Source organism: Salmo trutta, unplaced genomic scaffold, assembly GCF_901001165.1.
Source record: "Salmo trutta unplaced genomic scaffold, fSalTru1.1, whole genome shotgun sequence".
In the NCBI taxonomy this organism is placed as follows: Eukaryota; Metazoa; Chordata; class Actinopteri; order Salmoniformes; family Salmonidae; genus Salmo; species Salmo trutta.
Genome location: NW_021823456.1, coordinates 397,230 through 468,370, shown reverse-complemented (window position 1 = coordinate 468,370; position 71,141 = coordinate 397,230). Strand labels below are relative to the sequence as shown.

General features: G+C 46.0%; 4 protein-coding genes, 4 long non-coding RNA genes and 1 other non-coding gene across 10 annotated transcripts in view; 3 read left to right on the top strand and 6 right to left on the bottom strand.

Moving 5' to 3' along the window:
* Window positions 1-9,084, top strand: part of LOC115191045 (uncharacterized) — a 12,807-nt gene extending 3,723 nt beyond the window's left edge. Inside the window, exons 2-8 of the mRNA XM_029749050.1 lie at window positions 231-305; window positions 449-515; window positions 603-740; window positions 1,422-1,663; window positions 3,544-3,873; window positions 7,284-7,953; window positions 8,073-9,084. Coding sequence (XP_029604910.1) covers window positions 231-305; window positions 449-515; window positions 603-740; window positions 1,422-1,663; window positions 3,544-3,873; window positions 7,284-7,953; window positions 8,073-8,809 — 2,259 coding nt within the window. The 3' untranslated portion in view covers window positions 8,810-9,084. The remainder of the gene's footprint in view (window positions 1-230; window positions 306-448; window positions 516-602; window positions 741-1,421; window positions 1,664-3,543; window positions 3,874-7,283; window positions 7,954-8,072) is intronic.
* Window positions 9,085-14,211: 5,127 nt separating this feature from the next.
* On the bottom strand, window positions 14,212-15,751 carry LOC115191049 (transmembrane protein 121B). The gene has a single exon (XM_029749055.1). The coding sequence runs from the start codon at window positions 15,538-15,540 to the stop codon at window positions 14,311-14,313; it is 1,230 nt and encodes a 409-aa protein (XP_029604915.1). The 5' UTR covers window positions 15,541-15,751; the 3' UTR covers window positions 14,212-14,310.
* Window positions 15,752-19,052: 3,301 nt separating this feature from the next.
* Window positions 19,053-20,024, bottom strand: LOC115191050 (uncharacterized). The gene is made up of 2 exons (XR_003877497.1): window positions 19,846-20,024; window positions 19,053-19,626 (listed from the first exon to the last, which is right to left on the bottom strand). It is a non-coding gene; the product is annotated as an uncharacterized LOC115191050 (long non-coding RNA).
* Window positions 20,025-30,815: 10,791 nt separating this feature from the next.
* LOC115191048 (transmembrane protein 121B-like) lies at window positions 30,816-33,206 on the bottom strand. The gene has a single exon (XM_029749054.1). It carries the CDS (start codon window positions 32,993-32,995, stop codon window positions 31,766-31,768), a length of 1,230 nt encoding a protein of 409 aa, XP_029604914.1. The 5' UTR covers window positions 32,996-33,206; the 3' UTR covers window positions 30,816-31,765.
* A 3,395-nt stretch (window positions 33,207-36,601) lies between these two features.
* LOC115191046 (probable E3 ubiquitin-protein ligase makorin-1) lies at window positions 36,602-67,517 on the bottom strand. 2 transcript variants are annotated; one of them, XM_029749051.1, is made up of 8 exons: window positions 67,413-67,517; window positions 66,371-66,505; window positions 52,822-53,051; window positions 50,261-50,490; window positions 47,820-48,034; window positions 42,186-42,296; window positions 37,398-37,542; window positions 36,602-37,178 (listed from the first exon to the last, which is right to left on the bottom strand). In XM_029749051.1, the coding sequence occupies exons 1-8, from the start codon at window positions 67,478-67,480 to the stop codon at window positions 36,963-36,965; spliced, it is 1,350 nt and encodes a 449-aa protein (XP_029604911.1). In that variant the 5' UTR covers window positions 67,481-67,517; the 3' UTR covers window positions 36,602-36,962. The 2 variants fall into 2 exon arrangements, with proteins under 2 accessions (XP_029604911.1, XP_029604912.1); XM_029749052.1 differs by lacking the exons at window positions 36,602-37,178; window positions 37,398-37,542; window positions 42,186-42,296 and having other exon boundaries at window positions 47,816-48,034.
* LOC115191055 (uncharacterized) lies at window positions 45,225-46,148 on the bottom strand. Its single transcript, XR_003877501.1, has 2 exons — window positions 45,556-46,148; window positions 45,225-45,448 (listed from the first exon to the last, which is right to left on the bottom strand). It is a non-coding gene; the product is annotated as an uncharacterized LOC115191055 (long non-coding RNA).
* Window positions 49,587-50,254, bottom strand: LOC115191057 (uncharacterized). The gene is made up of 2 exons (XR_003877503.1): window positions 50,064-50,254; window positions 49,587-50,018 (listed from the first exon to the last, which is right to left on the bottom strand). It is a non-coding gene; the product is annotated as an uncharacterized LOC115191057 (long non-coding RNA).
* Window positions 51,759-51,834, top strand: trnag-ucc (transfer RNA glycine (anticodon UCC)). Its single transcript has one exon. It is a non-coding gene; the product is annotated as a tRNA-Gly (tRNA).
* On the top strand, window positions 55,749-56,801 carry LOC115191058 (uncharacterized). The gene is made up of 2 exons (XR_003877504.1): window positions 55,749-56,554; window positions 56,635-56,801. It is a non-coding gene; the product is annotated as an uncharacterized LOC115191058 (long non-coding RNA).
* Window positions 67,518-71,141: the final 3,624 nt, after the last annotated feature.

Genomic DNA, 71,141 nt, shown 5'->3' with positions numbered 1-71,141 from the left:
AATACATTTGCCAAAACTTCTAAAACCCTGTTTTCACTTTGTCATTATGGTATTGTGTGTAGATTGATGAGGATTTCTTTTTAATGTCATCCATTTTAGAATAAGGCTGTAACATAACAAAATGTGGAAATGGGGAAGGGGTCTGAATACTTTCCCAAGGCACCGTACCGTCTATGATGTAGAGATCAAGCAGAAAGATAAACGAGTTCATATCTTATGTTTTTCTTTAGACCAACCAAACACTGCTGAATGTAGCGTTTGACCTGGAGAAGTGGCCCCGGACCTGTTGCCATTTTGATGCGGAGGTAAGTCCTCCTTAGAACTTTACAACTTCCTTGTTTCCGTCAAATTGCCGGCAGTGTTCAGCAAGCTAGAGGTTTATGTTGTTAGACCTGTTGTGAACCTGATAGTGGCCTAGTAAAACACAGCTTCGTTTGCGTTCTACTAGATCCAGCCGTTTTTTAGCCGTTGCAACAACGACTGTGTACGAAGGAGGAAAACGTTTAACATATGTGGTAGGTTCATCAACAAGTCTATTTATTACGTGGTAAAATATGATCTATTTGATGTTCTCCACTAACAGAATATTGGTGTGATTTCAGGGAACCCTCCAACTGTGTTACCTGGAGAATGTTCATCTCCTAAACTCTACACAGCCGTAGCAGCCGTGGTGCTGCTGCTGCTGGTCAGCGGACTGGTCTGTTGTCTTGTCTATCAACTACGGAGACGGAGAAAGAAAGGTTGGTTGAGGAGAGATGCCGTTATCGCTCACTTAATATCGCTCACTTATTAATCACTCAAAATGTATCGGAAATTGGTTATTCAGTGCTCCTTAGTGACAAACAAGTTATTTTGACAAGTGTCTATTTGACTTACTTTGGCTGTTCTGAAATACAGGCATGTATATAATATGCTTCGTTACGGCACGGCCATGTAGCCATAACTAAATGCATGACATTAATTAAGACATTAGCAGAATATGATGGTTAAGAAATGAGGATGGATTTTGGGAGTCAATGGTCCGTGAAATAGAGGAGCATCAATCTGACTTCCTGTTTCATAGTTTCATCTTTCTAGTTGGTTCTTTTATTGCTATCTTCTTGTTCTCTTTTTTCATTTTCTCATTATTCTCTTTATCGCTTTCTCCTCCTCTCACTCCCCTCCCTTCCTCTTTCTCCCTCCCTCCCTCCCTCCCTCTGTCTCTCCCGCTCTGTCTCCCTCCCTCCCTTCCCTCTCTCTCCCTCCCTACCTCCATCTCTCTCTTTCCCTCCCCTCCTTCCCTCTCTCTCTCTCTGTCTCTCTCTCCCTCTGCTCTGTCTCTCCCTCCCTTCCCTCCCTCTTTCTCCCTCCCTCCCTCTCTGTCTCTCCCTCCCTTCCCTCTCTCTTTCCCTCCCCTCCTTCCCTCTCTGTCTCTCCTTCAGTCCTACCAGGCCCCTCTCCCCCAGCTGTAGAGCTAGAGGCGCAGATTCCTCATCTCCCCAGGGTTCCTCCCAGGGTGTTGGTGATTTACTCTCAGGACCATCCTCTCTACAGGAAGATAGTCCTGAAGCTCTGTGCCTTCCTCCAGGCCAAGTGTGGAACTGAGGTGGTGTTGGACCTTCTAGACACAGCCTGGCTGGGCACTGTGGGGAGACTACCCTGGCTGGAGTGGCAGAGACAACAGGTGGGTAGACACCGGGAGTGCTGATCTAGGATCAAGTGTCCCTTGTTCATGTAATATCCTTCAATATAATCTAAAAGGCTAGACTGCTCCTAGATCAGCAGTCCTGCTCTGAAACGCTTTCTACATACAGGCCCAGTAGAGAAGAGGACTAGACGGTTAGGAAGTAAAAGTGGGAATCTGAAGGTTGTTGTTTTCAGACCCTGTACCGTTGTTCCCTTTAGCAAGGCACTTGAACAAAACAGACAAAAAGTATGTTTCCACAGATGGACAGATTGACAAATCTGTCTCCCCCTCTCTCCCCCCCTCTCTCCTCGTCTCTCCCCCTCTCTCCTCGTCTCTCCCCCTCTCTCCTCGTCTCTCCCCCTCTCTCCTCGTCTCTCCCCCTCTCTCCCCCTCTCTCCTCTTCTCTCCCCCTCTCTCCTCGTCTCTCCCCCTCTCTCCTCGTCTCTCCCCCTCTCTCCTCGTCTCTCCCCCTCTCTCCTCTCCTCTTCTCTCCCCCTCTCTCCCCCTCTCTCCTCGTCTCTCCCCTCTCCTCTTCTCTCCCCCTCTCTCCTCTCCTCTTCTCTCCCCCTCTCTCCTCTCCTCTTCTCTCCCCCTCTCTCCTCTCCTCTTCTCTCCCCCTCTCTCCTCGTCTCTCCCCCTCTCTCCTCGTCTCTCCCCCTCTCTCCTCGTCTCTCCCCCTCTCTCCTCGTCTCTCCCCCTCTCTCCTCGTCTCTCCCCCTCTCTCCTCTCCTCTTCTCTCCCCCTCTCTCCCCCTCTCTCACGTCGTCTCTCTCCCCCCTCTCTCCTCTCCTCTTCTCTCCCCCTCTCTCCTCTCCTCTTCTCTCCCCCTCTCTCCTCTCCGCTTCTCTCCCCCTCTCTCCTCGTCTCTCCCCCTCCTCCTCCTACTCTCCTCGTCTCTCCCCCTCTCTCCTCGTCTCTCCCCCTCTCTCCTCGTCTCTCCCCCTCTCTCCTCTCCCTCCTCCTCTCCGCTTCTCTCCCCCTCTCTCCCCCTCTCTCCTCGTCTCTCCCCCTCTCTCCTCTCCTCTTCTCTCCCCCTCTCTCCCTCTCTCCTCGTCTCTCCCCCTCTCTCCTCTCCTCTTCTCTCCCCCTCTCTCCTCTCCTCTTCTCTCCCCCTCTCTCCTCTCCGCTTCTCTCCCCCTCTCTCCTCTTCTCTCCCCCTCTCTCCTCTCCGCTTCTCTCCCCCTCTCTCCTCGTCTCTCCCCCTCTCTCCTCTCCTCTTCTCTCCTCTCCGCTTCTCTCCCCCTCTCTCCTCTTCCTCTCTTTTCTCCTCTTCTCTCTTCTCCTCTTCTCTCCCCCTCTCTCCTCGTCTCTCCCCTCTCTCCTCTCCGCTTCTCTCCCCCTCTCTCCCCCTCTCTCCTCGTCTCTCCCCTATCTCCTCTCCGCTTCTCTCCCCCTCTCTCCTCGTCTCTCCCCTATCTCCTCTCCGCTTCTCTCCCCCTCTCTCCTCGTCTCTCCCCTATCTCCTCTCCGCTTCTCTCCCCCTCTCTCCTCGTCTCTCCCCCTCTCTCCTCTCATCTTCTCTTGTCCTCTCTTTTCTCCGCTTCTCTCCCCCTCTCTCCTCGTCTCTCCCCCTCTCTCCTCTCCGCTTCTCTCCCCCTCTCTCCTCTTCCTCTCTTTTCTCCTCTTCTCTCCCCCCTCTCTTCTCTCCCCCTCTCTCCTCTCCTCTTTTCTCCGCTTCTCTCCCCCTCTCTCCTCTTCCTCTCTTTTCTCCTCTTCTCTCTTCTCCTCTTCTCTCCCCCTCTCTCCTCTTCTCTCCCCCTCTCTCCTCTTCTTGTCTTCTCCTCTCCTGCCTCTTCTCTTTCCTTGTCAACTCCTCTCTTCTCCTCTCCTCTCCTCCCCCTCTCTCCGCTTCTCTCCTCTCCACTTCTCTCCTACAGGTCAACAAATCATCAGACAAGATCCTGGTCCTCTGTTCTCGTGGCGTCCAGGCCAAGTGGAGGGCGATGTGTGGCCAGAGTCGTGTGACGTTAAGAGAGGACCTCCGGTCGCCCATCGACGACATGCTGACCCCGGCCCTCAACCTCTTCCTGCCCGACATGCAGCAGGCCGCCGCGCTGGGGAAGTACATGGTGGCCTACTTTGACGATGTCGGCAGTGAGCGTGACGTGCCGTCTGTCTTCGACATCGCTGTGAAGTACAAGCTAATGAAGCACTTTGAGGAGCTCTGCTTCAGGATCCTGGACCAGGAGAAGTACGCACCAGGACAGGTCAGTTTGTTGATGGGATCTCCCTATGCTTCCTGCCTGGTCTGTTGTTCTGTACCCTAGTGTATGGGACAGGGCGGCCAGTCTGGTCCTAGCTTTCTCAAGGTAATAGCTAGGGATGCACTATATATCGGTGAACACATCGGAATCTGTTGTGGAAAATACCACAGCTTGTGAATTTAATTAGACTTTATCACAGAGAGCAACAAAGCCGAGTTAGTTCAGGAAACAACTGAATCTTCATTCTTAGTGCTTGGTTTTTATACAGTCTTACCTTTACATAACGTCATCACCCCATTTTACCAATCTTGTTGTCTTACTTAGTTTCCATCCTCTTATTGGCTCAGACATTGGGGCATAGATTCTATTGGTGGCATGACATGCCTTAGCTAATGTTCCTGTCCAAAGGTCTTCACATGTTCAGACTGACGTTGTCTTATGTATGATTAACCCATGTGCCTGTCCCAGTATCCTTCACAAGATCAGATATGGCCCAGACCAGTCACGTCTTGTTAGTTTACCTTGCTTCGCCTCATCGACACAGATTCTGCTTACGTTCTGTTTTTTTACATGTCCAATGGTCAATTCGATGTTGATCCAGCTTTGTACACTCGCATGGGCTTAGCGTTCATTCTGCTTACACACGTCTAATATTTAAGCTTATATTAATTATTGTTTCTACTTCAAAGAGAACAGTATAGGTACTGAGAATCATCAGATGACTGGAAAATCTCCAACAAATCGGACGATATTAGCTAAAAATGGCAACATCGGTATCGGCCCGATGTCTAGTTTAACGCCGATGTTTAAAACCGATGTCAAAGCTGACGTGCATAACTATATAACGTAGGTACATGACGTAATGACGCCACGTAAAATCTTGCGCTACACGTGTAACACAGAATTCCTAACCTAGCCCACAATGTCTGCTGTGTGGATCGAGCAGTCGTCAAGTCGAGCAGTCATTTGAAAGAGTAAGAACATGTCAGCGAGAGACAACTCAAAGTTGAAATCCATTAAAGCCAAGATAATGGAATTCATTGCCCTTGACAATCAACCGTTCTCTGTCGTGGGTGATGTTGGCTTCACGACTGGTCGAGCACCGGTACACACTAACGTTACCAAGTGCGCTATTGTTCAGATGTTGCCTTACCGGAGTTACACAGTAATAGCATCAGTGCTATTAGCTTCACGGCATACTATGGAACGCCGTTTGGGTCTTTACATGTCAAAAAAAGTACACGTCAAATAACACTATTTGACACGTTAAATAAGCTTTTATTTTGACACGTCGTATAACACAGTTGTATTATAGAATGCTGTGTGTTCTGAATTTGCACGTCCAAGCCAAGCGCCGCCAACACTATCAGTAGTACTGTCCAAAGCTGTACAAAACAGTCTGCAAACAAGCAAACACCGTCCACGAACGATGTGTTTTCAATATCGCGTTGGTAATAAAGCATCATTTGTTCACCGCAACTTCTGGGGTAGCTAGCTTTAGCTTGGTACCTAGCTAGCACCAATACAACCAGCCTGAAAACAATGACCAGTAGAACCTGCAGCCATTTTCATTATTCTTAGCAATGATTTAGGAATCCTTGTGAGTAAGTATTAGCTAGGAAGCTACTTAACCCTGTTGCCCAAAGCTAACATTATAAGCAGCCAGCTAACTTCATCTGGCTAGTGATGCTCGAATCGGACCGGGTTATGTGTTGTGAAGCTAGCCACAATAAGGATTAGCCACAACAGTGGACTTTGCGGTTAGCCTTCAAAATAAAAGTATGTAATTAACAGTGATGCAAATGAATACAAATAGTAGAATTATGCCATACTTTTATTTTTAAGGCTAACCGCAAAGTCCACTGTTGTGGCTAATCCTTATTGTGGCTAGCATCACATAGATGGGTCCAACCACCATTAATCAAATAAGAACTGTCTTATAAATTAGGGTTATTTTAGATGACACCTAGCTATTTAGTTAGCTGGCTAACGATAGCTACTGAAACAGATGATGTCGTTTTGCTACGTTTTTGGGGAAGAACATTGTCCGCATCCATGAGCTAGCTAGCTTTTTTTATGACCAGCACTGTAGGTGCGCTAGACAACTTTACCAGCATCATAGCAGACGTATCGATGAATCGTTGTGACATATGAAATACGAGCGGTACTGTAATCAATGTGTAATAACTACGTTAAAAAAATGAATGAATGCATTAAATTATTATGTGACGTGCAGTCATATTCAGATCCTGATTGGTCAAAGTGTTACTTGACGTGGATCTTTTTAGACATGAAAAGACCCAAACGGCGTTCCATAGAAATCCTGGTTGAGAATGAAACGACTTAACAAATGAACACCGAAACAGCACAGCAAGTAAGTGAAAGAAATAGGTTTTGATTATGTTTTACTGGTAATGGGGACATATGTAAATGACAACAAAATAACTTTTTGGTCAGTGTGGTGTGTGTGTAACCTTTATTTAACTAGACAAGTCAGTTAAGAACAAATTCTTATTTACCCCGGCCAAACCCGGACGACGCTGGGCCACTTGTGTGCCGCTCTATGGGACTCCCAATCACGGCCGGATGTGATACATCCTGGATTCGAACCAGGGGCTGTAGTGACGCCTCTTGCACTGAGATGCAGTGCCTTAGACCGCTGTGTCCATGTGTGTGTTAACTATTTAACTGTACTAGAATGCTTAATAAAACGCCGCTAAAATTTTAAATATCGGTTATCGGTATCAGGGTTTTTATGGCAAGGAAAATTATCGGTTATCGGCCAAAAATGTAATATTGGTGCATCACTAGTAGCAGTGAGGCCCACAGTGGAAATAAGACGCTAGCTTCTCCATTATGTTGAATGTATTATTGTACCAGTACTCTCATGGCTGAGGAAACTCTGTACTACACATATATATATATTTATTTCCTCAAATGTTGTGCACAAATTTGTTTACATCCCTGTTAGTGAGCATATTCTCCTTTGCCAAGATAATCCATCTACCTGACAGGTGTGGCATATCAAGAAGCTGATTAAACAGCATGATCATTACACAGGTGCACCTTGTGCTGGGGGACAATAAAAGGGCCACTTTAAAAATGTGCTGAGGAATATTTCTGTCTGTAATAAAGCCCTTTTGTTGGGGAAAAACACATTCTGATTAACTGGGCCTGGCTCCTTAGTGGGTGGGTCTGGCTGCCAAGTGGGTGGGCCTATGCCCCCCACCCATGGCTGCGCCCCTGGCCCAGTCATGTGAAATCCATAGATTAGGGCCTAATGAATTTATTTCAATTGACTGATTTCCTTATATGAACTGTAACTCAGTAAAATGTTCGAAGTTGTTGCGTTTATATTTTTGTTCAGTATATTTTGAACGTGTCAAATAAAATGAATTAATTAATTCAATCAGGTCAGCCACATCGAGGGGATCGGAGTGGAAGAGTACTTCAAATGTCCATCGGGGAGGGATCTGCGTGACGCCATCGAAGCCTTCCAGGTGTTCCAGCTAGAAAACCCAGACTGGTTTGAACAGGAGTGTGTTGACATCAACGCAGAGGAGGAAGTGGTCGCAGTAACAGAGTATGATGCTCTACTGGAAAAGCAGGTCGCGCCTGTTCTAGAGTTTGTTCCAGAATACAGGGAGGGGCCACCTGTTCTAGAGTTTGTTCCAGAGTACAGGGAGGGGCCACCTGTTCTAGAGTTTGTTCCAGAATACAGGAAGGGGCCTCCTGTTCTAGAGTTTGTTCCAGAATACAGGGAGGGGCCTCCTGTTCTAGAGTTTGTTCCAGAATACAGGAAGGGGCCTCCTGTTCTAGAGTTTGTTCCAGAATACAGGGAGGGGCCTCCTGTTCTAGAGTTTGTTCCAGAATACAGGAAGGGGTCTCCTGTTCTAGAGTTTATTCCAGAATACAGGAAGGGGCCTCCTGTTCTACAGTGTGTTCCAGAATACAGGAAGGGGCCTCCTGTTCTACAGTGTGTTCCAGAATACAGAAAGGGGCCTCCAATCTCCAGCTATGATGTAGAGATCAATGAAAACAGCCAGGGAGTCCAGGTCTTGACTCCTGAAGTGAGACTGGAAGGTAAGCTTATCAGAGGGGAGTGGAATGATAGCACAAACTGACTGGTGCCCAGGCTAGGGGTTTGGTACAACAGAACAAATGTCTGTCTAGTATGGATTAATAAAGTCTTTTTCTTCCAGGTAATGGGACGTCTGTGCTGGAGCTTCTTCCAAGGGTCAGCTCTGACAGCCACCAGGTGTACCCGTCATACCCAGTCGTTGAGGCCCCACCTGGGGTACTTATCTCTGATCTGCACCCCCATGGCCTGGAGAGACAACCCTGTGGGTTGTCAGATCTTCTCCTGAGTGAGCCACCCTTGGCCAGAGAGAACTGTCTCCACCTACAGGAGAGGTGGGGAACAGCAGACCGCTGTCCTCTAGAGAACGAGGAAGAGGAGGAGGCATACAGTCCTTCTTGTCAACCCTCTGTTGACACCCTGGAACAACTAATGTCTCTCCAGCTGTCACTCTGTGGTCTCAGTGCTATCCCAGAAATCACCTCTGTGTCCACAGAGAATGGCTACTTATCACAACAGCATGGAGAGATGGACCTATCACTTCCTGTCAAGATGAGCCAATCACAACTGTCCTTCAGCTCCATCCAGGTTACCCCACCTGTACCGATGGATAGTCAGATTCGGTACCTCCCTCCCCTGCCAGAGATAACCCACTCCCAGCCGGTAGAGATGGAGGAGGGTGGGGAGGTGATGAAGCCTGCTGCCCAGGAGAAGAGACCCGTCAGTGGGTCAGACCTGGGCTATATCTCCAGGAGCTCCTTCCAGCAGGACTCTTCTGTACACTACCCTGTAGGAGACGCCAGCGACAATCCACTGGTGGCGCTGGCCAGGTTACAACAGGCTCTCTACCTAAACAATTAAATACTCTGGCTTCTGCAATAAGATGCAGAGGGAACGTTGTTAATCATATATTCTGGATCATAAACACTTTAGTTGTTCAGCATTGTCTTTCATATTGTTATAACACTTTTGTCTATAAAGTTTTTCTGATTTCCTGTTTGAAATTATACACAACCTGGGGAGTCAATGAATCAGCCAATGGGTTTGTACAGCATAATCCATACATTTAGTTCTGACATCACTTCCTTATATCTGGTTGTACAGGTTCTACAGGACAATAAAACTGATCATGTCCATATTTCAGATATACACACAATACACAACATTCCACACGTAGAATTTGCTTTCTGTAAACAATAACCAGTTTCTGTTTTCCTGTACACTATTTGGGAATCAAGATTTTTTTTGTCCCAAATGGCACACCAATTCCCTATATAGCGCACTACTTTTGACCAGAGCCCTGTGGACACAGCCCCAAATATAAATCCCATTTAAACAAGTTGTTCAACAAGACATAGAAAACATGCATGCTGGGAACAGAACCGTAGTATCTGTTAAATATAAATCCCATTTCAACAACAAATCAAATGTAGTCAGTCAAGAGTTAAGTCTTGGACTCTGTAAACCAGTATTCTAGATCCAAGAATGAAAGCCCTTGGTGGTCCAGTGCTTCTTCTATTGGCCTATTAGTGTACAGTAAACATGTTTTTTTGTCAGTACATACATTGTTACAACCTGTCTTTTATCTAGCCTGGGTACCTGTCTGATTGTGCTGTGATGACAACTCATGACAATGAGCAATGGAGTTGGTGAGAGCACAAAGAGATCCGGGGGCCAGGCTATCTTGTATCATCTCTAAACAGATCCAGAGGCCAGGCTATCTCGTATCATCTCTAAACAGATCCGGGGGCCAGGCTATCTCTAAACAGATCCGGGGGCCAGGCTATCTTGTATCATCTCTAAACAGATCCGGGGGCCAGGCTATCTTGTATCATCTCTAAACAGATCCGGGGGCCAGGCTATCTTGTATCATCTCTAAATCATCTCTAAACCCCAAGTACAATTGCGCAAACCTTTTCAATAACTCAATATGCAGCAGTGTCATTGGCACGTAAATAATATCTAAAGAGTATAAAAACATTGTAAATACTTTGGCTTGATTGATTAGGAACAAACAGAAGCAAGAAAGAGCCATTCCATTTTTATTTGAGTTCAATCAGCCAACGTAAGGCTAGGTAGAAGGACACCTCAGTTCAATCAGCCAACGTAAGGCTAGGTAGAAGGACACCTCAGTTCAATCAGCCAACAGAAAGGCTAGGTAGAAGGACACCTCAGTTCAATCAGCCAACGTAAGGCTAGGTAGAAGGACACCTCAGTTCAATCAGCCAACAGAAAGGTAGGTAGAAGGACCACCTCAGTTCAATCAGCCAACGTAAGGCTAGGTAGAAGGACACCTCAGTTCAATCAGCCAACAGAAAGGCTAGGTAGAAGGACACCTCAGTTCAATCAGCCAACAGAAAGGTAGGTAGAAGGACACCTCAGTTCAATCAGCCAACAGAAAGGTAGGTAGAAGAACACCTCAGTTCAATCAGCCAACATAAGGGTAGGTGGAAGGACACCTCAGTTCAATCAGCCAACAGAAAGGTAGGTAGAAGGACACCTCAGTTCAATCAGCCAACATAAGGGTAGGTGGAAGGACACCTCAGTTCAATCAGCCAACAGAAAGGTAGGTAGAAGGACACCTCAGTTCAATCAGCCAACGTAAGGCTAGGTAGAAGGACACCTCAGTTCAATCAGCCAACAGAAAGGTAGGTAGAAGGACACCTCAGTTCAATCAGCCAACAGAAAGGTAGGTAGAAGGACACCTCAGTTCAATCAGCCAACAGAAAGGTAGGTAGAAGGACACCTCAGTTCAATCAGCCAACAGAAAGGTAGGTAGAAGAACACCTCAGTTCAATCAGCCAACATAAGGGTAGGTGGAAGGACACCTCAGTTCAATCAGCCAACAGAAAGGTAGGTAGAAGGACACCTCAGTTCAATCAGCCAACATAAGGGTAGGTGGAAGGACACCTCAGTTCAATCAGCCAACAGAAAGGTAGGTAGAAGGACACCTCAGTTCAATCAGCCAACGTAAGGCTAGGTAGAAGGACACCTCAGTTCAATCAGCCAACAGAAAGGTAGGTAGAAGGACACCTCAGTTCAATCAGCCAACAGAAAGGTAGGTAGAAGGACACCTCAGTTCAATCAGCCAACAGAAAGGTAGGTAGAAGGACACCTCAGTTCAATCAGCCAACAGAAAGGTAGGTAGAAGGACACCTCAGTTCAATCAGACAACGTAAGGCTAGGTAGAAGGACACCTCAGTTCAATCAGCCAACAGAAAGGTAGGTAGAAGGACACCTCAGTTCAATCAGCCAACAGAAAGGTAGGTAGAAGGACACCTCAGTTCAATCAGCCAACAGAAAGGTAGGTAGAAGGACACCTCAGTTCAATCAGCCAACATAAGGGTAGGTGGAAGGACACCTCAGTTCAATCAGCCAACGTAAGGCTAGGTAGAAGGACACCTCAGTTCAATCAGCCAACAGAAAGGTAGGTAGAAGGACACCTCAGTTCAATCAGCCAACAGAAAGGTAGGTAGAAGGACACCTCAGTTCAATCAGCCAACAGAAAGGTAGGTAGAAGGACACCTCAGTTCAATCAGCCAACAGAAAGGTAGGTAGAAGGACACCTCAGTTCAATCAGCCAGCGTAAGGCTAGGTAGAAGGACACCTCAGTTCAATCAGCCAACAGAAAGGTAGGTAGAAGGACACCTCAGTTCAATCAGCCAACAGAAAGGTAGATAGAAGGACACCTCAGTTCAATCAGCCAACAGAAAGGTAGGTAGAAGGACACCTCAGTTCAATCAGCCAACAGAAAGGTAGGTAGAAGGACACCTCAGTTCAATCAGCCAACGTAAGGCTAGGTAGAAGGACACCTCATTTCAATCAGCCAACAGAAAGGTAGGTAGAAGGACAGCTCATTTCAATCAGCCAACGTAGAAATGCCCTAATTTGACTTTATATTATAAAATATAATTTCCTTTTATTCCACAACTCGTGTTCACAACACTTCATGAAGAAACCCGTCAACAATCCTCCACTGTTCACTGCACTCAAAAAGGCAAAAAAAAAAATCTCAGTATTTTTTCATTCCTATTCATCACCTAACTGCATATTCATCATAGCCTGGTCTCAGATCAGTTGGTGTTCTAGCCAACTCCATACAAGACATACAGTTTGGCATGCATTGAGGCTGAGTAACAAGAAGCTGGCATGATGGCACATACAGACTGGAACTCGGGATGTATTCAGCTCACTCTTTTCCCATCAGAAAAAAGTCAAGGACAAACAGGAACAGGAAATGACACATATCACCATAAGGTTGAATGAATTATATTACATCCAAGATCTATTTTAATGACCAGAGGCCGAGGCACTGGAAACTAAATGGACTACTTTTTGGAACACAGTAAATACAAGATGTCGGCTGATGTTATATACTGTACAATAGTGTCTGCAGACTACGGTCATTACCAATATGGATTTGGCATTTTTTTTAATCAAACATAATTTTGGTGTTTTTTCACTGTATGAGAAGATCAATCGGAGAAACAGAGACCTACATTTTGGGATGACATGTGTGCGACCGTGATTTATTCTCCAATCTGTCTGTAACCCTTCATTCTCTCAACCCTGTTCTATTGGTTGCACAGTGACCTGTTTCTCTCATATAAGGGCCTTCTGTTAGGTAATAGCAGTGGGGGTTTTTGTTATTTTTATCCAGAGTTTATCCAGCAATAGAATGTGAAACACCTCGCATACCAACGCCACACCCATCTGATTCCACAGCTCCACATTCCTTCATAGCACCTTGGAGCAGATTGTCTCATCATGTTTGTATCCATATTATATCACATTTATATCACACCCACTATTCATTTTTGAAGCTCCGTCCATTTCTTGTGAGAAATTGGCAAGGCTGACACTGGATAAATTCCATCAGTCAAGACTGTCAGTACACATGTTGACAGACAGACAGCCCAGATGATATTGACTGGATGCAAAGAGGTAGTAGGCCTTGTCTTGAGGAGAGAGAGAGACAGAGAGTGAGAGACACAGACAGACAGACAGACAGACAGACAGACAGACAGACAGACAGACAGACAGACAGACAGACAGACAGACAGACAGACAGACAGAGAGGGAGACAGAGACAGAGAGAGAGAGAGAGACAGACAGAGAGTGAGCGAGAGACAGAGAGTGAGAGAGACAGAGACACAGACAGAGAGACAGAGCGAGAGAGGGAGAGACAGAGAGCGAGAGAGAGACAGAGCGAGAGAGAGACAGACAGAGAGACACAGACAGAGAGAGAGAAAGAGCAAGAGAGGGAGAGATAGAGAGCGAGAGACAGAGACACAGACAGACAGAGTAATAGTATAATAAAGACGTCGCTCTATAGCTGTCTGCTCCGTGTCTCATCATCATGACATATTGTTGTGGTACTTCATAACATACAGTAAAATACACATAGTGATGTCAAATCCTTAAGAAATATCAACTGATTTATATTGATAACATGAAATATTCCCCCCAAAATAGTTTAGGAAATGAGAGGACATGATTAAACATTGGAATCATTACGTATATATCGCAATTCCACAGTAATTAGGCATCTAAATGAGCACAAGGTTTCCATCTATTCATTGATCAGGAAATGCTATCTGGAAGGTTCACAGATTGGGAGACAAGAATTGACCAATGACTTTACATCCACACCATATCCAAGATTCAGTTTCAAAACGACAATCTTTCTTGCACTTTTGTCAAACTCGTTCAAACAAATCAAATCAACAACACGATTCTCACTCTTCTAAAAGTCCCCCCAACAATACAAGCGCAAGTCAATGATTTCAATTCACAAACCCCCACTAATCAACCACCGCTACTACTTCACAACCATACCCCCGACAAGGCATTAGAGGAATCTGTCTGGCCAGTGCCCCGGTTGGCCAGGTCAGCCAGGTTGGCCAGGTCTGCCAGGTCTGCCAGGTCGGCCAGGTAGGCCAGGTCTGCCAGGTCGGCCAGGTCTGCCAGGTCGGCCAGGTCTGCCAGGTCTTAAGCAGGTGTAGTTGATGCATAATGATTCTGTAGCACCTGTTGTAATCAAATGTTCTTCTGACATCTGAATAAATGACAAAATCGTCAATAAGGCTGTCGTTGATTGACACCTGTGGGGTGCATCCTCATTGGCACCCTATTCCATATATAGTGCACTCCTTTTGATCAGAACCCTATGAGCACTGGTCAAAAGTAGTGCACTATATAGGGCATAGGATGCCGTTTTAGGGCGTATCCCTGTCCTGGCCCTCAAAATTATTCCTCCAGCATCAATCACTCATGTGCCTTCCACCCTCCAGGGGGATAAAATAAAATCCAGGCCGTTTTAGGTCTAGGTAGTGACGGCCAGGGAGAGATCCAAGCCGGGCCTATGACTGCGTGGTAACGGCCAGGGTGTTAACATATCCATGGGGACACATATCGTTCTCCGAGACACAGTGAGAGAACTGCGCCGGGTTACTTCCCTCACCGAACCTCCTGACTCCCCGCACTGTGAAGCACTGTTCCATCAGCTCTAGACACTTACAGACCAGGAAGAACATATTCTTCAACATGAACACTGAGACGGGCATCTTGTGAACATACACCTGGAAGCACCGGACCACCAGAAGAGGAGCGTTGACCAGCACACCGACCAGGAACCTAGCCCAGACCCAGCGACACCGCATCTCGGAGGCTGTCAACTCGTATAACCACACCACCGGGACGCCCAGGGCGATGAAATACACCGAGATGACCGTGTATTTTAAATAGACCGTCGGTATTTCGTTCCTCAGAAACAACTCCACCAGGGTAAAGCTGTCTACGAGGTCCAGACAGGTGGTCATGAAGCAGCTCTGGGACCGGTGGCGCGTAGCTCCGTTCTGGTCCTCGGTGATAGAATTGATGAGACAGTAGAGTAACGGGACCGAGAGCAACATGATAATCTTAAATCCAGTTACACCGAATGGAACTTTGAGCGCGATGAGATCTAATATCGAAGTCTCTAGAATGAGGACCATTTTAGGGGTGCAGGCGATCACGTAGATTAACCAGGCCAGGTAGGCGTAGGTAAACTCGCCGAGGTTACAGCCGAATATAGAGCTCTTCTGGTGGAAGCCACACGCCCGCTCTCTCTTGCTCCTGGCGTTCTTCATGAAGAAGATCCCCCAGCCAGAAATCACCACCAGGTCGGTGGCGATCCACGAGCACCAGTACAGATCAGTGAAGATAATGAGGTAGAAATCTAGAATGCCTCCTTGGAATATCAGAATGAGGAAACACAGGATCTTGTAGAGAACGTTTCTCTTGGACCTCTGGCCGAACAAGGGAGCGGTCTGCATGAATTCCTCAGAGGTCATGATATAGGCGTCTGTAATAGCGGAGGATACTCCGGATACCAGCGGCTTGATGGAGCTCTCGTCTGGGTTGATACTCCCCGCGGACGTCTGTGTGTCCCTCCTGGACGAGGCGCTACGTATGAACAGCTGTCCGACGCCGTAGTCCGGGGCGGATGAAACCGGTGAGTCCGGGCAGATCACAGCTGCTTGGGGATGGGGATAGTTGGAGCTGGCCTTGGGATTGTCGGCGGCACCAATTTCTGCTATCATTGTATGCATGTATTTGCGCGTTCGCTTCCCTTTCTCTCCTCTCCTCTTTTTCTTCCCTGGTTCCGTAGTGTTAGATGCTTTTAGCACAGAGTTTCTAAACCCAGAGGCGCAACATCGCGATACTTCCGGGAACAGGCCAGTGTTGAGAAGTCAATGAGAGACGTGAAGAATTCTTCCTTAGTTAACTTTCTCAAAATCTAAAAGGTACAACCTATATTCGAGCCAATGTTTTAAGTAGTTGAACGTGTTGTCACTCCAACTTCGTGAAAGTGACAAACAGACACGTTTTAATTTTCGTAAAAAATGACTGTATATTGAAGAAGTGCCTTCGATTTGCGTGTTTTTGCGCATGCGTCAACTTGCCAACATCGCCATGATATCGCCTACAAGCGTGATCAGGGATTTCTATTGGAGAAGCAGTTTCCACCTGTCTTCACACTGTACTGTCTTTGCTTTAGGTTGGAGAGCGATAGGGGGCGCGGCGTAAACCAAGGCGTGGATTTTCTCTCCCACTGGAATGAAATGCGGTGGATGGAATTATTGCTGTGTGCAGATATGTAGCCACAGTCGTTCTGTTCATTTGAGCTTTCCAGGATTTTTAAAATTGAGAATCCTTTACCGATATTCGGCAACATTGGACATGAATCATACTGTTGATATAACGGTTGATCTATCCCTAGGATTTGTTTAGCAAAATAACTTGGTATTATTGGAGTGTCTGGTAAATGATAGGCAAGGCTATTTATAAAGTGAGTAGCCAGGAATAGAGTAGTTATAACGCCAAGGGCCCTTATGCCATACAGGAAATAGAGGGTCTGCCATGTCTAGAGGTGACAGGAAATAGAGGATCTACCATGTCTAGAGGTGACAGGAAATAGAGGGTCTGCCATGTCTAGAGGTGACAGGAAATAGAGGCTAGAGATGTCTAGAGATGTCATACAGGAAATAGAGGGTCCATGTCTTAGATGTCATACAGGAAATAGGGGGTCTGCCATGTCTAGAGGTGACAGGAAATAGAGGCTCCATGTCTAGAGATGTCATACAGGAAATAGTGTCTGTCATGTCTAGAGGTGGCAGGAAATAGAAGCTCCATGTCTAGAGGTGACAGGAAATAGAAGCTCCATGTCTAGAGGTGACAGGAAATAGAAGCTCCATGTCTAGAGGTGACAGGAAATAGAAGCTCCATGTCTAGAGGTGGCAGGAAATAGAAGGTCCATGTCTAGAGGTGTCATACAGGAAATAGAAGCTCCATGTCTAGAGGTGACAGGAAATAGAAGGTCCATGTCTAGAGGTGTCATACAGGAAATAGAGTGTCTGCCATGTCTAGAGGTGGCAGGAAATAGAGTATCCATGTCTAGAGGTGTCATACAGGAAGTAGAGATTCTGCCATGTCTAGCCCTATAGCTCTGGTGCAAGGCGTCGTTGTGCTCTCACCATCCATCACTATCTATAGTGAGCGAGCAGCCTGGAGACACCCTGGACCAGAGCTAGTCTAGCCCTCTGGTCTGAAGCATTTCTAGCTGAATCTTCCAGAAGAGTTAATGGACTACCAGTGTCTCCATGTATCCAGAACCTCAGTTACCCGGGTTTCATCCCACCCTGTTAAATGGACTACCAGTGTCTCCATGTATCCAGAACCTCAGTTATCTGGGCTTCATCCCACCCTGTTAAATGGACTACCAGTGTCTCCATGTATCCAGAACCTCAGTTACCTGGGCTTCATCCCACCCTGTTAAATGGACTACCAGTGTCTCCATGTATCCAGAACCTCAGTTACCTGGGCTTCATCCCACCCTGTTAAATGGACTACCAGTGTCTCCATGTATCCAGAACCTCAGTTACCCGGGCTTCATCCCACCCTGTTAAATGGACTACCAGTGTCTCCATGTATCCAGAACCTCAGTTAACCGGGCTTCATCCCACCCTGTTAAATGGACTACCAGTGTCTCCATGTATCCAGAACCTCAGTTACCTGGGCTTCATCCCACCCTGTTAAATGGACTACCAGTGTCTCCATGTATCCAGAACCTCAGTTACCCGGGCTTCATCCCACCCTGTTAAATGGACTACCAGTGTCTCCATGTATCCAGAACCTCAGTTACCCGGGCTTCATCCCACCCTGTTAAATGGACTACCAGTGTCTCCATGTATCCAGAACCTCCGTTAACCAGGCTTCATCCCACCCTGTTCCCTGTAGTGAACTAGGCTACTTTTAACCCAGGTAATAGATAGTTCACTATAGTGAACTAGGGGTGGATTCTGGGACATAAGTCATTCAGAGTGACAGCAGAGAGAAGACAGTAATATGGACCAACGTCCCCCGATGTCACATCAATTCCCCACAGGACACAGACACGTCATTAAATATGCCGAGGTTGACTGGCTGGGACGGCAACAGACCTTCAGATTGAGGACAAAGCACGGCAGAGAACGCTAAAACCTCGAACGACTGGTTTTTCCTAGTAGGGACTTGAGTTAGTGGGGGTAACAAAATAATGCATTCTGGGTGGAATAACAGATCACATAGAACCACCACGTCAGAGCCCCACTTAAAATGTAGAAATGTGAAATTCTAAAACGTGTAGTACAATTCATAATATAATAGAAATATGTCTATAAAATCAGAGCACAACTTAATGACATAGATCAATAATGAATTCCACTCAGTAAAACCCCTGTTAACTTTGATAATAAACTTTAATTTCAAGTCATGATGGATGGTTGTGGACCATAGAGAAACATCATATATATATATATAGTGCATTCTAATGGGAGTTCAAAGAGAAGCAGTGACCAGACAGGTCTGTGTTCCAAATGGCACCCTATCTAGACCACTGGTAGTTCACTAGAGCCCTATGGTATAAGGATCAGACCTGGTAGAGTCCACGCCCCGAAGAAATTAGGCTGTTCTGGGGGGGGGGGGGGTGCAACAATATTGGGAAGGCATTTGTAATGTTTTGTACACTCAGTGTATAGTCAATATGGTGCCATTAGGAACACAGTGTCATTGAGTGTCACTTTCAGCTTGGTTCTGAGGAAGGACTTGTCATTAGGTACCACAGGTGTTCCTGAATAATACCTGCGATCAGGACCGGGGGGGGGGGGGGGGGGGAAATAAAAGTGGACTTGGAGCCCATTTCAAAAAACAACTTTAGATAGTGTAAGTTGTTCCCCGAAGTTCACCCCCCCTCCTTGACAGAGGGAGTCCCCCCCCCTCCTTACAGAGAGGGAGTCATCACCCCCCCTCCTTGACAGAGGGAGTCCCCCCCCCCCCCTCAGGAGAGGGAGGAGGGAAAGAGTGAATATAGGAAGTCGACAGGACTGCTGTCTCCCTCCACCCAATAACTCAGTGCATGACCAGAGGACTACGATACCCATGACCACCACAGACATGACATCATCACCAGGAAGTGTAGTTGTGGAGAGTTGGTTTGGTGCATCATCCTCAAAAAAAAAAAAAAAAAAAAAACAAGTCTTAAAAACATCACCTGGGTAAAAATGTTAAGTCAAACCCACGTCCACAAATAAACACTGTTTATTAGCGATATTTTCAAAAATGTTTGTAATTCTTTTCCTTGTTTTTTTTGTTTTATTGTTATTTTTACATGAACCTGACACGGATAGATAAATTCACAAGGACAGGACGTTTCTAGAAAATGTTTTACACCCACCTGTTCTCATATACATTTTTTTTTCCCTCATCTGTTTTGTTTTTCCTTCTTCATGTAGTTGATTTCTGAATGAAAGGCCCAAAGGCACTGCCACAACAGAGGAAAGAAGCTACTGTCCAAACACACAAGACAGTCCATTCTACAGCGCAGTAAAGGTGAAGAGGGTAGTCAAAGGATAGGGGTTTTAACGTTAACGTTAGGAGTAGTGCTATAGGTAAATCTCGTAGATATCGTCCAGCTCTTCGTGAAACAAGTCCCATTCGTCCTCCGAGTCCGTGACGTCGTCGTCGGTTCCCGCGGCGAGGAGCATGAGGAGCATCTCGCTCAGTTCAAAGGTCACCATCTCCTCGTCCTCGTTGTCCAAAGAGTCGCTGCTGTTCTCCCGCTCTTCGAACAGGTCCCACAGGGGCGTCCTCCTCGAGTTCTGGAGGGGAGAACAGGAATATTAAAAACAGGAATTCCTTTCAGGTATTATGAAAGCAGAACAGGAAGCGGTACAATAAGGGCTGAGAACTTCTGGACCGTGAGACAAATTGTCCAAATGCCAGATCATTGTCTGTTAACGTCCGAACCCCATAGGAAAACCGAAAATCGTCTCGATCTATGTCTGACGGAAAGGACATTTGTCCGAGCAGCGCCTCACCCTGTTCCTGCCGTTGGACCCCGCTTGTCTTCTCTGAGGCTGAGGCTCCTCCAGCCGTCCGTCAGGGAAGGCGTGTTTGTAGAAGCAGTTGGAGCCAAACGGGCAGGTGCCACGACCCTGGTCGAAGTAACGACAGGCTTTAGTCCTGAGGAACAGAGACAGACAGGACAGTCATGATAAGAACGTTCTACTTTTCTCTCTGCTAGCGCACGGCAAGCGGTACCGGGGCGCCAAGTCTAGGTCCAAAAGGCTGTTTATTATCTATACATAGTAACTTTATCCCTACCTACATGTACATATTACCTCAACTAACCAGGACCCCCGCATTTGACCGGTACCCCCTGTATATAGCCTCGTTATTGTTATTTTATTGTGTTACTTTTTACTTTAGTTTATTTGGTAAATATTTACTTAAAACTGCATTGTTGGTTAAAGGCTTGTAAGTAATTATTTCACTATGTTCTACACCTGCGGTACTCGGCGCATGTGACAAAATTTGATTTGAATTCATCACATGCCATGAAGCAGGCATGATACACATTAACACTAAACCTCAAGACCAAACAAGGACAATACTGTGTAATCTATGGGCCAAACAGTGATTAATACAATACTGTGTAATCTATGGGCCAAACAGTGATTAATACAATACTGTGTAACCTATGGGCCAAACAGTGATTAATACAATACTGTGTAACCTATGGGCCAAACAGTGATTAATACAATACTGTGTAACCTATGGGCCAAACAGTGATTAATACAATACTGTGTAATCTATGGGCCAAACAGTGATTAATACAATACTGTGTAATCTATGGGCCAAACAGTGATTAATACAATACTGTGTAACCTATGGGCCAAACAGTGATTAATACAATACTGTGTAACCTATGGGCCAAACAGTGATTAATACAATACTGTGTAATCTATGGGCCAAACAGTGATTAATACAATACTGTGTAACCTATGGGCCAAACAGTGATTAATACAATACTGTGGAATCTATGGGCCAAACAGTGATCGATACAATACTGTGGAATCTATTGAACCTAAAGAGTGATTTATTCATCCTAAGAGCTTTGTCAATCTTCATGACTTGATACTAGAGTGGATGTTTTAGGAAAGCAGACCTGTACCGTACCTAATGTTATGAAAAACACAACATACTATCAGGGGGTTTTCCATTTCTATTGTACACTGAGTACACAAAACATTAAGAACACCTGCTCCTTCCATGACATATTGATGTCGCTTGTTAAATCCAATTCAAAATCAGTGTAGACGAAGGGGAGGAGACAGGTTAAGGAAGGATTTTTAAGCCTTGAGACAATTGAGACATGGATTGTGTATTTGTCCCATTCAGAGGGTGAACGGGTAAAACAAAAGCACCTTTGAACAGGGTATGGTAATAAGCGCCAGGCGCACCGGTTTGTGTCAAGAACTGCAACGCTGCTGGGTTTTTCATGTTCAACAGTTTCCTGTGTGTATCAAGAATGATCCACCACCCAAAGGACATCCAGCCATCTTCACACAACTGTGGGAAGCATTGGAGTCAACGTGGGCCAGCATCCCTGTGGAACGCTTTCGACACCTTGTAGAGTCCATGACCCGCCGAATTGAGGCTGTTCTGAGGGCAACAGGGGATGCAACTCAATATTAGGAAGGTGTTCCTAATGTTTGGTATACCCCCCCCCCCCTATCGTCAGTACATAGCTCACCCCCCCTCCTATCCTCAGTACATAGCTCACCCCCCCCCCCCTCCTATCCTCAGTACATAGCTCACCCCCCCCCCCCGCTATCCTCAGTACATAGCTCCCCCCCCTGCTATCCTCAGTACACAGCTCAACCCCCCCTGCTATCCTCAGTACATAGCTCACCCCCCCCTGCTATCCTCAATACACAGCTCACCCCCCCCTGCTATCCTCAGTACATAGCTCACCCCCCCTCCTATCGTCAGTACATAGCTCACCCCCCCTCCTATCGTCAGTACATAGCTCACCCCCCTCCTATCCTCAGTACATAGCTCACCCCCCCTCCTATCGTCAGTACATAGCTCACCCCCCTCCTATCGTCAGTACATAGCTCACCCCCCTCCTATCCTCAGTACATAGCTCACCCCCCCCCTCCTATCGTCAGTACATAGCTCACCCCCCCTCCTATCGTCAGTACATAGCTCACCCCCCTCCTATCCTCAGTACATAGCTCACCCCCCCTCCTATCCTCAGTACATAGCTCACCCCCCCCTCCTATCGTCAGTACATAGCTCACCCCCCCTCCTATCGTCAGTACATAGCTCACCCCCCCCCTCCTATCGTCAGTACATAGCTCACCCCCCTCCTCCTATCCTCAGTACATAGCTCACCCCCCCTCCTATCCTCAGTACATAGCTCACCCCCCTCCTCCTATCGAGCAGTCATTTGAAAGAGTAAGAACATGTCAGCGAGAGACAACTCAAAGTTGAAATCCATTAAAGCCAAGATAATGGAATTCATTGCCCTTGACAATCAACCGTTCTCTGTCGTGGGTGATGTTGGCTTCACGACTGGTCGAGCACCGGTACACACTAACGTTACCAAGTGCGCTATTGTTCAGATGTTGCCTTACCGGAGTTACACAGTAATAGCATCAGTGCTATTAGCTTCACGACATACTATGGAACACCGTTTGGGTCTTTACATGTCAAAAAAGATACACGTCAAATAACACAATTTGACACGTTAAATAAGCTTTTATTTTGACACGTCGTATAACACAGTTGTATTCTTTTTAAGGCTAACCGCAAAGTCCACTATTGTGGCTAATCCTTATTGTGGCTAGCTTCACATAGATGGGTCCAACCAACATTAATCAAATAAGAACTGTCTTATAAATTAGGGTTATTTTAGATGACACCTAGCTATATAGTTAGCTGGCTAACGATAGCTACTGAAACAGATGATGTCGTTTTGCTACGTTTTTGGGGAAGAACATTGTCCGCATCCATAAGCTAGCTAGCTTTTTTAATGAGCAGCACTGTAGGTGCGCTAGACAACTTTACCAGCATCATAGCAGACGTGTCGATGAATCGTTGTGACATATGAAATACGAGCGGTACTGTAATCAATGTGTAATAACTACGTTAAAAAAATGATGAACGAGTTAAATTATTATGTGACGTGCAGTCATATTCAGATCCTGATTGGTCAAAGTGTTACTTGACGTGGATCTTTTTAGACATGAAAAGACCCAAACGGCGTTCCATAGAAATCCTGGTTGAGAATGAAACGACTTAACAAATGAACACCGAAACAGCACAGCAAGTAAGTGAAAGAAATAGGTTTTGATTATGTTTTACTGGTAATGGGGACATATGTAAATGCCAACAAAATAACTTTTTGGTCAGTGTGGTGTGTGTGTAACCTTTATTTAACTAGACAAGTCAGTTAAGAACAAATTCTTATTTACCCCGGTCAAACCCGGACGATGCTGGGCCACTTGTGCGCCACCCTATTGGACTCCCAATCACGGCCGGATGTGATACATCCTGGATTCGAACCAGGGGCTGTAGTGACGCCTCTTGCACTGAGATGCAGTGCCTTAGACCGCTGTGTCCATGTGTGTGTTAACTATTTAACTGTACTAGAATGCTTAATAAAACGCCGCTAAAATTTTAAATATCGGTTATCGGTATCAGGGTTTTTATGGCAAGGAAAATTATCGGTTATCGGCCAAAAATGTAATATTGGTGCATCACTAGTAGCAGTGAGGCCCACAGTGGAAATAAGACGCTAGCTTCTCCATTATGTTGAATGTATTATTGTACCAGTACTCTCATGGCTGAGGAAACTCTTTATGTACTACACATATATATATATTTATTTCCTCAAATGTTGTGCACAAATTTGTTTACATCCCTGTTAGTGAGCATATTCTCCTTTGCCAAGATAATCCATCTACCTGACAGGTGTGGCATATCAAGAAGCTGATTAAACAGCATGATTATTACACAGGTGCACCTTGTGCTGGGGACAATAAAAGGGCCACTTTAAAAATGTGCTGAGGAATATTTCTGTCTGTAATAAAGCCCTTTTGTGGGGAAAAACACATTCTGATTAACTGGGCCTGGCTCCTTAGTGGGTGGGTCTGGCTGCCAAGTGGGTGGGCCTATGCCCCCCACCCATGGCTGCGCCCCTGGCCCAGTCATGTGAAATCCATAGATTAGGGCCTAATGAATTTATTTCAATTGACTGATTTCCTTATATGAACTGTAACTCAGTAAAATGTTCGAAGTTGTTGCGTTTATATTTTGTTCAGTATATTTTGAACGTGTCAAATAAAATGAATTAATTAATTCAATCAGGTCAGCCACATCGAGGGGATCGGAGTGGAAGAGTACTTCAAATGTCCATCGGGGAGGGATCTGCGTGACGCCATCGAAGCCTTCCAGGTGTTCCAGCTAGAAAACCCAGACTGGTTTGAACAGGAGTGTGTTGACATCAACGCAGAGGAGGAAGTGGTCGCAGTAACAGAGTATGATGCTCTACTGGAAAAGCAGGTCGCGCCTGTTCTAGAGTTTGTTCCAGAATACAGGGAGGGGCCACCTGTTCTAGAGTTTGTTCCAGAGTACAGGGAGGGGCCACCTGTTCTAGAGTTTGTTCCAGAATACAGGAAGGGGCCTCCTGTTCTAGAGTTTGTTCCAGAATACAGGGAGGGGCCTCCTGTTCTAGAGTTTGTTCCAGAATACAGGAAGGGGCCTCCTGTTCTAGAGTTTGTTCCAGAATACAGGGAGGGGCCTCCTGTTCTAGAGTTTGTTCCAGAATACAGGAAGGGGTCTCCTGTTCTAGAGTTTATTCCAGAATACAGGAAGGGGCCTCCTGTTCTACAGTGTGTTCCAGAATACAGGAAGGGGCCTCCTGTTCTACAGTGTGTTCCAGAATACAGAAAGGGGCCTCCAATCTCCAGCTATGATGTAGAGATCAATGAAAACAGCCAGGGAGTCCAGGTCTTGACTCCTGAAGTGAGACTGGAAGGTAAGCTTATCAGAGGGGAGTGGAATGATAGCACAAACTGACTGGTGCCCAGGCTAGGGGTTTGGTACAACAGAACAAATGTCTGTCTAGTATGGATTAATAAAGTCTTCTTCTTCCAGGTAATGGGACGTCTGTGCTGGAGCTTCTTCCAAGGGTCAGCTCTGACAGCCACCAGGTGTACCCGTCATACCCAGTCGTTGAGGCCCCACCTGGGGTACTTATCTCTGATCTGCACCCCCATGGCCTGGAGAGTCAACCCTGTGGGTTGTCAGATCTTCTCCTGAGTGAGCCACCCTTGGCCAGAGAGAACTGTCTCCACCTACAGGAGAGGTGGGGAACAGCAGACCGCTGCCCTCTAGAGAACGAGGAAGAGGAGGAGGCATACAGTCCTTCTTGTCAACCCTCTGTTGACACCCTGGAACAACTAATGTCTCTCCAGCTGTCACTCTGTGGTCTCAGTGCTATCCCAGAAATCACCTCTGTGTCCACAGAGAATGGCTACTTATCACAACAGCATGGAGAGATGGACCTATCACTTCCTGTCAAGATGAGCCAATCACAACTGTCCTTCAGCTCCATCCAGGTTACCCCACCTGTACCGATGGATAGTCAGATTCGGTACCTCCCTCCCCTGCCAGAGATAACCCACTCCCAGCCGGTAGAGATGGAGGAGGGTGGGGAGGTGATGAAGCCTGCTGCCCAGGAGAAGAGACCCGTCAGTGGGTCAGACCTGGGCTATATCTCCAGGAGCTCCTTCCAGCAGGACTCTTCTGTACACTACCCTGTAGGAGAGGCCAGCGACAATCCACTGGTGGCGCTGGCCAGGTTACAACAGGCTCTCTACCTAAACAATTAAATACTCTGGCTTCTGCAATAAGATGCAGAGGGAACGTTGTTAATCATATATTCTGGATCATAAACACTTTAGTTGTTCAGCATTGTCTTTCATATTGTTATAACACTTTTGTCTATAAAGTTTTTCTGATTTCCTGTTTGAAATTATACACAACCTGGGGAGTCAATGAATCAGCCAATGGGTTTGTACAGCATAATCCATACATTTAGTTCTGACATCACTTCCTTATATCTGGTTGTACAGGTTCTACAGGACAATAAAACTGATCATGTCCATATTTCAGATATACACACAATACACAACATTCCACACGTAGAATTAGCTTCCTGTAAACAATAACCAGTTTCTGTTTTCCTGTACACTATTTGGGAATCAAGATTTTTTTTGTCCCAAATGGCACACCAATTCCCTATATAGCGCCCTACTTTTGACCAGAGCCCTGTGGACACAGCCCCAAATATAAATCCCATTTAAACAAGTTGTTCAACAAGACATAGAAAACATGCATGCTGGGAACAGAACCGTAGTATCTGTTAAATATAAATCCCATTTCAACAACAAATCAAATGTAGTCAGTCAAGAGTTAAGTCTTGGACTCTGTAAACCAGTATTCTAGATCCAAGAATGAAAGCCCTTGGTGGTTCAGCGCTTCTTCTATTGGCCTATTAGTGTACAGTAAACATGTTTTTTTGTCAGTACATACATTGTTACAACCTGTCTTTTATCTAGCCTGGGTACCTGTCTGATTGTGCTGTGATGACAACTCATGACAATGAGCAATGGAGTTGGTGAGAGCACAAACAGATCCGGGGGCCAGGCTATCTTGTATCATCTCTAAACAGATCCAGAGGCCAGGCTATCTCGTATCATCTCTAAACAGATCCGGGGGCCAGGCTATCTCTAAACAGATCCGGGGGCCAGGCTATCTCTAAACAGATCCGGGGGCCAGGCTATCTTGTATCATCTCTAAACAGATCCGGGGGCCAGGCTATCTTGTATCATCTCTAAACAGATCCGGGGGCCAGGCTATCTTGTATCATCTCTAAACAGATCCGGGGGCCAGGCTATCTTGTATCATCTCTAAACAGATCCGGGGGCCAGGCTATCTTGTATCATCTCTAAATCATCTCTAAACCCCAAGTACAATTGCGCAAACCTTTTCAATAACTCAATATGCAGCAGCGTCATTGGCACATAAATAATATCTAAAGAGTATAAAAACATTGTAAATACTTTGGCTTGATCGATTAGGAACAAACAGAAGCAAGAAAGAGCCATTCCATTTTTATTTGAGTTCAATCAGCCAACGTAAGGCTAGGTGGAAGGACACCTCAGTTCAATCAGCCAACGTAAGGCTAGGTGGAAGGACACCTCAGTTCAATCAGCCAACAGAAAGGTAGGTAGAAGGACACCTCAGTTCAATCAGCCAACAGAAAGGTAGGTAGAAGGACACCTCAGTTCAATCAGCCAACATAAGGGTAGGTGGAAGGACACCTCAGTTCAATCAGCCAACATAAGGGTAGGTGGAAGGACACCTCAGTTCAATCAGCCAACATAAGGGTAGGTGGAAGGACACCTCAGTTCAATCAGCCAACAGAAAGGTAGGTAGAAGGACACCTCAGTTCAATCAGCCAACATAAGGGTAGGTGGAAGGACACCTCAGTTCAATCAGCCAACGTAAGGCTAGGTAGAAGGACACCTCAGTTCAATCAGCCAACAGAAAGGTAGGTAGAAGGACACCTCAGTTCAATCAGCCAACAGAAAGGTAGGTAGAAGGACACCTCAGTTCAATCAGCCAACAGAAAGGTAGGTAGAAGGACACCTCAGTTCAATCAGCCAACAGAAAGGTAGGTAGAAGGACACCTCAGTTCAATCAGCCAACAGAAAGGTAGGTAGAAGGACACCTCAGTTCAATCAGCCAACGTAAGGCTAGGTAGAAGTACACCTCAGTTCAATCAGCCAACAGAAAGGTAGGTAGAAGGACACCTCAGTTCAATCAGCCAACAGAAAGGTAGGTAGAAGGACACCTCAGTTCAATCAGCCAACAGAAAGGTAGGTAGAAGGACACCTCAGTTCAATCAGCCAACATAAGGGTAGGTGGAAGGACACCTCAGTTCAATCAGCCAACGTAAGGCTAGGTAGAAGGACACCTCAGTTCAATCAGCCAACAGAAAGGTAGGTAGAAGAACACCTCAGTTCAATCAGCCAACGTAAGGCTAGGTAGAAGGACACCTCAGTTCAATCAGCCAACAGAAAGGTAGGTAGAAGGACACCTCAGTTCAATCAGCCAACGTAAGGCTAGGTAGAAGGACACCTCAGTTCAATCAGCCAACAGAAAGGTAGGTAGAAGGACACCTCAGTTCAATCAGCCAACATAAGGGTAGGTGGAAGGACACCTCAGTTCAATCAGCCAACAGAAAGGTAGGTAGAAGGACACCTCAGTTCAATCAGCCAACATAAGGGTAGGTGGAAGGACACCTCAGTTCAATCAGCCAACGTAAGGCTAGGTAGAAGGACACCTCAGTTCAATCAGCCAACAGAAAGGTAGGTAGAAGGACACCTCAGTTCAATCAGCCAACAGAAAGGTAGGTAGAAGGACACCTCAGTTCAATCAGCCAACAGAAAGGTAGGTAGAAGGACACCTCAGTTCAATCAGCCAACAGAAAGGTAGGTAGAAGGACACCTCAGTTCAATCAGCCAACAGAAAGGTAGGTAGAAGGACACCTCAGTTCAATCAGCCAACGTAAGGCTAGGTAGAAGTACACCTCAGTTCAATCAGCCAACAGAAAGGTAGGTAGAAGGACACCTCAGTTCAATCAGCCAACAGAAAGGTAGGTAGAAGGACACCTCAGTTCAATCAGCCAACAGAAAGGTAGGTAGAAGGACACCTCAGTTCAATCAGCCAACATAAGGGTAGGTGGAAGGACACCTCAGTTCAATCAGCCAACGTAAGGCTAGGTAGAAGGACACCTCAGTTCAATCAGCCAACAGAAAGGTAGGTAGAAGAACACCTCAGTTCAATCAGCCAACGTAAGGCTAGGTAGAAGGACACCTCAGTTCAATCAGCCAACAGAAAGGTAGGTAGAAGGACACCTCAGTTCAATCAGCCAACAGAAAGGTAGGTAGAAGGACACCTCAGTTCAATCAGCCAACGTAAGGCTAGGTAGAAGTACACCTCAGTTCAATCAGCCAACAGAAAGGTAGGTAGAAGGACACCTCAGTTCAATCAGCCAACAGAAAGGTAGGTAGAAGGACACCTCAGTTCAATCAGCCAACAGAAAGGTAGGTAGAAGGACACCTCAGTTCAATCAGCCAACATAAGGGTAGGTGGAAGGACACCTCAGTTCAATCAGCCAACGTAAGGCTAGGTAGAAGGACACCTCAGTTCAATCAGCCAACAGAAAGGTAGGTAGAAGAACACCTCAGTTCAATCAGCCAACGTAAGGCTAGGTAGAAGGACACCTCAGTTCAATCAGCCAACAGAAAGGTAGGTAGAAGGACACCTCAGTTCAATCAGCCAACGTAAGGCTAGGTAGAAGGACACCTCAGTTCAATCAGCCAACAGAAAGGTAGGTAGAAGGACACCTCAGTTCAATCAGCCAACAGAAAGGTAGGTAGAAGGACACCTCAGTTCAATCAGCCAACGTAGAAATGCCCTAATTTGACTTTATATTATAAAATATAATTTCCTTTTATTCCACAACTCGTGTTCACAACACTTCATGAAGAAACCCATCAACAATCCTCCACTGTTCACTGCACTCAAAAAGGCAAAAAAAAAATCTCAGTATTTTTTCATTCCTATTCATCACCTAACTGCATATTCATCATAGCCTGGTCTCAGATCAGTTGGTGTTCTAGCCAACTCCATACAAGACATACAGTTTGGCATGCATTGAGGCTGAGTAACAAGAAGCTGGCATGATGGCACATACAGACTGGAACTCGGGATATATTCAGCTCACTCTTTTCCCATCAGAAAAAAGTCAAGGACAAACAGGAACAGGAAATGACACAGATCACCATAAGGTTGAATGAATTATATTACATCCAAGATCTATTTTAATGACCAGAGGCCGAGGCACTGGAAACTAAATGGACTACTTTTTGGAACACAGTAAATACAAGATGTCGGCTGATGTTATATACTGTACAATAGTGTCTGCAGACTACGGTCATTACCAATATGGATTTGGCATTTTTTTTAATCAAACATAATTTTGGTGTTTTTCACTGTATGAGAAGATCAATCGGAGAAACAGAGACTTACATTTTGGGATGACATGTGTGCGACCGTGATTTATTCTCCAATCTGTCTGTAACCCTTCATTCTCTCAACCCTGTTCTATTGGTTGCACAGTGACCTTCTGTTAGGTAATAGCAGTGGGGGTTTTTGTTCTTTTTATCCAGAGTTTATCCAGCAATAGGATGTGAAACACCTCGCATACCAACGCCACACCCATCTGATTCCACAGCTCCACATTCCTTCATAGCACCTTGGAGCAGATTGTCTCATCATGTTTGTATCCATATTATATCACATTTATATCACACCCACTATTCATTTTTGAAGCTCCGTCCATTTCTTGTGAGAAATTGGCAAGGCTGACACTGGATAAATTCCATCAGTCAAGACTGTCAGTACACATGTTGACAGACAGACAGCCCAGATGATATTGACTGGATGCAAAGAGGTAGTAGGCCTTGTCTTGAGGAGAGAGAGAGACAGAGAGTGAGAGACACAGACAGACAGACAGACAGACAGACAGACAGACAGACAGACAGACAGACAGACAGACAGACAGACAGACAGACAGACAGAGAGTGAGCGAGAGACAGAGAGTGAGAGAGACACAGACAGAGAGACAGAGCGAGAGAGGGAGAGACAGAGAGCGAGAGAGAGACAGACAGAGAGACACAGACAGAGAGAGAGAAAGAGCAAGAGAGGGAGAGATAGAGAGCGAGAGACAGAGACACAGACAGACAGAGTAATAGTATAATAAAGACGTCGCTCTATAGCTGTCTGCTCCGTGTCTCATCATCATGACATATTGTTGTGGTACTTCATAACATACAGTAAAATACACATAGTGATGTCAAATCCTTAAGAAATATCAACTGATTTATATTGATAACATGAAATATTCCCCCCAAAATAGTTTAGGAAATGAGAGGACATGATTAAACATTGGAATCATTACGTATATATCGCAATTCCACAGTAATTAGGCATCTAAATGAGCACAAGGTTTCCATCTATTCATTGATCAGGAAATGCTATCTGGAAGGTTCACAGATTGGGAGACAAGAATTGACCAATGACTTTACATCCACACCATATCCAAGATTCAGTTTCAAAACGACAATCTTTCTTGCACTTTTGTCAAACTCGTTCAAACAAATCAAATCAACAACACGATTCTCACTCTTCTAAAAGTCCCCCCAACAATACAAGCGCAAGTCAATGATTTCAATTCACAAACCCCCACTAATCAACCACCGCTACTACTTCACAACCATACCCCCGACAAGGCATTAGAGGAATCTGTCTGGCCAGTGCCCCGGTTGGCCAGGTCAGCCAGGTTGGCCAGGTCTGCCAGGTCTGCCAGGTCTGCCAGGTCGGCCAGGTAGGCCAGGTCTGCCAGGTCGGCCAGGTCTGCCAGGTCGACCAGGTCTGCCAGGTCTTAAGCAGGTGTAGTTGATGCATAATGATTCTGTAGCACCTGTTGTAATCAAATGTTCTTCTGACATCTGAATAAATGACAAAATCGTCAATAAGGCTGTCGTTGATTGACACCTGTGGGGTGCATCCTCATTGGCACCCTATTCCATATATAGTGCACTCCTTTTGATCAGAACCCTATGAGCACTGGTCAAAAGTAGTGCACTATATAGGGCATAGGATGCCGTTTTAGGGCGTATCCCTGTCCTGGCCCTCAAAATTCTTCCTCCAGCATCAATCACTCATGTGCCTTCCACCCTCCAGGGGGATAAAATAAAATCCAGGCCGTTTTAGGTCTAGGTAGTGACGGCCAGGGAGAGATCCAAGCCGGGCCTATGACTGCGTGGTAACGGCCAGGGTGTTAACATATCCATGGGGACACATATCGTTCTCCGAGACACAGTGAGAGAACTGCGCCGGGTTACTTCCCTCACCGAACCTCCTGACTCCCCGCACTGTGAAGCACTGTTCCATCAGCTCTAGACACTTACAGACCAGGAAGAACATATTCTTCAACATGAACACTGAGACGGGCATCTTGTGAACATACACCTGGAAGCACCGGACCACCAGAAGAGGAGCGTTGACCAGCACACCGACCAGGAACCTAGTCCAGACCCAGCGACACCGCATCTCGGAGGCTGTCAACTCGTATAACCACACCACCGGGACGCCCAGGGCGATGAAATACACCGAGATGACCGTGTATTTTAAATAGACCGTCGGTATTTCGTTCCTCAGAAACAACTCCACCAGGGTAAAGCTGTCTACGAGGTCCAGACAGGTGGTCATGAAGCAGCTCTGGGACCGGTGGCGCGTAGCTCCGTTCTGGTCCTCGGTGATAGAATTGATGAGACAGTAGAGTAACGGGACCGAGAGCAACATGATAATCTTAAATCCAGTTACACCGAATGGAACTTTGAGCGCGATGAGATCTAATATCGAAGTCTCTAGAATGAGGACCATTTTAGGGGTGCAGGCGATCACGTAGATTAACCAGGCCAGGTAGGCGTAGGTAAACTCGCCGAGGTTACAGCCGAATATAGAGCTCTTTTGGTGGAAGCCACACGCCCGCTCTCTCTTGCTCCTGGCGTTCTTCATGAAGAAGATCCCCCAGCCAGAAATCACCACCAGGTCGGTGGCGATCCACGAGCACCAGTACAGATCAGTGAAGATAATGAGGTAGAAATCTAGAATGCCTCCTTGGAATATCAGAATGAGGAAACACAGGATCTTGTAGAGAACGTTTCTCTTGGACCTCTGGCCGAACAAGGGAGCGGTCTGCATGAATTCCTCAGAGGTCATGATATAGGCGTCTGTAATAGCGGAGGATACTCCGGATACCAGCGGCTTGATGGAGCTCTCGTCTGGGTTGATACTCCCCGCGGACGTCTGTGTGTCCCTCCTGGACGAGGCGCTACGTATGAACAGCTGTCCGACGCCGTAGTCCGGGGCGGATGAAACCGGTGAGTCCGGGCAGATCACAGCTGCTTGGGGATGGGGATAGTTGGAGCTGGCCTTGGGATTGTCGGCGGCACCAATTTCTGCTATCATTGTATGCATGTATTTGCGCGTTCGCTTCCCTTTCTCTCCTCTCCTCTTTTTCTTCCCTGGTTCCGTAGTGTTAGATGCTTTTAGCACAGAGTTTCTAAACCCAGAGGCGCAACATCGCGATACTTCCGGGAACAGGCCAGTGTTGAGAAGTCAATGAGAGACGTGAAGAATTCTTCCTTAGTTAACTTTCTCAAAATCTAAAAGGTACAACCTATATTCGAGCCAATGTTTTAAGTAGTTGAACGTGTTGTCACTCCAACTTCGTGAAAGTGACAAACAGACACGTTTTAATTTTCGTAAAAAATGACTGTATATTGAAGAAGTGCCTTCGATTTGCGTGTTTTTGCGCATGCGTCAACTTGCCAACATCGCCATGATATCGCCTACAAGCGTGATCAGGGATTTCTATTGGAGAAGCAGTTTCCACCTGTCTTCACACTGTACTGTCTTTGCTTTAGGTTGGAGAGCGATAGGGGGCGCGGCGTAAACCAAGGCGTGGATTTTCTCTCCCACTGGAATGAAATGCGGTGGATGGAATTATTGCTGTGTGCAGATATGTAGCCACAGTCGTTCTGTTCATTTGAGCTTTCCAGGATTTTTAAAATTGAGAATCCTTTACCGATATTCGGCAACATTGGACATGAATCATACTGTTGATATAACGGTTGATCTATCCCTAGGATTTGTTTAGCAAAATAACTTGGTATTATTGGAGTGTCTGGTAAATGATAGGCAAGGCTATTTATAAAGTGAGTAGCCAGGAATAGAGTAGTTATAACGCCAAGGGCCCTTATGCCATACAGGAAATAGAGGGTCTGCCATGTCTAGAGGTGACAGGAAATAGAGGATCTACCATGTCTAGAGGTGACAGGAAATAGAGGGTCTGCCATGTCTAGAGGTGACAGGAAATAAAGGATCTACCATGTCTAGAGGTGACAGGAAATAGAGGCTAGAGATGTCTAGAGATGTCATACAGGAAATAGAGGGTCCATGTCTTAGATGTCATACAGGAAATAGGGGGTCTGCCATGTCTAGAGGTGACAGGAAATAGAGGCTCCATGTCTAGAGATGTCATACAGGAAATAGTGTCTGTCATGTCTAGAGGTGGCAGGAAATAGAAGCTCCATGTCTAGAGGTGACAGGAAATAGAAGCTCCATGTCTAGAGGTGACAGGAAATAGAAGCTCCATGTCTAGAGGTGTCATACAGGAAATAGAGTGTCTGCCATGTCTAGAGGTGGCAGGAAATAGAGTATCCATGTCTAGAGGTGTCATACAGGAAGTAGAGATTCTGCCATGTCTAGCCCTATAGCTCTGGTGCAAGGCGTCGTTGTGCTCTCACCATCCATCACTATCTATAGTGAGCGAGCAGCCTGGAGACACCCTGGACCAGAGCTAGTCTAGCCCTCTGGTCTGAAGCATTTCTAGCTGAATCTTCCAGAAGAGTTAATGGACTACCAGTGTCTCCATGTATCCAGAACCTCAGTTACCCGGGCTTCATCCCACCCTGTTAAATGGACTACCAGTGTCTCCATGTATCCAGAACCTCAGTTACCTGGGCTTCATCCCACCCTGTTAAATGGACTACCAGTGTCTCCATGTATCCAGAACCTCAGTTATCTGGGCTTCATCCCACCCTGTTAAATGGACTACCAGTGTCTCCATGTATCCAGAACCTCAGTTACCCGGGCTTCATCCCACCCTGTTAAATGGACTACCAGTGTCTCCATGTATCCAGAACCTCAGTTACCCGGGCTTCATCCCACCCTGTTAAATGGACTACCAGCGTCTCCATGTATCCAGAACCTCAGTTACCCGGGCTTCATCCCACCCTGTTAAATGGACTACCAGTGTCTCCATGTATCCAGAACCTCAGTTACCTGGGCTTCATCCCACCCTGTTAAATGGACTACCAGTGTCTCCATGTATCCAGAACCTCAGTTATCTGGGCTTCATCCCACCCTGTTAAATGGACTACCAGTGTCTCCATGTATCCAGAACCTCAGTTACCCGGGCTTCATCCCACCCTGTTAAATGGACTACCAGTGTCTCCATGTATCCAGAACCTCAGTTACCCGGGCTTCATCCCACCCTGTTAAATGGACTACCAGCGTCTCCATGTATCCAGAACCTCAGTTACCCGGGCTTCATCCCACCCTGTTAAATGGACTACCAGCGTCTCCATGTATCCAGAACCTCAGTTACCCGGGCTTCATCCCACCCTGTTCCCTGTAGTGAACTAGGCTACTTTTAACCCAGGTAATAGATAGTTCACTATAGTGAACTAGGGGTGGATTCTGGGACATAAGTCATTCAGAGTGACAGCAGAGAGAAGACAGTAATATGGACCAACGTCCCCCGATGTCACATCAATTCCCCACAGGACACAGACACGTCATTAAATATGCCGAGGTTGACTGGCTGGGACGGCAACAGACCTTCAGATTGAGGACAAAGCACGGCAGAGAACGCTAAAACCTCGAACAACTGGTTTTTCTTAGTAGGGACTTGAGTTAGTGGGGGTAACAAAATAATGCATTCTGGGTGGAATAACAGATCACATAGAACCACCACGTCAGAGCCCCACTTAAAATGTAGAAATGTGAAATTCTAAAACGTGTAGTACAATTCATAATATAATAGAAATATGTCTATAAAATCAGAGCACAACTTAATGACATAGATCAATAATGAATTCCACTCAGTAAAACCCCTGTTAACTTTGATAATAAACTTTAATTTCAAGTCATGATGGATGGTTGTGGACCATAGAGAAACATCATATATATATATATATATAGTGCATTCTAATGGGAGTTCAAAGAGAAGCAGTGACCAGACAGGTCTGTGTTCCAAATGGCACCCTATCTAGACCACTGGTAGTTCACTAGAGCCCTATGGTATAAGGATCAGACCTGGTAGAGTCCACGCCCCGAAGAAATGAGGCTGTTCTGGGGGGGGGGGGGGGGTGCAACAATATTGGGAAGGCATTTGTAATGTTCTGTACACTCAGTGTATAGTCAATATGGTGCCATTAGGAACACAGTGTCATTGAGTGTCACTTTCAGCTTGGTTCTGAGGAAGGACTTGTCATTAGGTACCACAGGTGTTCCTGAATAATACCTGCGATCGGGACCGGGGGGGGGGGGGGGGGGGGGGGGGGGGGAATAAAAGTGGACTTGGGGCCCATTTCAAAAAACAACTTTAGATAGTGTAAGTTGTTCCCTGAAGTTCACCCCCCCTCCTTGACAGAGGGAGTCCCCCCCCTCCTTACAGAGAGGGAGTCATCACCCCCCCTCCTTGACAGAGGGAGTCCCCCCCCTCCTTACAGAGAGGGAGTCATCACCCCCCCTCCTTGACAGAGGGAGTGTCCCCCCCCCTCAGGAGTGGGAGGAGGGAAAGAGTGAATATAGGAAGTCGACAGGACTGCTGTCTCCCTCCACCCAATAACTCAGTGCATGACCAGAGGACTACGATACCCATGACCACCACAGACATGACATCATCACCAGGAAGTGTAGTTGTGGAGAGTTGGTTTGGTGCATCATCCTCAAAAAAAAAAAAAAACAAGTCTTAAAAACATCACCTGGGTAAAAATGTTAAGTCAAACCCACGTCCACAAATAAACACTGTTTATTAGCGATATTTTCAAAAATGTTTGTAATTCTTTTCCTTGTTTTTTTTGTTTTGTTGTTATTTTTACATGAACCTGACACGGATAGATAAATTCACAAGGACAGGACGTTTCTAGAAAATGTTTTACACCCACCTGTTCTCATATACATTTTTTTTTTCCCTCATCTGTTTTGTTTTTCCTTCTTCATGTAGTTGATTTCTGAATGAAAGGCCCAAAGGCACTGCCACAACAGAGGAAAGAAGCTACTGTCCAAACACACAAGACAGTCCATTCTACAGCGCAGTAAAGGTGAAGAGGGTAGTCAAAGGATAGGGGTTTTAACGTTAACGTTAGGAGTAGTGCTATAGGTAAATCTCGTAGATATCGTCCAGCTCTTCGTGAAACAAGTCCCATTCGTCCTCCGAGTCCGTGACGTCGTCGTCGGTTCCCGCGGCGAGGAGCATGAGGAGCATCTCGCTCAGTTCAAAGGTCACCATCTCCTCGTCCTCGTTGTCCAAAGAGTCGCTGCTGTTCTCCCGCTCTTCGAACAGGTCCCACAGGGGCGTCCTCCTCGAGTTCTGGAGGGGAGAACAGGAATATTAAAAACAGGAATTCCTTTCAGGTATTATGAAAGCAGAACAGGAAGCGGTACAATAAGGGCTGAGAACTTCTGGACCGTGAGACAAATTGTCCAAATGCCAGATCATTGTCTGTTAACGTCCGAACCCCATAGGAAAACCGAAAATCGTCTCGATCTATGTCTGACGGAAAGGACATTTGTCCGAGCAGCGCCTCACCCTGTTCCTGCCGTTGGACCCTGTTTGTCTTCTCTGAGGCTGAGGCTCCTCCAGCCGTCCGTCAGGGAAGGCGTGTTTGTAGAAGCAGTTGGAGCCAAACGGGCAGGTGCCACGACCCTGGTCGAAGTAACGACAGGCTTTAGTCCTGAGGAACAGAGACAGACAGGACAGTCATCATAAGACCGTTCTACTTTTCTCTCTGCTAGCGCACGGCAAGCGGTACCGGGGCGCCAAGTCTAGGCCCAAAAGGCTGTTTATTATCTATACATAGTAACTTTATCCCTACCTACATGTACACATTACCTCAACTAACCATTTGACCGGTACCCCCTGTATATAGCCTCATTATTGTTATTGTGTTACTTTTTACTTTAGTTTATTTGGTAAATATTTTCTTAAAACTACATTGTTGGTTAAAGGCTTGTAAGTAATTATTTCACTGTATGTTCTACACCTGTGGTACTCGGCGCATGTGACAAAATTTGATTTGAATTCATCACATGCCATGAAGCAGGCATGACACACATTAACACTAAACCTCAAGACCAAACAAGGACAATACTGTGGAATCTATGGGCCAAACAGTGATTGATACAATACTGTGTAATCTATGGGCCAAACAGTGATTGATACAATACTGTGTAATCTATGGGCCAAACAGTGATTGATACAATACTGTGTAATCTATGGGCCAAACAGTGATTGATACAATACTGTGTAATCTATGGGCCAAACAGTGATTGATACAATACTGTGTAATCTATGGGCCAAACAGTGATTGATACAATACTGTGTAATCTATGGGCCAAACAGTGATTGATACAATACTGTGTAATCTATGGGCCAAACAGTGATTAATACAATACTGTGTAATCTATGGGCCAAACAGTGATTGATACAATACTGTGTAATCTATGGGCCAAACAGTGATTGATACAATACTGTGGAATCTATGGGCCAAACAGTGATTAATACAATACTGTGTAATCTATGGGCCAAACAGTGATTGATACAATACTGTGTAATCTATGGGCCAAACAGTGATTGATACAATACTGTGTAATCTATGGGCCAAACAGTGATTAATACAATACTGTGTAATCTATGGGCCAAACAGTGATTGATACAATACTGTGTAATCTATGGGCCAAACAGTGATTAATACAATACTGTGTAATCTATGGGCCAAACAGTGATTGATACAATACTGTGGAATCTATTGAACCTAAAGAGTGATTTATTCATCCTAAGAGCTTTGTCAATCTTCATGACTTGATACTAGAGCGGATGTTTTAGGAAAGCAGACCTGTACCGTACCTAATGTTATGAAAAACAACATACTATCAAGGTGTTTTCCATTTCTGTTGTACACCGAGTACACAAAACATTAAGAACACCTGCTCCTTCTTCCATGACATATTGATGTCACTTGTTAAATCCAATTCAAAATCAGTGTAGACGAAGGGGAGGAGACAGGTTAAGGAAGGATTTTTAAGCCTTGAGACAATTGAGACATGGATTGTGTATGTGTGCCATTCAGAGGGTGAACGGGTAAAACAAAAGCACCTTTGAACGGGGTATGGTAATAAGCGCCAGGCGCACCGGTTTGTGTCAAGAACTGCAACGCTGCTGGGTTTTTCATGTTCAACAGTTTCCTGTGTATCAAGAATGATCCACCACCCAAAGGACATCCAGCCATCTTCACACAACTGTGGGAAGCATTGGAGTCAACGTGGGCCAGCATCCCTGTGGAACGCTTTCGACACCTTGTAGAGTCCATGCCCCGACTAATTGAGGCTGTTCTGAGGGCAACAGGGGATGCAACTCAATATTAGGAAGGTGTTCCTAATGTTTGGTACCCCCCCCTCCTATCGTCAGTACATAGCTCACCCCCCCTCCTATCCTCAGTACATAGCTCACCCCCCCCCTCCTATCCTCAGTACATAGCTCACCCCCCCCCCCTGCTATCCTCAGTACATAGCTCCCCCCCCCTCCTATCCTCAGTACATAGCTCACCCCCCCTGCTATCCTCAGTACACAGCTCACCCCCCTTGCTATCCTCAGTACATAGCTCACCCCCCCCCCCTGCTATCCTCAGTACACAGCTCACCCCCCCCCTGCTATCCTCAGTACATAGCTCACCCCCCCCTCCCTATCCTCAGTACATAGCTCACCCCCCCTCCTATCCTCAGTACATAGCTCACCCCCCCTCCTATCCTCAGTACATAGCTCACCCCCCCTCCTATCCTCAGTACATAGCTCACCCCCCCCTCCTATCCTCAGTACATAGCTCACCCCCCCCCTCCTATCCTCAGTACATAGCTCACCCCCCCCTCCTATCCTCAGTACATAGCTCACCCCCCCCCCTATCCTCAGTACATAGCTCACCCCCCCCCCCTATCCTCAGTACATAGCTCACCCCCCCCTCTCCTATCCTCAGTACATAGCTCACCCCCCCCTCTCCTATCCTCAGTACATAGCTCACCCCCCCCTCTCCTATCCTCAGTACATAGCTCACCCCCCCCCTCTCCTATCCTCAGTACATAGCTCACCCCCCCCCTCCTATCGTCAGTACATAGCTCACCCCCCCCTCCTATCCTCAGTACATAGCTCACCCCCCCTCCTATCCTCAGTACATAGCTCACCCCCCCTCCTATCCTCAGTACATAGCTCACCCCCCCTCCTATCCTCAGTACATAGCTCACCCCCCCCTCTCCTATCCTCAGTACATAGCTCACCCCCCTCCTACCCTCAGTACATAGCTCACCCCCCCTCCTACCCTCAGTACATAGCTCACCCCCCCCTCCTACCCTCAGTACATAGCTCACCCCACCCCTCCTATCGTCAGTACATAGCTCACCCCCCCCTCCTATCCTCAACACATAGCTCCCCCCCCCTGCTATCGTCAGTACACAGCTCACCCCCCCCCCTATCGTCAGTACACAGCTCACCCCCCCCCTGCTATCCTCAGTACACAGCTCACCCCCCCCTGCTATCCTCAGTACATAGCTCACCCCCCCCGCTATCCTCAGTACATAGCTCACCCCCCCTCCTACCCTCAGTACATAGCTCACCCCCCCCCTACCCTCAGTACATAGCTCACCCCCCCTCCTATCGTCAGTACATAGCTCACCCCCCCTCCTACCCTCAGTACATAGCTCACCCCCCTCCTACCCTCAGTACATAGCTCACCCCCCTCCTACCCTCAGTACATAGCTCACCCCACCCCTCCTATCGTCAGTACATAGCTCACCCCCCCCCTCCTATCGTCAGTACATAGCTCACCCCCCCCTCCTATCCTCAGTACATAGCTCACCCCCCCTCCTACCCTCAGTACATAGCTCACCCCCCCTCCTACCCTCAGTACATAGCTCACCCCCCCCCTCCTACCCTCAGTACATAGCTCACCCCCCCCCTCCTATCGTCAGTACATAGCTCACCCCCCCCTCCTATCGTCAGTACATAGCTCACCCCCCCTCCTATCGTCAGTACATAGCTTACCCCCCTCCTACCCTCAGTACATAGCTCACCCCCCTCCTACCCTCAGTACATAGCTCACCCCCCCCCCTCCTACCCTCAGTACATAGCTCACCCCCCCTCCTATCGTCAGTACATAGCTCACCCCCCCTCCTATCGTCAGTACATAGCTCACCCCCCCTCCTATCCTCAGTACATAACTCACCCCCCCTCCTATCCTCAGTACATAGCTCACCCCCCCTCCTATCCTCAGTACATAGCTCACCCCCCCCTCCTATCCTCAGTACATAGCTCACCCCCCCTCCTCCTATCCTCAGTACATAGCTCACCCCCCCTCCTATCCTCAGTACATAGCTCCCCCCCCCCCTCCTATCCTCAGTACATAGCTCCCCCCCCTGCTATCGTCAGTACACAGCTCACCCCCCCCCCTATCGTCAGTACACAGCTCACCCCCCCCCCTATCGTCAGTACACAGCTCACCCCCCCCCCTCCTATCCTCAGTACATAGCTCCCCCCCCCCTCCTATCCTCAGTACATAGCTCACCCCCCCCTCCTATCCTCAGTACATAGCTCACCCCCCCTCCTATCCTCAGTACATAGCTCACCCCCCCTCTGTTTCCTCAGTACATAGCTCACCCCCCCCCCCTCCTTTCCTCAGTACATAGCTCACCCCCCCCCCCCCTCCTTTCCTCAGTACATAGCTCACCCCCCCCCCTCCTTTCCTCAGTACATAGCTCACCCCCCCCCCCTCCTTTCCTCAGTACATAGCTCACCCCCCCCCCCCCTCCTATCCTCAGTACATAGCTCACCCCCCCCCCTCCTATCCTCAGTACATAGCTCACCCCCCCCCCTCCTATCCTCAGTACATAGCTCACCCCCCCCCCCTCCTATCCTCAGTACATCGCTCACCCCCCCCCCCTCCTATCCTCAGTACATCGCTCACCCCCCCCCCTCCTATCCTCAGTACATAGCTCACCCCCCCCCCTCCTATCCTCAGTACATAGCTCACCCCCCCTCCTATCCTCAGTACATAGCTCACCCCCCCTCCTATCCTCAGTACATAGCTCACCCCCCCCTCCTATCCTCAGTACATAGCTCACCCCCCCTCCTATCCTCAGTACATAGCTCACCCCCCCTCCTATCCTCAGTACATAGCTCACCCCCCCTCCTATCCTCAGTACATAGCTCACCCCCCCTCCTATCCTCAGTACATAGCTCACCCCCCCCTCCTATCCTCAGTACATAGCTCACCCCCCCTCCTATCCTCAGTACATAGCTCACCCCCCCTCCTATCCTCAGTACATAGCTCACCCCATGCCATCCTTGTATTTCTGTATCAGTTTCTGCTTGTCTTCCTTGTCCTCCACCCAGTACTCACTGGGGATGACGAAGTTGGACGTGATCCGACACTCTGGACAGGACCTGGGAAGAGAGAGAGGTTTAGTTGGAATAGGGTTCTATTTCAGACAGTCTACTACTGTCCACTTCACATTCATCACAACATGCTCTGGAGTTCAAAGGGAACAGCTCTGATGAAGCTACCAGAGGAGAGGAAGTCCCGAGGTGATGCGTTCCACCAGAGAGGAAGTCCCGAGGTGATGCGTTCCACCAGAGGAGAGGAAGTCCCGAGGTGATGCGTTCCACCAGAGGAGAGGAAGTCCCGAGGTGATGCGTTCCACCAGAGGAGAGGAAGTCCCGAGGTGATGCGTTCCACCAGAGGAGAGGAAGTCCCGAGGTGATGCGTTCCACCAGAGGAGAGGAAGTCCCGAGGTGATGCGTTCCACCAGAGGAGAGGAAGTCCCGAGGTGATGCGTTCCACCAGAGGAGAGGAAGTCCCGAGGTGATGCGTTCCACCAGAGGAGAGGAAGTCCCGAGGTGATGCGTTCCACCAGAGGAGAGGAAGTCCCGAGGTGATGCGTTCTACCAGAGAGGAAGTCCCGAGGTGATGTGTTCTACCAGAGAGGAAGTCCCGAGGTGATGTGTTCTACCAGAGGAGAGGAAGTCCTGAGGTGATGTGTTCTACCAGAGGAGAGGAAGTCCTGAGGTGATGTGTTCTACCAGAGGAGAGGAAGTCCTGAGGTGATGTGTTCTACCAGAGGAGAGGAAGTCCTGAGGTGATGTGTTCTACCAGAGAGGAAGTCCCGAGGTGATGCGTTCTACCAGAGAGGAAGTCCCGAGGTGATGTGTTCTACCAGAGGAGAGGAAGTCCTGAGGTGATGTGTTCTACCAGAGAGGAAGTCCTGAGGTGATGCGTTCTACCAGAGGAGAGGAAGTCCCGAGGTGATGCGTTCTACCAGAGGAGAGGAAGTCCCGAGGTGATGCGTTCTACCAGAGAGGAAGTCCCGAGGTGATGTGTTCTACCAGAGAGGAAGTCCTGAGGTGATGTGTTCTACCAGAGAGGAAGTCCCGAGGTGATGTGTTCTACCAGAGGAGAGGAAGTCCCGAGGTGATGCGTTCTACCAGAGAGGAAGTCCCGAGGTGATGCGTTCTACCAGAGAGGAAGTCCCGAGGTGATGCGTTCTACCAGAGAGGAAGTCCCGAGGTGATGTGTTCTACCAGAGGAGAGGAAGTCCTGAGGTGATGTGTTCTACCAGAGAGGAAGTCCTGAGGTGATGTGTTCTACCAGAGGAGAGGAAGTCCCGAGGTGATGCGTTCTACCAGAGAGGAAGTCCCGAGGTGATGTGTTCTACCAGAGAGGAAGTCCTGAGGTGATGTGTTCTACCAGAGGAGAGGAAGTCCTGAGGTGATGTGTTCTACCAGAGAGGAAGTCCTGAGGTGATGTGTTCTACCAGAGGGGAAGTCCCGAGGCGATGCGTTCCACCAGAGAGGAAGTCCCGAGGCGATGCGTTCCACCAGAGAGGAAGTCCCGAGGGGATGCGTTCCACCAGAGAGGAAGTCCCGAGGTGATGCGTTCCACCAGAGGAGAGGAAGTCCCGAGGTGATGCGTTCCACCAGAGGAGAGGAAGTCCCGAGGTGATGCGTTCTACCAGAGGAGAGGAAGTCCCGAGGTGATGCGTTCTACCAGAGAGGAAGTCCCGAGGTGATGCGTTCTACCAGAGAGGAAGTCCCGAGGTGATGCGTTCTACCAGAGAGGAAGTCCCGAGGTGATGTGTTCTACCAGAGAGGAAGTCCCGAGGTGAGGTGTTCTACCAAAGAGGAAGTCCCGAGGTGATGCGTTCTACCAGAGAGGAAGTCCCGAGGTGATGCGTTCTACCAGAGAGGAAGTCCCGAGGTGATGCGTTCTACCAGAGAGGAAGTCCCGAGGTGATGCGTTCTACCAGAGAGGAAGTCCCGAGGTGATGTGTTCTACCAGAGAGGAAGTCCCGAGGTGATGTGTTCTACCAGAGAGGAAGTCCCGAGGTGAGGTGTTCTACCAAAGAGGAAGTCCTGAGGTGATGTGTTCTACCAGAGGAGAGGAAGTCCTGAGGTGATGCGTTCTACCAGAGAGGAAGTCCCGAGGTGATGTGTTCTACCAGAGAGGAAGTCCCGAGGTGATGCGTTCTACCAGAGAGGAAGTCCTGAGGTGATGTGTTCTACCAGAGAGGAAGTCCTGAGGTGATGCGTTCTACCAGAGAGGAAGTCCTGAGGTGATGTGTTCTACGAGAGAGGAAGTCCCGAGGTGATGTGTTCTACCAGAGAGGAAGTCCCGAGGTGATGCGTTCTACCAGAGGAAGTCCTGAGGTGATGTGTTCTCTACTTCAAAAGAAACCCACCCAGTGGAGGAGCAGCAACACCACCCCTCCTTCCCTCCCCCCTACTGGCCAGTCCAGCTTCATGTGTCTAGTTCCTTACTAAATCTAAATATCCAGTCCATCCACACTAAATTGGTCACCTCTACAGTGCTAATTTAATGTAAGCGGTCCCCGAAGCTGAAAAACCATAGCTCGTCTGTCCCTGCCACACCAGGGACCATAGCTCGTCTGTCCCTGCCACACCAGGGACCATAGCTCGTCTGTCCCTGCCACACCAGGGACCATAGCTCGTCTGTCCCTGCCACACCAGGGACCATAGCTCGTCTGTCCCTGCCACACCAGGGACCATAGCTCGTCTGTCTCTGTCCCTGGATTCAAAAAGGTTGAGAAACACTGCCTGACTTGAGCTTGCTCTCAAACTACTTGGCGCTCCTCCACATGCAGAAACAACCAAGAGCACCCCCGCCCCTAAACTGTCTGTCTTAACAGACCCCTCACCTGTATCAGAGTCATACGTAAGGCTCTCTCCATTCTGAGGGACTCCCAGCATCCCTCATTTGAAGAATTTGTTGCTTCCCTCAAGGAGCCGGTATCTGCACTCCAAGTTTCAAACTGACAGGTGTAAACTGTCCATGTCAGCTGCTATCATCTTCCTCAATAAGCTGTAGTAGTCTAATCTCCCTCAATAAGCTGTAGTCTCGTCTCCCTCAATAAGCTGTAGTAGTCTCCCTCAATAAGCTGTAGTAGTCTCGTCTCCCTCAATAAGCTGTAGTAGTCTCCCTCAATAAGCTGTAGTCGTCTCGTCTCCCTCAATAAGCTGTAGTAGTCTCCCTCAATAAGCTGTAGTAGTCTCGTCTCCCTCAATAAGCTGTAGTAGTCTCCCTCAATAAGCTGTAGTCGTCTCGTCTCCCTCAATAAGCTGTAGTAGTCTACCTCAATAAGCTGTAGTCGTCTCGTCTACCTCAATAAGCTGTAGTCGTCTCGTCTACCTCAATAAGCTGTAGTAGTCTCCCTCAATAAGCTGTAGTAGTCTCCCTCAATAAGCTGTAGTAGTCTCCCTCAATAAGCTGTAGTAGTCTCCCTCAATAAGCTGTAGTAGTCTCCCTCAATAAGCTGTAGTAGTCTCCCTCAATAAACTGTAGTAGTCTCCCTCAATAAGCTGTAGTAGTCTCCCTCAATAAGCTGTAGTAGTCTCCCTCAATAAGCTGTAGTAGTCTCCCTCAATAAGCTGTAGTAGTCTCCCTCAATAAGCTGTAGTAGTCTCCCTCAATAAGCTGTAGTAGTCTCCCTCAATAAGCTGTAGTAGTCTCCCTCAATAAGCTGTAGTAGTCTCCCTCAATAAGCTGTAGTAGTCTACCTCAATAAGCTGTAGTCGTCTCGTCTACCTCAATAAGCTGTAGTAGTATTGTCTTCATATTGCAGCATACACTGCTTTGGTTTTAGGTCTATATTTATTGTCATGTGTTCATTGTATTTTTTACTACGTGCTGCAAAATGAGTTGTCCCTCGGGTTAATAAAGGCTACTTCCTTACTTGATGATCCTGTCCCTCGGGTTAATAAAGGCTACTTCCTTACTTGATGATCCCGTCCCTCGGGATAATAAACACTACTTCCTTACTTGATGATCCTGTCCCTCGGGATAATAAACACTACTTCCTTACTTGATGATCCTGTCCCTCGGGTTAATAAACACTACTTCCTTACTTGATGATCCTGTCCCTCGGGATAATAAACACTACTTCCTTACTTGATGATCCTGTCCCTCGGGATAATAAACACTACTTCCTTACTTGATGATCCTGTCCCTCGGGTTAATAAACACTACTTCCTTACTTGATGATCCTGTCCCTCGGGTTAATAAACACTACTTCCTTACTTGATGATCCTGTCCCTCGGGATAATAAAGGCTACTTCCTTACTTGATGATCCCGTCCCTCGGGATAATAAAGGCTACTTCCTTACTTGATGATCCTGTCCCTCGGGATAATAAACACTACTTCCTTACTTGATGATCCTGTCCCTCGGGATAATAAACACTACTTCCTTACTTGATGATCCTGTCCCTCGGGATAATAAACACTACTTCCTTACTTGATGATCCTGTCCCTCGGGTTAATAAACACTACTTCCTTACTTGATGATCCTGTCCCTCGGGATAATAAACACTACTTCCTTACTTGATGATCCTGTCCCTCGGGTTAATAAACACTACTTCCTTACTTGATGATCCTGTCCCTCGGGTTAATAAACGCTACTTCCTTACTTGATGATCCTGTCCCTCGGGTTAATAAACACTACTTCCTTACTTGATGATCCTGTCCCTCGGGTTAATAAAGGCTACTTCCTTACTTGATGATCCTGTCCCTCGGGTTAATAAACACTACTTCCTTACTTGATGATCCTGTCCCTCGGGTTAATAAACACTACTTCCTTACTTGATGATCCTGTCCCTCGGGATAATAAACACTACTTCCTTACTTGATGATCCTGTCCCTCGGGTTAATAAACACTACTTCCTTACTTGATGATCCTGTCCCTCGGGATAATAAAGGCTACTTCCTTACTTGATGATCCTGTCCCTCGGGTTAATAAACACTACTTCCTTACTTGATGATCCTGTCCCTCGGGATAATAAACACTACTTCCTTACTTGATGATCCTGTCCCTCGGGTTAATAAACACTACTTCCTTACTTGATGATCCTGTCCCTCGGGATAATAAACACTACTTCCTTACTTGATGATCCTGTCCCTCGGGTTAATAAACACTACTTCCTTACTTGATGATCCTGTCCCTCGGGATAATAAACACTACTTCCTTACTTGATGATCCTGTCCCTCGGGTTAATAAACACTACTTCCTTACTTGATGATCCTGTCCCTCGGGATAATAAACACTACTTCCTTACTTGATGATCCTGTCCCTCGGGATAATAAACACTACTTCCTTACTTGATGATCCTGTCCCTCGGGATAATAAACACTACTTCCTTACTTGATGATCCTGTCCCTCGGGTTAATAAACACTACTTCCTTACTTGATGATCCTGTCCCTCGGGATAATAAACACTACTTCCTTACTTGATGATCCTGTCCCTCGGGATAATAAACGCTACTTCCTTACTTGATGATCCTGTCCCTCGGGATAATAAACGCTACTTCCTTACTTGATGATCCTGTCCCTCGGGATAATAAACACTACTTCCTTACTTGATGATCCTGTCCCTCGGGATAATAAACACTACTTCCTTACTTGATGATCTTGCTCTCGAACGTCTTGGCGCTCCTCCACTTGCGGATGCACTTGAGGCAGTAACAGTGGCAGCAGTTGGACAGGATGCCGAAGCGTCTCTCACTGGGGTTGGGCTTGTCGAACACCACCTCCATACACACGCCACACTGCATGTCCTTACTGCGCTGGATGGCAAACGACAGCTCCATGTCCTTCTCATGGGCCTCGATGCAAGCCTGAAGGGGAACAATAAAGGTATAGCTAACCACTATAATGCATTATGAAGCCTGAAGGGGAACAATAAAGGTATAGCTAACCACTATAATGCATTATGAAGCCTGAAGGGGAATAATAAAGGTATAGCTAACCACTATAATGCATTATGAAGCCTGGGGGGGAAAATTAAAGGTATAGCTAACCACTATAATGCATTATGAAGCCTGGGGGGGAATAATAAAGGTATAGCTAACCACTATAATGCATTATGAAGCCTGAAGAGGAATAATAAAGGTATAGCTAACCACTATAATGCATTATGAAGCCTGGGGGGGAATAATAAAGGTATAGCTAAACACTATAATGCATTATAAAGCCTGAAGAGGAATAATAAAGGTATAGCTAACCACTATAATGCATTATGAAGCCTGAAGGGGAATAATAAAGGTATAGCTAACCACTATAATGCATTATGAAGCCTGGGGGGGAACAATAAAGGTATAGCTAACCACTATAATGCATTATGAAGCCTGAAGGGGAACAATAAAGGTATAGCTAACCACTATAATGCATTATGAAGCCTGAAGGGGAATAATAAAGGTATAGCTAACCACTATAATGCATTATGAAGCCTGGGGGGAATAATAAAGGTATAGCTAACCACTATAATGCATTATGAAGCCTGAAGGGGAATAATAAAGGTATAGCTAACCACTATAATGCATTATGAAGCCTGAAGAGGAACAATAAAGGTATAGCTAACCACTATAATGCATTATGAAGCCTGAAGGGGAACAATAAAGGTATAGCTAACCATTATAATGCATTATGAAGCCTGAAGGGGAAAAATAAAGGTATAGCTAACCACTATAATGCATTATGAAGCCTGGGGGGGAAAATTAAAGGTATAGCTAACCACTATAATGCATTATGAAGCCTGAAGAGGAATAATAAAGGTATAGCTAACCACTATAATGCATTATGAAGCCTGGGGGGGAATAATAAAGGTATAGCTAACCACTATAATGCATTATGAAGCCTGGGGGGGGAATAATAAAGGTATAGCTAACCACTATAATGCATTATGAAGCCTGAAGAGGAATAATAAAGGTATAGCTAACCACTATAATGCATTATGAAGCCTGAAGGGGAATAATAAAGGTATAGCTAACCACTATAATGCATTATGAAGCCTGGGGGGGAATAATAAAGGTATAGCTAACCACTATAATGCATTATGAAGCCTGGGGGGGGAATAATAAAGGTATAGCTAACCACTATAATGCATTATGAAGCCTGAAGGGGAATAATAAAGGTATAGCTAACCACTATAATGCATTATGAAGCCTGAAGGGGAATAATAAAGGTATAGCTAACCACTAATAATGCATTATGAAGCCTGGGGGGAATAATAAAGGTATAGCTAACCACTATAATGCATTATGAAGCCTGAGGGGGAATAATAAAGGTATAGCTAACCACTATAATGCATTATGAAGCCTGGGGGGAAACCAAAACAAGTTAACGGCCCTGTGATGGTTTCTGGGGGTTAACAAAACAATGATGAAGTCATTGGAAATGGTTAAGTGTCTCAATTCTAGAACACTGATACTTTATAGTATATAAATACAGTATCTGACAGTAAAACAAGGCGACCGTAGTATATAAATACAGTATCTGACAGTAAAACAAAGAGACCGTAGTATATAAATACAGTATCTGACAGTAAAACAAGACGACTAAGTGCCACAGAGCCTACTGACGTTAAATCAGACTGCTCCATTGACAACAGCTGAGTTGCATTTGTGAGGTGTTAGGATTAATGTATCTTGGTTTGACCTTGGTGTGTTCTGATTGGTGGGGGTGTGTTGACAGGACCGTTATCTTGGTGTGTTCTGATTGGTGGGGGTGTGTTGACGGGACCGTTACCTTGGTGTGTTGACGGGACCGTTACCTTGGTGTGTTGACGGGACCGTTACCTTGGTGTGTTGACGGGACCGTTACCTTGGTGTGTTCTGATGGAGGGAGATGTGTTGACAGGACCGTTACCTTGGTGTGTTGACGGGACCGTTACCTTGGTGTGTGACAGGACCGTTACCTTGGTGTGTGACAGGACCGTTACCTTGGTGTGTTGACAGGACCGTTACCTTGGTGTGTTGACAGGACCGTTACCTTGGTGTGTGACAGGACCGTTACCTTGGTGTGTTGACGGGACCGTTACCTTGGTGTGTTGACGGGACCGTTACCTTGGTGTGTTCTGATCGCTGGGCGTCGTTGGAGGGATGGAGCACCTGCAGTCCGCACATGTCACACACGTCGCCATGGAGATAGGCACAGTTAAGTCCGTAGCGACACTCCCCCATGGCGGCGTAGGGACACAGAGTCTTCCTCAACTCCTTACTGTCTACCGCTGGGTCTTTCTCTTGCTCCATCAGAGGACCCATCCTCATCCCCGACCCTTCAGACTTCACTGGGTCTAATGGGGGAGGGGGAACGAGATGAGAACGAAAAGGAGAGATAGAGGTGAGAGAGCCAGACACACAAAGATACACCCTTATTAGGCGACATGGAAACATTCATCGACTTGGCTCCAACAAAATGTTGTCATTTATTTACCTCTTGGGTCTGGTGGTCTTATAAACCAACTTGTAAATAAAAGATGCTAAAATGTCCCAAAAGGAAACACACTCCATCAATAAACCATCCTACTGGGAGAGAGGAGGGACAAACTGAAAGTGTCTTATTGAGTCACTGACAATACATCATGTCCATCCTACAGGGAGAGAGGAGGGACAAACTGAAAGTGTCTTATTGAGTCACTGACAATACATCATGTCCATCCTACAGGGAGACAGGAGGGACAGACTGAAAGTGTCTTATTGAGTCACTGACAATACATCACGTCCATCCTACAGGGAGAGAGGAGGGACAAACTGAAAGTGTCTTATTGAGTCACTGACAATACATCATGTCCATCCTACAGGGAGACAGGAGGGACAGACTGAAAGTGTCTTATTGAGTCACTGACAATACATCACGTCCATCCTACAGGGAGACAGGAGGGACAAACTGAAAGATCGCTACATTCAAATCATCCATAAAGGCTTTTCTTTCACACCCTGTCCGGCCACATGGCAGAAGTTGGCAGCGACTGGCACTGTTGGCATATCAGTGGCTCTGGACACACACCCTGTCAACAAGCTAAGGACAACCTGGCAGACTGGCACAAACTCACCCTGTCAACAAGCTAAGGACATCCTGGCAGACTGGCACAAACTCACCCTGTCAACAAGCTAAGGACATCCTGGCAGACTGGCACAAACTCACCCTGTCAACAAGCTAAGGATACATCTGGGTCCCAAATGGCACCCTATTCCCTACACACTGAGTGTACAAAACATTAGGAACACCTGATCTTTCCATAACAGACCGACAAGGTGAATCCAGGTGAAAGCTATGATCCCTTACTGATGTCACTTATTAAATCCACTTCAATCAGTGTAGATGAAGGGGAGGAGACAGGTGGTTAAAGAAGGATTTTTTTTAAGCCTTGAGACAACTGAGACATGGATTGTGTGTGTGCCATTCAGAGGGTGAATGGGCAAGACAAAATAATTATGTGCCTTTGAACGAGGTATGGTAGTAGGCGCCAGGCGCACCAGTTTGCATCAAGAACTGCAACGCTGCTGGGTTTTTCACGCTCAACAGTTTCCCGTGTGTATCAAGAATGATCCTCCACCCAAAGGTCCCGTGTGGCTCAGTTGGTAGAGCATGGTGTTTCCAACGCCAGGGTTGTGGGTTCGATTCCCACGGGGGACCAGTACGGAGAAAAAAAAATGTATGAAATGTATGCATTCACTACTGTAAGTCCCTCTGGATAAGAGCGTCTGCTAAATGACTTAAATGTAAATGTAAATGCAAAGGACATCCAGCCATCTTGACAACTGACTGTGGAAAGCATTGGAGTCAACATGGGCCAGCATCCCTGTGAAACGCTTTCCACACCTTGTAGAACCCAGTAGGGCCCCAGTAGGGCCGCAGTAGGGTGCCTCGTTGGTACCTGGGGTACTCCAGGAACAGGGTCGTCTACCCCTGGTGTGGTGCCTCGTTGGTACCTGGGGTACTCCAGGAACAGGGTTGTCTACCCCTGGTGTGTTGCCTCGTTGGCACCTGGGGTACTCCAGGAACAGGGTTGTCTACCCCTGGTGTGGTGCCTCGTTGGTACCTGGGGCAGTCCAGGAACAGGGTCGTCTACCCCTGGTGTGGTGCCTCGTTGGTACCTGGGGTACTCCAGGAACAGGGTTGTCTACCCCTGGTGTGATACCTGGGGTACTCCAGGAACAGGGTCGTCTACCCCTGGTGTGGTGCCTCGTTGGTACCTGGGGTACTCCAGGAACAGGGTCGTCTACCCCTGGTGTGGTGCCTCGTTGGTACCTGGGGTACTCCAGGACACTAGCTGAACAACTGAGCCCTACATTAGTTTGACAATACACTTTATTGATGAGGAGTTTCAACTGAAAAAGGTTGGTGCTCGCAAACCTCAGACTTCCCCAGAAATCACAGGGAGACAACATGGCTCTGGGGTTGAGAGAAGCTTTAGTCACCTGGGGTCTGAATGAGGAGCAACCAGTGTGATAACAATCCCGACGTGGTAAAGACCACCGTGTTGAATGAGTGGATCAGACAGGCTGCACCTTGCTATCGGTACACGTTACATGTTTTTAAGGCACTTTAACTTACAATTATAATAATCATTGTGTAATTATGTACAAGTAGGCTCAATCACAAGCTTCCTAGACACACTCACCCCTTCCACAATAGTACGGCTGGCCTGGTACAAACTCTGCCGCCATAACCCAGTCCCCTGCCCCTGATCCATGAGGGTTCTCTGGGCCGTCTGCCGACTCACCACCCGCTGATCCACTGGGAACGGGGGCTGGGGCGCTGGCGGTGAGGGACGTAGGAGGGAGAAGGGCGCAGGCGGAGGGCGGCAGCGACGGCTTGGGCCCAGACACATCTTCTTTAGAGTGTTCAAACCTGGAGGGAGAGAGAGGGAGGGAGAAGGGGGGGGGGGGGGTCAGAGAGCAAAAAAACAGGTCACAGGAGGCAGAGAAAGAATCATTTAAACGATTCAATGTTAAGGTTTATCTAGGCTCTCTCTCTAACCACTAGGCTACCTGCCGCTCCTACACCCTAACCACTAGGCTGCCTGCCGCCCCTACACTCTAACCACTAGGCTACCTACCGCCCCTACACTCTAACCACTAGGCTACCTGCCACCTCTACACTCTAACCACTAGGCTACCTGCCTACCCCTACACTCTAACCACTAGGCTACCTACCGCCCCTACACTCTAACCACTAGGCTACCTGCCTGCCGCTCCTACACCCTAACCACTAGGCTACCTGCCGCCCCTACACTCTAACCACTAGGCTACCTGCCGCCCCTACACTCTAACCACTAGGCTACCTGCCTGCCCCTACACTCTAACCACTAGGCTACCTGCCTGCCCCTACACTCTAACCACTAGGCTACCTGCCTGCCCCTACACTCTAACCACTAGGCTACCTGGCTGCCCTATATACCTGTGTGTAGATTACTACTACATTGACATGTTAGTCATTTAGCAGATGCTCTTATCCAGAGCAACTTACAGTAGAGGGATTACATTTTCATGCTTTCCCACCACCCTGTCATACTGGTCCCCCTGTGGGAATCAAACCCACAACCCTGGCGTTGCAAGCGCTATGCTCTACCAACTGAGTTACACGGGCCCTCCTCCTCCTCCTACGTTGGGATCCTATATAGATGTGTGTAGACTAGTACTCAGTTGGGATTCTACACACAGGTGTATAGACTACTACTGAGCAGCAGCAGCAGTCTACACAGGTATATAGAATCCCAACGTAGTTGTAGTTATAACATTGGGGTCCCACAAGGGTCAATATTAGGCCACCTTCTGTTGACCATCTATATAAAATAATCTCCCACTTGCTTGCCCACAAGTTAACATGCAGATGATACAGTTCTGTATGTACACTCAAAAACAAAACTAGTTGTTAACAAGTTATGGTACATGTTTCTAAAAACGGATGACTAATTCTTAACCGCCATAAAAATCGCCAAGATCGTACTTCTCTAAGAAATCCATTGATTGTTCCCAACCAGCTGTTCTTGTTAAAATGGGGGAGAATCTAAAAGTTGTGTTTAACTTCTCTCTGCATCATTTTGGACTCCAACTTGACATGTAAGGATCATGTGAAGAAGGTGGTGGTCAACACCGTTAAGTTTGGATTATCCAACTTTAGGTTTTTATAAAAAAAAAGGCCTTTCCTTCCTCTGGAGGTCTGCTGTGATCTTCTCACATCGGAGATAATGCCTCACATGCTGGTCACAAGCAGGAACTACTATTCTGAAACCAACTGAAATCACTCAACAATAAACAAACACTTCAGATTGTTGATAACAAACCAAACAGTTTCCCCCATGTCGTATAACTTACAGACATAATTGATTTAAGTCTGGATAGCTTTAAACAGTATGTAGATGAATGCCTTGTCTTTAAGATCCTGCATGGTCTTGCCCCTCCACCCCTATGGTGGCATATCATGCTCAAGGAAAGCACCTTCAGGATAACAAGGGCAGTAACTAGAAGGGATTGCATTATCCCTTTTCGACACAGTATTAAAATTATTATTTTTTTTAAAAATAAATTAATAAAAATATTTTTACAAATTAAAAAAATTGTAAAAAATTAAATAATTTCAAAAAAGAAACAAATAAAACATTCGTTATTCTCTGTTAGAGCTACAATATACTGGAATGCAATGCCCATGGACTTGAGAAGCTGTATTGATTATTGTATTTATTTTAGTTATATTGAAAACATAGCTCAAATGTATCCAAACCTGTACACACGAGTACTGTGGTTCCTCATACGTAAGACTGTTGTTGTTGATGTCGTTAGAATGATATATTATTGGATGTAATGATATGTTGTATTGTTTTAGTCAGTATGTGTATAGTGGCTGTGTAAAGACCCTTACCTGCCCAGGGACTACGGATGCTAATTAGCTTTTGGCTAATCCCGGCACATTTACATGGCTGTTATATTGTAATATTGATTTATGTACACTGTCCCCTATAAATATAGTAACAGTCTACACAGATGTATATAGAATCCCAGCTGAGTAGTGTAGTACTAGTTGAAACACTATATTACTCAGTTGGGATTCTATATACATCTGTGTAGACTACAAATAACGTTTACATAACAGGTTTCTTTTCAGCTGTCAACATTAAAACAGAGTGTACAGACCACTGCTATGAAGGAAGTGTCAAGCTGGCAACATGAACAGCAAAGAATAATTCATTTAACAGATTTAAGGCATTTCTGTAGGCTGAATTTTACAGACGTCTTATCGAGTAATGAACTCTGACCTCTGGGGACTGGGTCTAGGTTTAGACTACAGCTGAATACCTCTGGGGACTGGGTCTAGGTTTAGACTACAGCTGAATTCCTCTGGGGACTGGGTCTAGGTTTAGACTACAGCTGAATACCTCTGGGGACTGGGTCTAGGTTTAGACTACAGCTGAATACCTCTGGGGACTGGGTCTAGGTTTAGACTACAGCTGAATACCTCTGGGGATTGGGTCTAGGTTTAGACTACAGCTGAATTCCTCTGGGGACTGGGTCTAGGTTTAGACTACAGCTGAATACCTCTGGGGATTGGGTCTAGGTTTAGACTACAGCTGAATACCTCTGGGGACTGGGTCTAGGTTTAGACTACAGCCGAATTCCTCTGGGGACTGGGTCTAGGTTTCCACTACAGCCGAATTCCTCTGGGGACTGGGTCTAGGTTTCCACTACAGCCGAATTCCTCTGGGGACTGGGTCTAGGTTTCCACTACAGCCGAATACCTCTGGGGACTGGGTCTAGGTTTAGACTACAGCCGAATACCTCTGGGGACTGGGTCTAGGTTTAGACTACAGCCGAATACCTCTGGGGACTGGGTCTAGGTTTAGACTACAGCCGAATACCTCTGGGGACTGGGTCTAGGTTTAGACTACAGCCGAATACCTCTGGGGACTGGGTCTAGGTTTAGACTACAGCCGAATACCTCTGGGGACTGGGTCTAGGTTTAGACTACAGCCGAATACCTCTGGGGACTGGGTCTAGGTTTAGACTACAGCCGAATACCTCTGGGGACTGGGTCTAGGTTTAGACTACAGCCGAATACCTCTGGGGACTGGGTCTAGGTTTAGACTACAGCCGAATACCTCTGGGGACTGGGTCTAGGTTTAGACTACAGCCGAATACCTCTGGGGACTGGGTCTAGGTTTAGACTACAGCCGAATACCTCTGGGGACTGGGTCTAGGTTTAGACTACAGCCGAATACCTCTGGGGACTGGGTCTAGGTTTAGACTACAGCCGAATACCTCTGGGGACTGGGTCTAGGTTTAGACTACAGCCGAATACCTCTGGGGACTGGGTCTAGGTTTAGACTACAGCTGAATACCTCTGGGGATTGGGTCTAGGTTTAGACTACAGCTGAATACCTCTGGGGATTGGGTCTAGGTTTAGACTACAGCTGAATACCTCTGGGGATTGGGTCTAGGTTTAGACTATTTATTTAACTGTGGAATCACACCAACCAACAAGGGAGGTGGGCAGTCAAAGAGAACAGCAAAGACACACCAACCAACAAGGGAGGTGGGCAGTCAAAGAGAACAGCGAAGACACACCAACCAACAAGGGAGGTGGACAGTCAAAGAGAACAGCGAAGAGAGACACTTACACAATTGCCATGCAGGCCGCAGTTCTCTCCATCCTGCCCTGGGGCTGCAGAAAGACCGACTGCATCCCAATTGGCACCCTATTCCCTTTATAGAGCAGTACTTTTGATCAGACCTATAGGCCTAGTAGTGTACTACATAGGGAATAGGGCCCTGGTCTAAAGTAGTGCACTATATAGGGAATAGGGCTCTGGTCTAAAGTAGTGCACTATATAGGGAATAGGGCTCTGGTCTATAGTAGTGCACTATATAGGGAATAGGGCTCTGGTCTATAGTAGTGCACTATATAGGGAATAGGGCTCTGGTCTAAAGTAGTGCACTATATAGGGAATAGGGCTCTGGTCTAAAGTAGTGTACTATATAGGGAATAGGGCTCTGGTCTATAGTAGTATACTATATAGGGAATAGGGCTCTGGTCTATAGTAGTGCACTATATAGGGAATAGGGCTCTGGTCTAAAGTAGTGCACTATATAGGGAATAGGGCTCTGGTCTAAAGTAGTGCACTATATAGGGAATAGGGCTCTGGTCTATAGTAGTGTACTATATAGGGAATAGGGCTCTGGTCTAAAGTAGTGCACTATATAGGGAATAGGGCTCTGGTCTATAGTAGTGCACTATATAGGGAATAGGGCTCTGGTCTATAGTAGTGTACTATATAGGGAATAGGGCTCTGGTCTAAAGTAGTGCACTATATAGGGAATAGGGCTCTGGTCTATAGTAGTGTACTATATAGGGAATAGGGCTCTGGTCTATAGTAGTGCACTATATAGGGAATAGGGCTCTGGTCTAAAGTAGTGCCCTATATAGGGAACAGGGCTCTGGTCTATAGTAGTGCACTATATAGGGAATAGGGCTCTGGTCTATAGTAGTACCACTATATAGGGAATAGGATGCCATTTGGGACCCAGAGAGAGAACGCCACAATAGCTCCAGGACCCGGTAGTTCATCTACAATAAAGACCCCACAGAAGAGCCCTTTCTCTGGCTGCCCCTTCTCCTGTCTAACCCCCAACGCTACACATGTTCAAGTCCTCTCAGTGGGCAGGCTAGTAGTCAAATAAATACTCTGTATGGGGGGAAAAAGTAGAAGTTATTACCATATCCATCCAAAACCAAAACACATTTCCTTTAAGTCTAGTTACATAACAACAGCAGCTCCATGCTACACCGGTTCAGGTCTAAACCATCTCAGTGGGTCGGCTACAAGGCAAATGCTCACAGAGGCAGCAGCCTATGGACGGACTATGTAAATCCTTGTCATCGCCATACATCTAGGCTAGACGGCTAACAAAAGCAAATCGTGTGCATCCCAAATAGCAACCCTTATTCCCGATATTAGTGCACTATATTCGATCAGGGCCCTGGTCAAAAGTAGTGCACCAAATAGGGAAAAGGGTGCCTTTTGGGACTAAACAGACAGTTGACCTGGGGGTATGCTTAGCAGCGGTAACTATGGGATGGTAACTATGGGGATGCTGCTAAAAGCAGATAAATAGGGGAGACGCTGTCTGAATGAACTGGTTGAACTCATGTCTGGTTTACGACTCAATGAGAAGTCTACAAACAACTGTGGTGAGAATGAGTTCAGTGAGATTTCTTAGGATGTGATGCAGGCTAGGGCTCCCACGCTGACGGCATAGCCTGCACCGTGCCTCCGGGATATCATTGATTTAGCCTACTGTTTTAAAAAAAACGCAAATACTAGTCCATTTAAAGATGTTCACTAGTACCCGTTAGCCCATACATCTCACGTCACATAACGATACATACGATTGCTCAAGTGAGTATCTCAACTCGGCACAATTAAAATGTTCTCTCAGTGTGCCATTTCAGGGCGACCAGCATTTTTCCTTCTCACGACAAAGTGTCACATTTCCCAGCCTGTCATTTTCTTTTTAAAAACGGATAACACCATGAAAAGGCCTTGCTTGGGCAAACATTCCTAGGAGTAACAACATCACAGCATAGAAATGCAACCCAAGATTGTTTACACAGTAAGAGACATTGTAGGGAAGTTTGACTTTCCTCAGAACACAATGTAAATACGGGTGTTTGATTTGATGGGAGTGTTTGAGTTGTTGAGTAATTGTCATGTTGACCTTAGCTAGCCTAGGTCGGTTTGGGTACTCTTACCCACTCCTAACGGTCATTGTAACGCCAAACCATAGGAGTTGGCAAGACCACACAAACATCTGGGACCAGGCTAATGTTTTACCTTTTAGTCATTTAGCAGAAGCTCTTATCTAGAGAGACTTACAGTTAAGAGCATTTATCTCCAGATAGCTAGGTGGGACAACCACATATCACAGTCAGTACATTCATCTCCAGATAGCTAGGTGGGACAACCACATATCACAGTCAGTACATTCATCTCCAGATAGCTAGGTGGGACAACCACATATCACAGTCAGTACATTTATCTCCAGATAGCTAGGTGGGACAACCACATATCACAGTCAGTACATTTATCTCCAGATAGCTAGGTGGGACAACCACATATCACAGTCAGTACATTCATCTCCAGATAGCTAGGTGGGACAACCACATATCACAGTCATAGTCAGAGCATTTATCTCCAGATAGCTAGGTGGGACTACCACATATCACAGTCATAGTCAGAGCATTCATCTCCAGATAGCTAGGTGGGACAACCACATATCACAGTCAGTACATTTATCTCCAGATAGCTAGGTGGAACAACCACATATCACAGTCATAGTCAGAACATTCATCTCCAGATAGCTAGGTGGGACTACCACATATCACAGTCATAGTCAGTACATTCATCTCCAGATAGCTAGGTGGGACAACCACATATCACAGTCAGTACATTCATCTCCAGATAGCTAGGTGGGACAACCACATATCACAGTCATAGTATGTACATTCATCTCCAGATAGCTAGGTGAGACAACCACATATCAGTCAGTACATTCATCTCCAGATAGCTAGGTGGGACAACCACATATCACAGTCAGTACATTCATCTCCAGATAGCTAGGTGAGACAACCACATATCAGAGTCAGTACATTCATCTCCAGATAGCTAGGTGAGACAACCACATATCAGTCAGTACATTCATCTCCAGATAGCTAGGTGGGACAACCACATATCACAGTCAGTACATTCATTAGAGGTCCACCGATTATGATTTTTCAACGCCGATACCGATTATTGGAGAGAGAGAAAAGGCGATAACGATTCAATCGGCCGATTTATTTATTTATATATAATGACAATTACAACATTGAATTAACACTTATTTTAACTTAATATAATACATAAATAAAATCTATTCAGTCTCAAATAAATAATTAAACATGGTCAATTGGTTTAAATAATGCAAAAACACAGTGTTGGAGAAGTAAAAGTGCAATATGTGCCATGTAAAAAAGCTAAACGTTTAAGTTCCTTGCTCTGAACATATGAAAGCTGGTGGTTCAATATTCCCAGTTAAGACGTTTTAGGTTGTAGTTATTATAGGAATTATGACGCGTCGACTATTTCTCTCTATACCGTTTGTATTCCATATACCTTTGACTATTGGATGTTCTAATAAACAGCACTGTGATTCAAGCATTGCTAAGAGCTGCTGGCAAACGCAGTAAAGTTTAAATGAATGCTTACGAGCCTGCTGCTGCCTACCATCGCTCAGTCAGACTGCTCTATCAAATCATAGACTTCATTATAATATAACAAAACCCGAAATACGAGCCTTTGGTCATTAATATGGTCAAATCCGGAAACTATCATTTCGAAAACAAAACGTTTATTCCTTCAGTGAAATACGGAACCGTTCCGTATTTTATCGAACGGGTAACAACCCTAAGTCTAAATATTCCTGTTACATTGCACAACCTTCAATGTTATGTCATAATTACGTAAAATTCTGGCAAATTAGTTCGCAACGAGCCAGGCGGCCCAAACTGTTGCATATAACCTGACTCTGAATGCACTGAACGCTAGAGAAGTGACAATTTTTCCCTAGTTAATATTGCCTGCTAACAAAAACTTAAAACTTAACGGGAAGCATAGAAATAGCTCACATAGAACAGCTCTACCACTTTAGACTTGCTTCCAATGAGCATGACAGAGCTGTAACACACATTTCTATGTTAATTTGGGTTGGGTCGCCCAAAAAGTGACATATTGCAGCTTTGAATATTTAACCAAATAGCCGGACAATCTGCACTGACCCCGTTCACACAAATTGTGTGTATATAGTCATGTTATCATTACCATTGACTCTGTACTGTTACACCCCCCCATGTGTATATAGACAAGTTATCATTACCATTGACTCTGTACTGTTACCCCAATGTGTATATAGACAAGTTATCATTACCATTGACTATGTACTGTTACCCCCCCAATGTGTATATAGACAAGTTATCATTACCATTGACTATGTACTGCTACCCCCCCAATGTGTATATAGTCAAGTTATCATTACCATTGACTCTGTACTGTTACCCCAATGTGTATATAGACAAGTTATCATTACCATTGACTATGTACTGTTACCCCCCCAATGTGTATATAGACAAGTTATCATTACCATTGACTATGTACTGTTACCCCCCCAATGTGTATATAGACAAGTTATCATTACCATTGACTATGTACTGCTACCCCCCCCCAATGTGTATATAGACAAGTTATCATTACCATTGACTATGTACTGCTACCCCCCCCAATGTGTATATAGACAAGTTATCATTACCATTGACTCTGTACTGTTACCCCCCCAATGTGTATATAGCCAAGTTATCATTTCTTATTTTATGATTTATACTTTTGGCTATTTTTCTTTCTCTCTACATTGTTGGGAAGGAACCGTAAGCAAGCATTTCACTTAGTCTACACCTGTTTGTATTTATTATGGATCCCCATTAGCGGCTACTAAAAAAGGCGGCAGCCAGACTTCCTGGGGACCAGCTAAATTAAGGCAGTTAAGACTTTTTTTAAAAACATTATTCACAGATTTCACAACGCATGTGACAAAAAAAATAGTGATTTATATGAAGGAGGTAACTCCATTGATCATTTATAACAGATTTATTGAACGTTAGACAATGTTTACGGTTGACAAGCTTGGTCAACGTGCCCGGCTCGGGATGCTAGCGATTCATTAGCTAGCTCTGTCAGTGAATTCAATGTTTTAAAAAGCTTTGGCACGACTGTCTGCATTCCAGTAACTAGCAGCAGGCTTGAAAAGAAACATTCAAATCATATCATTTGAAACCCAAATAAAACAACGTAGATTAGAAAGATGCGTATCATGTACGCTACAAATGGGAGGTTTAAAGACAGGTGCATATGCATATTAGCCAATACATACGGCATATCCTACACATAGAGCATACCATGCAATACAATCTCCTCTAAAAGAAAAACAGCTGTACAATGTGCTCTGAAATAAGATGACCAGAGATTGATTTCTAAAACCAGATGAGTTCTCCAATAGCAGCTGCCCAATACCATAGTGGTGATGTATAATGTATTGGACTATAAGGTATAGAAAATGATGAACCAATACCATAGTGGTGATGTATAATGTATTGGACTATAAGGTATAGAGAATGATGAACCAATACCATAGTGGTGATGTATAATGTATTGGACTATAAGGTATAGAGAATGATGAACCAATACCATAGTGGTGATGTATAATGTATTGGACTATAAGGTATAGAGAATGATGAACCAATACCATAGTGGTGATGTATAATGTATTGGTCTATAAGGTATAGAGAATGATAAACCAATACCATAGTGGTGATGTATAATGTATTGGACTATATAAGGTATAGAGAATGATAAACCAATACCATAGTGGTGATGTATAATGTATTGGTCTATAAGGTATAGAGAATGATAAACCAATACCATAGTGGTGATGTATAATGTATTGGACTATATAAGGTATAGAAAATGATAAAGAGACTGTAGGATTATAGAAAAAGCTGTTGGCGTATTAATGTTGGGAGTTTGAAATAATGTTCAGTGAATGTGAGTATATTTAGGTGGTTTAAATTATTATTAACTTTCCTACTTAATGTTTTAAAAAGTGGACTATGCTAAAATCTTGCTAATCCAGTCATTATTCTACTAACTACGACGGTGAGAGGCATGTTTTAGATAACGTACGTGTCATGTATCTACCATCTTGGCGGCAGGTAGCCTAGTGATTAGAGCGTTGGGCTAGTAACCGAAAGGTTGCTAGTTCGAATCCCCGAGCTGACAAGGTACAAATCTGTCATTCTGCCTCTGAACAAGGCAGTTAACCCAATGTTCCTAGGCCGTCATTGAAAATAAGAATTTGTTGTTAAGTGACTTGCCTAGTAAAATAAAAAAGGTAAAACAAGTATATACACCATCACAAATAGTGATTCACCATTTATGAGTACAGAGACAAAATAGAAAATGTCTCAGGCAGTATTTGACGTATCTAAATAAAGTGTAACCTACTAATCCATGTCTAGATAGAGAAGTGGCCTGTTGTGGAACAATCTTACAATGTTACAGTCCAGAAATGACAGCTATACTATCTATGGCAAAAGCATTGGTCTCTGCTGGAGACAGTAGAACTGCCAACGCAGGCTTTCAGTATTCCCCCGACCTCTCTGTAGGAACATTCATGTACCCAGGCACCAATGGTGTATGGAAAGGATCCCACCCTGGTCACTGATGTAGATGACCGATTTTAGAGAGAGAGAGAGACAAGTGGCTTAGCAGAATGCAATCTAAAGCTTGTGTGGTCTAGACACGAGAACTCTACCATCTAGGGCTGAAGTTCCTGACGGGGGACAATACAACTCTACCATCTAGGGCTAAAGTTCCTGACGGGGGACAATACAACCCTACCATCTAGGGCTAAAGTTCCTGACGGGGGACAATACAACCCTACCATCTAGGGCTGAAGTTCCTGACGGGGGACAATACAACTCTACCATCTAGGGCTAAAGTTCCTGACGGGGGACAATACAACTCTACCATCTAGGGCTAAAGTTCCTGACGGGGGACAATACAACTCTACCATCTAGGGCTAAAGTTCCTGACGGGGGACAATACAACTCTACCATCTAGGGCTAAAGTTCCTGACGGGGGACAATACAACTCTACCATCTAGGGCTAAAGTTCCTGACGGGGGACAATACAACTCTACCATCTAGGGCTAAAGTTCCTGACGGGGGACAATACAACTCTACCATCTAGGGCTAAAGTTCCTGACGGGGGACAATACAACTCTACCATCTAGGGCTAAAGTTCCTGACGGGGGACAATACAACTCTACCATCTAGGGCTAAAGTTCCTGACGGGGGACAATACAACTCTACCATCTAGGGCTAAAGTTCCTGACGGGGGACAATACAACTCTACCATCTAAGGCTAAAGTTCCTGACGGGGGACAATAGACTTCTCATCACTATATGTTACAGTAGTACAATGATCTGTTTGTCACCTGTTAAACTGATTTTACATTGAATTGAATCTTTGATATGCTCAAACAAGCATGTGTAAATGTTGTTGGTGCTCTTCAACTCTAAAATGCACTAGATTGTATAAGACAAAACCTACAAAGACAAAGACAACAAATGCAAATGCATTTGTGGTTTCTCCTCATAGGTGAGTGAATAAGCCCATGCTTGGTGAATAGCAGTTGGTTGATCTCAGAGAGAAGGACACAGGAGAGCTGAATAGATCATGAGAGACAAAAGTGAAAGAAAATCATCACCACAAAGGAATGTAGTTTGTGAGCTAGAAAACGAACACCCTGACAGTCTGAGGCAGGGTGCTCTGCAATCATCCTACTATTGACAGGGATAATGTGGCATTTCTTATTTGTTAGTATGAATGAAATGAGTTAGTCCTGCCTTGATGACTGTATAAGATTTACACTACTTGTCCTATAGATTTTTGAAGTCTTAAATTACTTGGAATAAAGTGATAACTAAAAGGCTCCCTGTCCCTGATTGACCTGCTAGCTAGCGGTAAAGCTATCTGTTCCTGCTAGCTAGCAACATATCGACTTGTTGTAACTAGCAAGCTAGCTACATTACTACAGTTGATGCAATCTAAGTTGGGAGTCATTTTACAACTTGCATAGATGGTATCACATTCCTATAACTAAATAGATAAATAATTTTAAAAAGTATTTACCTGATAGCAGTTTGTCAAACGGTGGTCTCGCGAGCGGTCTCCAGCTGTACTACCTTAAGTACGGATTACGTGATTGGCAGACGTAGTACCATGGATAGTACACAAGTTCTGATTGGTTTACAGTTTAGTACTCCGCGGCATTTGCCTGTCCAGCTAGCGAACTTAAGTACTTTGAAATAATGTGCAAGAATTGACTTTGCCAAACAGAAATGTGTTCAGAATAAATAAATATACACAAAATGTAAAAACAAGCTCCTCCCTCCACAGTAGTGCTGAGTGGTTAACCAACATTACGGTTTATTATTATTATTATTTAAAAAAAAAATTACGAATTGACCGACTGATTCAATTACTTGAATTCCATTTCATTCTGGTATTTGTGAGCCCAACACAGTTTCTCTAGAGAAATCAAATAATTTGAGAGAAATCAAGTTAGGAATGATGTAGGATGCTGGAAGTGGTAGTTTTCATTAAGCAAATATTCAACCTAGTTCAGCACAGAAACGTGGTAATAAACTACAATGACCATAATTCATTGCGCCATTTTTTTTCCAGCTCAGAGAGTGATCAGAGAGGAAGAGGCGAAGCGAGAGGTTTTACTCTTGGCAAAATAAGCACAATGACTTTCTATGAGCTTATTTTGGACTTAAGCTTGTCACCTGCCTTCCTGCTTTTGTGACAATGACTGCCATTGTTAGGGTCTGAGACATGAGCATCTCATCATTGTTTACAGATCTCTGGACGGATACACTTTTTACACCTGCTACGTTGGGTTAGATACACTCAGACCACATGAGAGAGAAACTTACACAACGACAAGAGGGACAGAGACAGTTTGTGAAAGTATACCTCATCTACTATGAAGAACTAGTAAAATGATTGTATGGCTGCAGAGCTGTCCGACATAGGCAGGCTAGCTAAATAGGATGACTACAGACAGTACAGTATGGGCAGGACATAAAGTTAGATGGCCTGGCTGGCTGGCTGCTACTGCCTGGCTGCTACTGCCTGAACAGAGATGAGATGATTAGGCTACTTTAAGGAGTGAAAAATAAGTCACCAAATTAAACCCAAGTAAAATACAAAATTGAATTATTCATAATTTCATTGTTGTCTACTAAATGTGGAACTTAGAGACAATGGAATGTTTTTAATGTTTTGGCAATTGAATGTTCGCTATTTTTGGCTTTGGAATTTCCATTAAAAAGCTTTAAAATAATTGTAACGCCATTATTTCAATGTATTTACTGTAAATAGCTGAACCGACCTCAAAAAGCACCAAATCGCTCAGCACGACTTGGCAGAGCTCTATTAATCTCATAAAGTAAAGCAGATAGCTTGCTATGGCCCACCACCTACAAGACACATATTAAACAGTTGAAATAAGCTTTACCTGCACCGGTCCCCAAACACACAGTTTCCTTTCTGAAAGAACTTGCAAATCATAGCTGCAGCTGGTTGGCTGGTGTTAAGATCATGGGAATATCGACAGTTGGTGCCTTCTTTGCAAAGCCCATGCATGAAATACCTGCGAATAACCAAAAAAACTAAAGTCACACAGATGATTTGAAATCTGCTCTGTTGAAATACCTGCAAATGGAAAGACAAAATGAAAAATGTCTGCTAAAGTTATTTCACATCGATTACAAACAAACAAACAAACAAACAATGATGCTCGTTGTAAAACGTTACTGTGGGAATATGAAGGATAGTAACAATTCTTCCTGTTATCAACATTTTATTTTTTAATCACTTGCGACAAATAAGACCTAATGATACAAATATCTCAGGAGCTTTGACTCAATATTCCACTACAACTAATATCCATCGGAATTCAAAGACCCGTGGATATCTAGTAAACAAACTAGCAATATTACCAAACTGGCGCTGACGTTTATGACCGATTTCAGAGTGTAATTAACTAGCTAACATAACTAACAGAGTAAACACTCCCTGGTTTATATCATTCTAGCTAGTTAGCTGGATGTCTCTACCGCATTTAAGCTTTGGTCGAGGAATGAGAGCTCTGCGAAATATCCAACCATATTACAACCCCCCCGGAATCATTTCAGTGTTCAGCTGATGAATTTTACCCAACCAATATCTAACAATTTGATGATTTTAATGATATGAATTCAGTGTGTGTTTTGCCGCTGGTTGTCCGTGCGTTTTCCTTTCGTGTTGCCATTGCGGATGTTACTGTCTTTACTCTGAATCGTATGGAGAATAGCTCTCTAGCTAATGGCTCAACTGCAGGACGAATCCGTTTACCATCGGCTGGCTGGATCACAACAAACACAGCTGGGCTTGCTACGGGAACACAAAAGACGGCGTTGGAAGTCTCTTAACAAACGGCCAAACCCCGGCGTTTTGGTTACAAACCATGGACAACATCAATATAGTTGTGCTAAATTGATCCCCGGGTCTTGTCCTACCTGCAGGTGACGTGTTTGGTCCAGGCTCCTGTTATTGCTGGAGCCGCTGTAGCTGCTGCCTCCGCCATTGCTGTTATGTTGAGGTTGAAGCCCAGTACCCGGATCTTCCGGAAAGTCGAGCTCCGAATCGGGAATCTTCGGAAAAATCGACGCTGCTGCTGTTTCTGCTGTTTCTGTGCTTGTGACCTGTAATGAAGCCCATGCACCGACCTACCGCCAGAGGGCACGCCAGAGCAGCAGGATATTTCAGACAAATCAATCAAATAATCTGAACACAGATAGAACAATGAGACAGATATTTTACCCGATGTATAAATGTGAAGCATCCGGTTGGGTCAAATATGGTGATGAGAGGAAGCCCAGTGGACGGCAGTGGAGAAGATCGAGGGCGAGATTATGCAAATGTTCTCATCTATGAATAATTTGATCTCAATACAGTTTTCTGTTACCAAAACTAGAATTTGTTACGAACAGAGTGGACCAAATTTTGTTGATTTTACCCTTTGCCAAAGTTGTAAAAAATGTTGTTGTTTAGGAGCGCGCTTCACAGAGTAGGCGTTCCCTAACGGAAATATGCAAATAATGTTAAAATGCACCAATAGGATCGAGCTTGCTTGGATCTGCTCCCTGCGTGCTTGTTCCGCCCATTATGACTAATTTATTCCCGTCGGAAACGACAGTCTGGTATATCTTGGGTCAGTTGTAAAAATCTTTCATTTACATTATGAGGTCATAATAAACTGACAGAACAGATATGCTGTTATGCAAATGCAACATCACATCCTGAGGTGTGCAGCGGTCTAAGGCACTGCATCGTAGTGCTAGAGGCGTCACTACAGACCTTGGTTCGATCCCGGGCTGTATCACAACCAGCTGTGATCGTGAGTCCCATAGGGTGACGACAATTGGCCTAGCGTCATCCGGGTAAGTGGCCGGGGTATTTCGTCATTGTAAATAAGAATTTGTTCTTAACTGACTTGTCTAGTTAAATAAAAACATTTTTTTTTTTTTACATCGATTGCGTAATCACCCATCGTTATCAGAATATATACAAAGTCATTTAAGAAGTAGACAATTCATTATGATGTAGTTGTAACACTATCTATGTGTTCAGAGAACTAAACGAAGCTCAAATCAACTACTCTGAATGAAAGAACAGGCACAAATGCATAGATTCTCATAGCTACAGATTCCAACACCAGATAATGTGAGTTAACCACATTTCTTTGGTATCCATTATTATTTACCTTTATTTAACGAGGCTAGTCAGTTAAGAACAAATTATTATTTTCAATGACGGCCTACCGGTGAACAGTGGGTTAACTGCCTTGTTCAGGGGCAGAACGACGGATTTTTACCTTGTCAGCTCAGGGGATTTGATCTTGCAACCTTTCGGTTACTAGTCCGACGTTCTAACCGCCAGGCTCCCTGCCGCCAGGCTCCCTGCCGCCAGGCTCCCTGCCGCCAGGCTCCCTGCCGCCAGGCTACCTGCCCTACCTGCCGCCAGGCTACCTGCCCTACCTGCCGCCAGGCTACCTGCCCTACCTGCCGCCAGGCTACCTGCCGCTAGGCTACCTGCCCTACCTGCCGCCAGGCTACCTGCCGCTAGGCTACCTGCCCTACCTGCCGCCAGACTACCTGCCGCTAGGCTACCTGCCCTACCTGCCGCCAGGCTACCTGCCGCTAGGCTACCTGCCGCTAAGCTACCTGCCGCTAAGCTACCTGCCGCTAAGCTACCTGCCCTACCTGCTGCCAGACTACCTGCCGCTAGGCTACCTGCCCTACCTGCTGCCAGACTACCTGCCGCTAGGCTACCTGCCCTACCTGCCGCCAGGCTACCTGCCGCCAGGCTACCTGCCGTAAGGCTACCTGCCGCTAGGCTACCTGCCGCTAGGCTACCGCTAGGCTACCTGCCACTAGGCTACCTGCCGCTAGGCTACCCTGCCACTAGGCTACCTGCTACCTGCCACTAGACTACCTGCCACTAGGCTACCCTGCCACTAGGCTACCTGCCACTAGGCTACCCTGCCACTAGGCTACCTGCTACCTGCCAATAGACTACCTGCCACTAGGCTACCTGCCACTAGACTACCTGCCACTAGGCTACCTGCCACTAGGCTACCTGCCACTAGACTACCTGCCACTAGACTACCTGCTACCTGCCACTAGGCTACCTGCTACCTGCCACTAGGCTACCTGCCACTAGGCTACCTGCCACTAGACTACCTGCCACTAGACTACTTGCTACCTGCCACTAGGCTACCTGCTACCTGCCACTAGGCTACCTGCCACTAGGCTACCTGCCACTAGGCTACCTGCCACTAGACTACCTGCCACTAGACTACCTGCCACTAGACTACCTGCTACCTGCCACTAGGCTACCTGCTACCTGCCACTAGGCTACCTGCCACTAGGCTACCTGCCACTAGGCTACCTGCCACTAGGCTACCTGCCACTAGACTACCTGCCACTAGGCTACCTGCCACTAGGCTACCTAGTGGTTATACTGGGCGTTATAGGGTAGGTGCTGTTTGATGTAGCACAAAGAATTGTCAACCAACCTCAGCGATACCGTCTTTGTCCTTGATTTGTGGAAACAAGAGTCTCATAAAATGTCCACGTCCAGTTGCAGGGGGTTCGTTTGAATTCTGAAAAAAAGAGCTCAGTTAATTAAAATAAATATTTGTTTTGCTCCATGAAGCAATGGAACAATGTGTAGGTCATCTGGTCTATTTCAAGGCTTCTCTCATTGATTCAGACAGGTGGGTTTCCACCCCGAAGTGTCGCATGTCATGATGACATTGTTGTTGTTGCTAACTCACATTTTACCTGCTGTTACAATCTGTTGATAGTATTCCTGCTGGGTCGGTCTAGACATCCCTAAACTGGAAATCCTATTGACTTCCTCCCAAAGGAGTTATTGATTTTTACAGGTCTGTGTGTGGCGCTGCTGGGGGGCAGATCCTTCCATTTCTATCACTTTCCAATCCTCTGCTACATCAACGCTTCAACTCATGTGAACTTTATAGTATGTAGTCAATCAAATCAAAGTTTATGGGTCCCGTACGCTGATTTGCAGATGTTATCGCAGGTGAAATGCAGCAGTGCAGTAATATCTAGCAACACGATAACAATACACATGTAATCCAAAAGTTCATGAGCTGTCAAGAGTCCTGAATATAAACATATATGTACAGTGCATTTGGAAAGTATTCAGACCCCTTCCCTTTTTCCACATTTTGTTAAATTCCAGCCTTATTCTAAAATGGATGAAATAAAACATTTCCCTCATCAATCTACACACAATACCCCATAATGACATCACAATACCCCATAATGACATCACAATACCCCATAATGACATCACAATACCCCATAATGACATCACAATACCCAATAATGACATCACAATACCCCATAATGACATCACAATACCCCATAATGTTTTTTAGACATTTTTGCAAATGAATGAAAGATAAAAACAGTGGTCCTCCCGAGTGGCACAGGGGTCTAAGGCACTACAGCCTGAAGTTTGCTCCCAGGCTGTGTAACAAACCGCTGTAACCGGGAGTCCCAAAGGGCGGCGCACAATTGGCCCGGTGTCGTCCGGGTTAGGGGAGGGTTTGGCCGGGCGCCTGCAAGCTGACTTCGGTCGTCAGACTTCCGACACATTGGTGCAGCTGGCTTCCGGGTTAAAAGGGCGGGTGTTAAGAAGCGCGGATTGGCGGG

What these genes read in the sequence shown, in the direction of transcription:
- LOC115191049 (XM_029749055.1), bottom strand. Translation starts at nt 15,540, where the DNA reads ATGCATACAATGATAGCAGAAATTGGTGCCGCCGACAATCCCAAGGCC.
- LOC115191046 (XM_029749051.1), bottom strand. Translation starts at nt 67,480, where the DNA reads ATGGCGGAGGCAGCAGCTACAGCGGCTCCAGCAATAACAGGAGCCTGG. An exon ending in GCCGTACTATTGTGGAAGGG is followed by an intron (nt 50,491 to 52,821) that starts GTGAGTGTGTCT and finishes CTCCCCCATTAG; the next exon opens with ACCCAGTGAAGTCTGAAGGG. An exon ending in AGCGATCAGAACACACCAAG is followed by an intron (nt 48,035 to 50,260) that starts GTAACGGTCCCG and finishes GTTCCCCTTCAG; the next exon opens with GCTTGCATCGAGGCCCATGA.
- LOC115191048 (XM_029749054.1), bottom strand. Translation starts at nt 32,995, where the DNA reads ATGCATACAATGATAGCAGAAATTGGTGCCGCCGACAATCCCAAGGCC.